The sequence below is a fragment of the Mercenaria mercenaria genome, chromosome 4 (assembly GCF_021730395.1).
Source record: "Mercenaria mercenaria strain notata chromosome 4, MADL_Memer_1, whole genome shotgun sequence".
NCBI classification, from domain to species: Eukaryota; Metazoa; Mollusca; class Bivalvia; order Venerida; family Veneridae; genus Mercenaria; species Mercenaria mercenaria.
Genome location: NC_069364.1, coordinates 13,339,926 through 13,412,014, shown reverse-complemented (window position 1 = coordinate 13,412,014; position 72,089 = coordinate 13,339,926). Strand labels below are relative to the sequence as shown.

Below are 72,089 nucleotides of genomic sequence, written 5' to 3'. Positions count from 1 at the left end.
GATTGGCCAGCGGAAGGGTCGTCAGAACGAGGCTATCAATAGCTCGTTTTCAGATCCTATGCGTAGCGTAATAGGAGATGTACTTTAGTCAGACTGCGTTTAACATAATGCGTGATTTCGAGTGTATTTGTCTGTTTGGAAACAGCGCCTTACATATTAAATTTACACAGACGATATTTTGGGCAAACAGATACCGGAACAGAATGGAAAGAGAGAGGAAACAAAGTGCCTTAATTTGTGAAACTTCCATTATGTCTATAGATATATATAGATATCTTAACACTGAAAACATAGTCATATTTCAAATTGATATTTTTATCAAGTTCAAAGAGTCTATTTTTCACGGCAAATGCAATGACATCTATTCAATATGTGGGACGTGTTGTCATCAAACTGGTCATTTTATCTAGTTAACAGCGGTTTTGGTTTGGACAAAATGATGAAAATCTGACATGAAAGTTCCTGAAGTTCTAGTCCATAGTAACTGTTTTGGTCGTTTTCCTTACAAGTCAGATTTTAGAAGTGTTTTGAGTATGAACATTTTACAATTCTTTTCGAAAGTAAACGCTAGCAAGGTATCATTGCGATGCTACCTTTTTTGGTTAAACATCTGAGGCAGCTAAGGGTGTTTTATAATATATGTACACTAAAATTTATATCATTTGCAGAGTTCGCCGACATAGTTTGTTTCAATGCGCATATCCATTTTCAACTGTTTGCGTAGGAGTCGATCGGACTTTGCTAGGCAGATGCTTTATCAGACTCTTAGTTTAAGCTAAGATTTCTTAAATCATTGATAATAAATTTATTAATATAATATGATTTAACAGTTGTTGGACTGTTTGTTTGCACTCAGTGTAACAAAAATACCCTGAATGAAAACGGGACTAGGGTTTGTCCGAGTTGAATTATTCATAGTAAAAAACTTTATTATACAATATAGTAACTTTTTGTCAGATAAAACAACAGGTCCATTTTTGTATATGAAATCAGGCCTTCTGTAACATTTGTGATAATCTAGTTGATGTTGTGAAGACGGAACACCAAATCTTGATTGAGAGGTTTGGAACTTGTGTTGCACCAATAATTTCAACAGATTGGCATCAGATCAGGACGAACGATAACAGAACAATATTTCTGTGTATCTCCTGTCTTCATGCTTTGTCATGAGAATGGTTATGTCAGCCTTAGTATCCACTTCAATGCAATTAGTTTCCGCTATTCATCACTGAATCCGTCTAAAACTGCTGCTTAAAAAGCTTATAATTATTACTCTTTTTAAGCTCAGTCTGGTATTCAATAACGTAATCAATCAAGAAAGTGCTAGTCACTTCCTCCTTTCGCCATATAGGAGTAATCAGATTACATAAAATTACACTTAATGGAGTCATAATAATAAATAAATGCAAAAAAAGAACTAAAAAAATGGGAGATAATAGAGTAATAACTAAGTTAATTAAGAGTTATGATTTTGTGCTTGCTTTTCTAATTGCAAAATACGATTTATCAAGTAACACTGAATTCCTTAATAAATCGATGAATATTAAAAATGTGAAAAATGAAGATAACTACACTGTATACTCATTTTATTCTTCATTTTCTAGTAATGTTATCTTTCATCGTGTAAAGTAAAATTAAATTCCATCCAGTGGTTAAAAGTGAAAATTTACATAAAGATAAATAATTCTAAAATTATTCAAGATAGGATAATGGCCTTTGTGCTTTTAAATTTCTTTCAATGAAAGCTATCAAGCAAATATCTATTTTTAACAGTTTAAAGGTCAGGTGGTAAACCAAATTGAGAATACATTCTTTTATACATGCAAGCTGCATCCACGTATGCCTGACAATCTGAATCTATTGAAATATGACGTGTTTCGTCTTTAATCTTCAGATCTTATATTTGAAATACGAACTGAACTAATACTTCCATGTCAGTGTATGTTAGAGTAAATTTACAGGAAAATATTTCATGCGAAAGTTATTTTTGTCACACAGAAATTTGGATGCAAGAGGCATTTTGCTACAGAAGATTGCCAATCAACAAAGTACCACTAAAAATTATATTTCATGACTTTTTGTAAGCATGCAGAAATGTGTAATATGGATGTATTCGAACTATTTACTCAAAGTTAGATAAAATATCAGCAGTACTTACAGTTTTGCTTTAAAAGTGACTTCACACAAGTTGCTACGGACAAAATCATTCTATGTAGACGTTCCGCAGCCGTGTCAGAAAAGAGTTGTGTCACAGAAAACGTGATAATGATAATTTCAAATATTATTCGTCAAATGATCTTTATCGAAGTAAGATGCATGACCAGTTTAGTTACATATATATATATATTTTTTTTGACAAATTCTTACAAATGCGCCTTTGACATACATGTATGTCTCTTTATTTATATATTACTCCTGGTTACATACGTGACCCTAAGAAACCTGATCATCAACTGATCGTCTTTGTATACAAGCAATTTCTGTCAATGTGTGACAAGTTCAAACCATTATCGTAATTATAAAAGAATGTAATTCCTTGTTATGCACAGGCGCACGAGTACTTCGGAAACAAACAACACAAAAGTCATCTCTTCCAGATAGTGTTTAGATTAAAAATGTAAAATGTGTATGGATATTTTAGACAACCCTTTTAACATTTAAGGTATCCAGATCTTATCTTTAAACACAAAGAACCGTTTATAAATCATACACTATGAAGATGCTATTTCTGGTGCTGTTTTAAAGTACATCGCAGATTTTTCTATTTAGATTGATAGTTCACCTTATGCAAATTGGTTAAAGGCAGTGACTGTCGTTTGATGTCAGTAAAATGTGTAGAAAGGCTTTCCCAAGGGGTAAATTATGCACTTAAAATGTGATGCATTATTCTGTTATATATATATCATACTTATAAAATATCAAACGAAACAATTTTGCTGTCATTATCATAATGTAATCTTGATATTTATGGTAATAGAAATGTTATATGTTATTGACTTTATTATATGTATTTGTAGTAACTGTATACATGCCCCTTTAAACTGACACAATCGTATTGCTTTAAAATTGAAAAGATATTTGCCATGCTCTGTGTTTCCTTAAATGTGCCATTCTTTATTAGGACACCAGCTGAGATAATGACGTCAGTCTGTTGAGTGAATCACAGAAAAATATACTGTTGCTAAGAAACGAAATCCGTTCCTATGAAATTTGTTGGTTCTTGGATATTTTGTCATATAAATTAATTATACTGGATTAAACGAGCACAGAATTGTTTTACAATATCTGCACGCGACATTTCTTCATGAACGTATTTCTCAAGAGAAAGCTTAATCAGTTTGATGAGATCTAAATCAAACTTTTTTCGTTTCCACTCTGAAGGCAGCAATTTAGTATAGTGTTATTTTTAAACATGCCATTTTTGCAACATTTTGGTTATGGGTTTGTACCAGTCTACTGTTCCCTCAGTAGAGCAGATAGACACTTTGTCGGAATAAAATCGTGTTATATACGTTAATAGAATAGCTACGTAAATCATTTTCAATCCATATTAGGAAACAAGTGTTGTTTTCTCTTATATATCATATCTTTGAAATGTGCGGTTAACCATTGATTCAGTTTGAACTGGAAAACATTCGTATATCTATTTCTAGAGAGCAGATAAAAACAGTCTCAAAGTAGCGGGCAGATGCAGCTTGAAAACCCAACATAAAATACAATGTGTGTTAAACATGCTGAATAATGGGATATTGATATTTATTTTGAGTGTTTGTACTTCCGCCTATACGAAATACCTACAATTATAAGCATTTTTTTATCAATTGTAATAAGTATTTATTATGTCTTTTTGTAGTAATAATGTTTTGAGTCTAATAAAATAAATTCAGATCCACTATTTAGGCTGAAATTTAGATATGGAGGATATTTGTTTGTTTCAGTTAACGATTAAAATATCTTTGTGTGAAATGTAAGCTATGGTGTTCATGTTTGTTTTATTTTGCGTTTAACGCCGTTTTTCAACAGTATTTCAGTTATGTAACGGCGGGCAGTTAACCTAATCAGTGTTCCTGGATTCTTTACCAGTACAAACCTGTTCTCCGCAAGTAACTGCCAACTTCCCCACATGCATTAGAGGTGGAGGACGAATTATTTCAGACACAATGTATTTTATCAAATCGTCACGGAGAACACAAGCCCTGCCCGGGATCGATTTCGCGACCCTGCAATCCGTAGATCTGCGCTTTATTTAGCTAAGCGGGCGGGCATATGGTGTTCATGAGTGAAAGATATTTTAAACTTACATGTAAAACAAACAAATTTTCTTTTTTATTTCATATTTTGACTTAATTTACCTATATTATTGTTTCTAACATGTGAAAAATATATTTGATTTTTTTCACTGTGATAATACCAATTCACGACCAGCGAATAACCTACATACATGTAGAGCAAAATCTATCTCGGGTTATTCTGCAATAAACCACTCGCATTCAATGACGTCATCCGATCCAGGTACGGAGCGTGATCGTAAAAAGTAGTTACCATTTTTTCTAACACTGTTGATACTAGTACGTCGTGTTAGAATCGAAATAATAATTTTTCGTTCTTATGCGAAACAATATATCACTTAGGCCTACGGCCTTCGTGATATATTCTTACGCATAAGAACTCAAAACTCTGGTTATTCTACGATAAACCACGTTTGGGAACTTATTATTTCTTAAATATATTTCACTCTAATATTTCGATTATTCACTGAAAAGCATGTAATAAATAATGTTACTTGTATCAATCCACACATCATGTATATGTATATAAAACAAGAAAATAAACGCTTCAGTAATTACCACGAAAATTGACATTACAATGACTTATCACTACCTTTTTATCATACAGTTACTTCATTGTACCCTTTAATTTGTGTCATACAGGCGAATAGGTAGATGCAAGGTAGGATTATTTGTTTCATTGATTGATCTCTATTACTATATCTATAAAATGCTGTATGAGTTTATTTAAAGAGCATATAATTCTATCTCCGAATTTTATAATAGTTTAGACTTTTGGCTAGTCTGAAATTTTGAATTTACTAAAAGACAAAAAATAATATAGCCTCTTTCAAAGTGCTAAAAGAAGATTAAACTTACACTTAATTCTACTGAATTTATTTACCTATGGAGACTTTTGATATAGACTACAATTGGTGAAATGCCAAACTCGTTGGAAAACTGTCAATGCAGGAGTTACCCATTTCGCTTCAAATATTTTAAGATGGTCATTTTTTAGATATCAAATATTCCAGTTTTGTAAGGATATGAAGAAAAGTATACACATATTTAGTAAACTGGTGCACTAAGCCATCTTTTCACACTGAAAAACCACTGAAATGTCGAATTTCAAATGTTTAGGTACCATCTATATCAATTGCCTTGAACAGTTGTCATACTTAATTGGTCATATTTATGAAGAACATATAAGAAAGCTCACCTATTTTGTTTGGACCTAATTATTCATTAAGGGAGTGCCCATATTCATACACAATGAAACTAGTTACTCATGCGTAAGAACACTGGTATAAAACGTACTTACTAGTATCGTCTCGACATCGTAAATGAATGGCGCACTCACTTGTTTGTTTATTTCTCGCAAGAATGAGAGCCCTCACAAACCATTCTGGTATTGTATGATGGTCACAGATCTCATATTTCTCAACAGCTGATCAAATGGGCCAAATTCAAGAACATCATATTGTTTGTTCTGTCACCAAATACAAGCCATGTTCTTTAACCACTTGATGTAGTGTGTTTTGGGCCCATTCAGAAATTCTATGATCTACAGCGACATAAGTTCATGCGTTACAACTTGGAGTCTGCAATGTCAAAACATGATGTCTGTGATTTAGGGTGCAAGGCATACAACATGAACTTGACCGCCACAAATATCGTGTCTTCTTTTCGCAGGTGTGATGTTATCCTTTTGACACCACTGCGATGGATTCCATTGCCTTTATGCCGTCACCTGTCTTCCATGCGTATCTTGCAGTAAAACAAGATACTTCATGCAGACAAATAAAACTAAAGAACCCGGACTGCCCGTTACAAGGGCCGAGAAACATGATCAAATCAAAATTGCAGAAGATAAAACTGAATAGCTGACCAGGTTTTATAGAATTAAAGAGTATAAGAATCGTTCACTGGTTGCGGGTAAAGATGTGAATATCCGTCACGAGGGTAACTGTTTAGGCGGTAACGAGGCTCCTGCCTAGTTACAGCCTAAACAGTTTCCCGAGTGCCGGATATTCCCATCTTTACCCGCTGCCAGTGATCGATTCTTTTCTTGCATGCCTTATTCTTCAATTTGTAGAAGATATAAAGAAAAACGAAGGTTTTTCTTTAAGGCGCTATTTTGTTATAGTAGCGTATGAATTTACGCATTCATTCATAAATTATAGCACGTGAGTCATCTTACACCCCTGGGTGTAAGATGCGTTTTTCTAGCACCGGAAAAGCACGGAAAATCCTGTCCGGCATGCAAGAATGAACATTATATAAAAGAAAAGAGACAAAAAAGCGTAAAGTACTTAGTGTTGTTGTAGGAGGCAAGGCCATAACTGAAGATACCACCGTTGAGAAAATTGAAGCACATACTGAAAATCAGCCGGGCAGAAAGAAAATAAAAGACTGAAAAAAGAATCTAACGATACAGAAAAGTTACAAAAATTCAAGCAATGAAAACAGCTACAACTACCTGCAATGTCCTCCAAAACGTCCGAGTCACCACGTCCAGGACCATTTAGATAGCAACCAATCTGAATTGATGAGTCAGTTAACAACACATGTGATGGTGAAGAGTTATATGATGAAGAAGATGATGATGATGCATGCTGCGTATGCAGTAAGGCAAGACCAGATGCCATAAAATATTTGGGATATATAGATTTTCTTCAGTTGGGACAATGTACAGTTGAGGGATGTGCACACTGGGTGCACCTGAAATACAGCAGTACAGTTAGATGTCTCAGAAGGCATGTCCATGTCACAGATTAGATTAACAACATTATGTACTACATTTGTGATCTACCATTCAATTATCTAATTGAAGTTAAAATGATAATGTAATGCAGCTATACAAATCAAAATCATTTTACTTCTGAGATAACACTGTGTGTGTTGAGATTCCCTACTCCCATTACTGAATTTTCTTCAAATTGGATATTATATTATATCGTATGCAATAAAATCTAAAATTTGTTTAATTTTCGGAAATGAGGGTAAAATCGTTACCGGTTTTCCCCGTTTGAGACCATATCCGTACATGCGAAATTTCATATACCCCAGATGTCACGTTATGCGGTAAGTAGGTCATCTATCTAACTTATGATTAAATTCACAAGAATTTTTACAAGTACAAAAAACATCTTATATATAAATATTTAAAGATATTAAATAGTTTCATATGCAGCTAAGCATTTTATAGTTTAATGTTAGTTGTGTACATTCTCTAGAGGAAACTGTCTTTATTTGCGCCAAAACCGATATCGCGAGGTTTCTTATATGACCTTTTAGAACTAGAATTGTTTTGCTTCTCTGAAAACTAGGTTTAGAAGCTGCATGACCTTACGCAGTTCTATAAATAGCGCACACAAAATCTACACTTGTTTCTATTCTAACTTCGGTAAACATTGAAGATTTCCTTCAATAACAAAACAGCAAATAAAAAAAGATGGAGGTATATAATAAAAGGGTCATTATAACAGTAGCTAGATCTAGGATTTTCCCTTGTACACCTCGTGCGATCCGACCTGGCAAAATCCACTCGAGCTGAATACAAATCGAGCTACTATTGTAATGACCATATTGTAGTTAGAGTTACAAAATTATTCATATTATGTGAGTAAACAGTTGTGAAGTTAAGAGTGGTGTCCTGGAAGTACGTAGACTTTATTACAACTACGAAAAAGGGACGTCATACAGGCAAGAAAAAATCGCCAACGATAAATAGCATATTTAATGGGTTGTGAGCAACCCGTTATAGAACTGATAAGAATTTTAAGAACACGGTGGAATCAGGTGGAACTTGTCATTTTGACGTCAATGAGAGTTTTATTTCTCATATCAAGATGATCGGCAAAACCAGCACTGAGATTAACATGACAATCAATTTTACAACCAGCGCGGTCTGAATCTTACTGATAACAGTTGCCATGATCAGTTGCCAATGGTACTGGCAATGATCAATATGACAATGACAGCGGTCAGTATGACAATCACTCGGATCAATATGACAAAATCGTGAACATTGTGACAAACACTATAATTGGTATGACAAGAACCCTGGTATAAATGGCAATCAGCTTTATTGAAAGGACAAGCACCATGTTCAACATGACAAACACTGTGATCAAGCATAGTAGTGGTAACATGGACATGATCTGAATTCAAATCTATTCAATAAATGAAAGCATTATTTCTAAGAAACAAAGATCAAATAGGAATATCAACGTTCCTAGAACATCCTTCCCTAAACAAAACTATAATGCAGTGTGCAGGTGGATTTCAATAACTCCTTACATACATTTTGTAGACCAACATATCCTGTAGACCAATTTTAACATAATTTTTCAGAGGATATGTAAAAATAGTATGTAATATCGTCGTCTGATTCCAATAGTGCTCTATCTCCAATAAAAAAATGGCATACCAGTTTGCTTGTCGTGACGATACCGATAATGAATGAAATATTTCTAGTTTATGTCAAATCACAGCGGAAATATTTCACGAATGGGGATTTATTGAAAATAATACCCAGGCTTGTGCTTCGCTTTTATCATTTTTTCTGAATCAAATTAATGTGATCTATGCGTTAATAACATTGGTTCGTTCATCATTTGCAAAATTATTTGAATGCATATAAGGAAACAATTAATGTTTTCTTTTGTATGTATAGTGAAGATCGTGAAGTAGACCTTAGTATTTTGTAATCATTTTGTACAAGGATGGAAGCCAATTAAATATAAGCAATTAGTAGATTAAGAAGTACATTGGCTACTAAAATGCAAAACCGTCCATTCAAGACGTTTTGTGAAAATGTTAATAGTTCAGTCACGTGGCCATCCACAAAGGTTAAAACACACTCCAGAAACTACTGAACGGTTTAGCTCTTTGATAATCCGATGATAATAAACGAAATCATTTGTATGTTAGTAAACATGTGCTTTCACATTGTATAGACTAAGTGTAAAAATACTGATGGCTCAGAACAGGCTAGAATTAATTTATCAAAGCCGTGAGACGTCTGGAGGGGTATGTTTTTTGTAAATGCCAAACTATTAGAATACATGTATGAGAGACAAATACAAATGTGCCTCAAATCTAACATGACCTCTAAGTAACCTTACATGAAATTGTCTGAATGGTCAGCTGGAATGCAGTTATGCGACCAGGGGCTGGAATACCTTATCATTGATAGATCTTGCGTAATCTAAATGGTCAATGTGGATGGAGACACGGTAAATTAGGATTGCTTGATCACTGATAATTCACTCGCAATGTTCATGAATGTAACAATTTTGTGTAACGCCTTTTGATGTGATTAGGAATAAAATCAAGATTCTACTGTGTTTGTCATAAGTACACTTATTAAGAAATATGGTCCGTTCTCATTCTCAAAAGAGTACTATCTTCCCACGGAGTAACATTTCTCTTCAAGTGTTTTATAAGTTTTCGGTGAATGAAAGTCATAAAGAGAAGCAAATATTTCAAATCTTTGTTTATGTCTTTGATTCAACACTGTTACACCATTTTGGGCTTGTTGCTGACGTTTTACCAGTTTAAAGGACATTATATTGTATTATCCGTTGATGACACCGTCGCGTACAGTGGGTGTCACCAGCAAATAAACCTTTGTTCAAATGGCTGAGACATTGTTACACCCCGACATTGATGTGTTAATTCCGTATTTGCTATAACGGGAGCAAAAACAAGGCTCAGCTATGTTGATTTGTGCTTTTCTTTGTTACTTTTTGGATTAATGTAATCGCATATGCCTGCATCTGACTCATTCTTGCGGAGCCGCATCAATTATCCTTTTAAAAAATGTTGAACTTTTATGAAAAAGAAATGCATAAGGAACCTTTGAATCATGTCTGTATATGCGTATCTACAGAGAGGACAAAATTTACTGGACGTGTGTATTGAAGTTATGTACACTCGTCACAGGTTAATTGGACGCTGGTATAAGCGGTATACCATTGTAAGGTAGCACCTTATGAAATATTGTGTGATTTTCCATCAGACTTCTTTATCTGGATATATACGGACGTCTTTATATACATACAATTTTCTGTCAATTTTAGACACACGTACAGACTGTAATTACTGAAAAATGCAAGATTTCACAAGCTTACGAACAAACTTGCAAACTCGTTTCTCATTTGAAGCCTTTAGAAACATACAACGCAAAAGTATATGGTTTAGATTTATCTGCTTTCAAAGATGGCTAACCAGATTTTGGTCGAGAAACGGATTTGTTCGAAACTGCAATATCTACTCATTTACATTTAGTTGAGTTAACTTAGCACTTAATACAAGGTAGACTTTCACGGAGATATTTTTAAAAAATATTTTCATATTATGGATGTCCATCCAAGACAGAGCTTTTAAGCATGAGTATAAATTTGATGGAAATACTTTGCCTAAGGAACGATATAAATATAGGACCTATAGTATTACATTGCTGCATTTTTGTACTAACAATTATATGTGTTTTGTTGAAATCCATTGGAAATGCAAGGTTGAAAAATTAAAATAACTTCTCGTAATTTATCTCGGTTGAGCAACCAAGATAGATTGCAAACAACAGAATTGAGAAGCTGTACCCAGTTTTTAAACTTGACCTTCTGGTTCAGACAGTGGACATGTCCTGATATAATGCAAAATTAGATATTTGTTCGAAATAAAAAGAAATGCTCAGTTTTTTAAATTATTTCTTATTACGGGGCGGGGGTAATTACAACATTTTATCCAAAAAAAAAATCAATCATTAAAAACATACGGTGGGATCTAACTCTTGGTAATGTGCCTTTTCGTTCATCTCGTTGCCAGAGTTTATCAAATATCCAATAATGAAGTGTAAAACCACGTTGATAAAATATTTAAATGCTGGTTATGTCGCTGTCTGCCTCTCTAAAGTAGACCTTAAGGCCTTCTATCCTACATTGTGACTATCAGTACTAGGCAGTAACCCTTGTTTAATGTCAGTAAAACATTATACTGCTATTCATACCATACTACGCATTATGCTGCTATTCATACCATACTATAAATTATCCACTGAAACAATATTAAAGCAATCATAATGGTCATATAATATCGTTACTTATTGGCGAAATACTATATGTTTTGTCTGCAACTGAAGGCATGCCCCTTCTATCTCACATGACCAAATTGCTTTCACATTTTATTGAAAAGCTAAATAAACTTTTATGTTAGACGAAGGGTTATTCCCTATCTTGCCATATATAATTCGTGACGTCAGTATGTCTGGTGGATCAAAGAAAAAAAGACAGTTGCTAAGAAACCGTTCGTTTGAACATTATTGGTTCATGGCTATTTTGTGTTGTAGATTAATTAAACTGGCTTTCACGAGCACTAAATTGTTATTTGTAAGACAGTGAAGACACGCGACATTAATTTCAACAACGTAATTCTCGAGAGAAAGCGTTTTCAATTTTATGAATTTTACGTAATTGACTGACTTTTTTGTCAAACAGGTGCCGTGGTGTAGTTTTGTTATTTTTGCAAAAGACAAGTTACAGGTTTGTGTCAGTTAACCTAGAAAACTATTCCCCTATTTCATATTCCATCTTGATATTCTTTTAGCATTACTGAAAATTGTGTAAGAAGGCGATGACATTTATCATTGTGTGCACAAAAACTTTTTTTTTACAGTTTCAAACAAAAATTGTTAATCTTAAGGCATCAATGTTAAAAGAAACATGATTTGCTACTTGGTGATAAAGAGGTTAAAGAAATGGTCAGTAACTATTTCAAACCTTTCCAAAAAATCTTATCATTCATTTTTTCTTTACAATTGAAATTAATCCATCATTTTCATACATGTATCTGAAATGAATCCACACGTCGGGTGTTTACTTTGGGGCGGGGTGGGGAGTGGGGGATCAACGCTTTTGCGTAGTTATTTTCTGGTAAATCAGACGATAAATCACAATCAGATATTGTCTATTTTTATTCTAACATAACGATAAAACTTTTCCCCGGATTTTATTTATTCGAGTGATAATGAACTGGATGACGTCATATTTGTCATCATGATTTACTCTCACCGGCGTAGTTTATCGCACAATTTATAAAGCTTGATCTCCTTCTTGTTTAAATGATAAACGGATAGCTCAGTGGTTTGCACACTGGCCTTCCAATCCTGAGGTCGGGGGTTCGATCCCCGGCAGCTACTAGGGAATTTTCAGACACGCTTTTCAGTGTTTTCCACCCAACTAGAGGTGAACTGGTCAGGAACCCAGGCAATCCTTGCGTGTATCAGTGCTATACACTGGGCACGTTAAAGAACCAGGCTGTCCATTCGCAACGAGCTAGGCTACGTTAGCCGGACAAGCCTGTATCTGATTTCTGATATCTCTGTCATGGGGGCTTTGTCTTACTCTGTCCCTCTGGTCAGATCGCTCTGTGTCTGTACTAGTAGAGGATGAATTATGCGCCCTGTGTGGCTGCATTTGAACTATGTAAAGCGCCTTTGAACGTGAAACTGGTCATGAAAAGGGCGCTATATAAATCTGGTATAATAATAATAATATAATATATAATAAACAAATCGAGCCGTGTTAGAATGCATATTTTACGTTTACAAAAAGTTCTGAGTCATGGATATTTGGTTTTAATATTCTAACAGCGACCCGCATTTTCAAATTTACTTTTTTTTACAATTGTTTATATATGTGTTTTGTTTTCATAATACTCGAACAAAATAAAGCAATGGCATTTTGTTAGTTTTACTGCTTCATCTTGAAAAATACGTGGAATTTATTCATGTTTCAGTAGCGAGACCAAAAATTACCAAAACACGTTACTGTTGTCAATCTCAGATGTTACACTTATGCCAACCAAATTTCATTTTCCGATTGGCAGCTGCACATTACACATTAATAAATCACACGAGGAAAGTAACTATTGTCAATGGAGGATAATAACGTTTTGGACTGACCTATTGTCTCTTGTGCTTATTGCCTTCGTCTAGTGTACAGTCTACCATCAAGCACAGTGGTGTCTCCCTCTGGTCAATTAATTCTGATTCCTTACAAGACACGAGTCTGACGGCGCCACAAAGACGGGGCTTTGGACAAATAACTAACCTTTACGAGAAATACGGAATTCGACTGGTGCATATATGATGCAGCGGGAGGAGGAAAACTCTGATCTTCTACTTAATTGTGTCGGAAAACACATACAGCGACGCGCATTTTCACATTGACGATTTTTTTATATTTCTTTTACCTGCCCCTATTGCTACGCAATTGGAAACACTATTGCTTTGGATATACGCAAGGAACCAGACTATAACATAAACGAGGAAAACTGGATACAAATGCTGGTTTTATAGGAAAAAAGTCTGATTTCCTCTAGCGACTCGAGTCTACTAGTATTTGTCTATTGGTAACAAAGACCTGCAAATTAAAGCTGACACCGCAGACGATATTCTAGTGAATAAAACATCCCGGTAGAAAATGAAAACAGAGTGGAAAACAAAGTGCCTTAATTTGTGAAGACGGATAAACACTATAAAGATTTTGGACAGTATGTGCAACGAAATCGATTCTAAATGTGGAGTGTTTTCCGTCAGCTGTATCATCGCCAGACTGTTTATGTTCAGTTAACAATGTTTTTCGTCAAAATAATGCAGCAGAACTTACATACACATATTCGAAGTTTGGAATGCAGATATTCTTGATTGTCCAGACTGGTACTGAAACCAATGGGACGCACACCAAACTAAACATGAAAGTTCCTAAAGTTCTAGTAATAGTTTTGGTCTTTTTCCCTACAAGTTAGATTTTAGAAGTGTTTGGATGAGAATTTGTAAGTATCATTGAAATTCAATGTTAGCAGGGCATAGATAGATTATTTTATTTCCTCCATTCTTGAAGAACATAAACGGGACTACAGGTTTTCCGATTCTAAAAGTCAGAGTACATGACAAAACTAATTCTCCAACCTGCTGCTTCTGCTATATTACAAAACAAATGATATGAAATCAGACCTTCTAGAACAGAATATCCAATCTTGGTGGAGAAATTTAGCGCATGTGTCGGTGCAATAAAGTTAATCTCGAGCGACTGCATCTTCGAATTGGTAGAAATCTCCACCTGAAAGTACACAGTTCCTGCCAAGACCACACAGCAATATTTGTCTTATGTCATATTCTATATGTCTTTATATTTTATTATGAGATTGGCAATGTAGGGCACATCCACTTCTGAAGAATTCTTACTCTCTGCGTGATGTTCTCTTCGGACACATATCGGATTTCTGCATCAAACTATGATCAGGGTACACTACTGCTGGTACCAATGACAAAGTCAGATGTGATTTTTCCAGTAGCCCCACGTCAAAGTTGCCGATAGGAAAGCCAGACCTTTCATGTTCTCTATCTGGTCTTCTTTGTATATACGCAATTTCTATCAAGGTGGTACACGCACATGCCATTGGTGTAATTACAGCTGAACAGTTACTGCTGTGTAATTACATTTATCAGCTTATATAAAAATACGTCTGCTGTTACACATTTGTATTGTTATTACATTTTCTCATATTTGTCATTTCTAAATGAGCGTCGCTTTTTGTTTGTTTGTTTTGGGTTTTACGCCATTTTTCAACAGTAGTTCAGTCATGTAACGGCGGGCATTTAACCTAACCAGTGTTCCTGGATTCTGTACCAATACAAACATGTTCTCTGCAAGTAACTGCCCACATGAATTATCGGAGGTGGAAGACGAATGATTTCAGACTGTGCAAAACCTAACGTGAGTTTGTATGGACCCTGATCAACCTGCACATCTTCATTTATCAGTTGTATACAAGTGCTGAAATTGGTAAACAAACAGTATGGATGTGCACTGATCTGGCCACGTGTTCACAAAACATTTTCAGTCTCAGCTGAGTTTGATAAATAAAACTAAATTTTGAGTTAATAACTATTCAGTATTGATTGCCAGTCTCAACTGGAATTCAACCTTGAAGTTTTAGTACAACTGATGTTGAAATTTCAAACTCAAACTCACCTAAGACAGAAAAATGTTTTGTGAACACGGGGACTGAATCCTTGCTGGTCGCAAGGCCTAAACGATTGCTTTCGCACAGCAGCGCTTAAATGGAATCATTTATGATTTGCTCCATGTCTTCTGTTAACAATTAACCTGGTCTATCACTAAAACGTAGAAATACAAGTGTGATAAATATATATAAGTACTGGCCAATCATGCTTCTAAACAAATAGCATGTGATAGTTATACCCCTTTGTTAAGGAATGTTCCATATCCATCATGCTTAAACTGAGAATTATTTCTGTTTATTTTTGATAAATAAAGTAAAATAACTTCGTGTATGAGCTGGTGACTAAGAGGGTGAATAAGAGTCGGTTATAAATGGAAAAGCTTTGGATTGTTTCAAACCACAGCGCAAATACTTCGCTAGAATGAACGGAAATTTACTGAAAACATTGTTTTTGTCACACTATTTCGCTGTTATCATTCATTATATATCAAATTAGCGCGAAATATATGTCAATAACATCGGTTCATACATAATTTGCAAACATTTATTTGTATCCATATAAGGAAACAAGAGTTGTTTTCCTTTGTACGTATATCTAGTGAAGTGAACCAGAGTATTCTTTAATTTTGTGCAAGGGCCATGAGGGTTAGAACCCACTAAATATAATCAATTAGCAGATTAAGTAAGTATTATAATCAAAGAAAAGTGCATTTATTAGTAAAATACAGTAAATTCTTCACAAGAATTAGTGTAAAAATACAAATGACTAAAGAGAAGTGAATATTTGTTGTTGTTGTTGTTGTATTATTTAAGCAAATACGTTTAAGATAAAAAAGAATAACCGTGTGTGATCAAGAGACATACCCTATAACTTGGTGCACCTGAAAACCGTCCGAAATTGATTTACTTACAGAGAATTTATAATTTTACATCGAATGACGCCAATCCCAGATCGTTGGACCTTATCGTTCGCCCACAATTGTCGTTTTTCTGTCACTTGGTTTTGCGCCACCGCAAACACCTACAGCGCAGCAGTCGAAAGGGGATAGATAGCAAACTAACAGGGGTACCGTTGGACAGATATTGGGACGCTTTTTTGTTCTTACAAAAAACCTTTCAACGGTGATCGATCTAACTAATGTAAAATTTAAATCAGATATATTTCTTGTTGCTGTTGTACAATAAAAGGGTGGAAAGCGATTTATTATAAAATATCACTATATTGCTGTTCACGTGCCTAAAATTACACTTATCGATGCAAGTTCTTTATTTGTTATTTGAGGTTCATCTAGCTACTAATATAGGTTCTCTGTATCTACTCCCCTCGTTATAGGGTATGCCCCTTTAACTCTAGTCCATACTGGGATCTTTGAATTGTGATGTTAACCATTTATTCAAATTCAGCTGAAAGACGTTCTTGTATCTATTTCTAGAAAGCAGACGAACACAGAAGCAGCAGATTAAAAACCTAACATTAAGTAAATACAATGTTTGATTAACATATTTATTGATATTGGTATTATCAATAATGTTGCCAATAAAAAATACATATAGTGACGAGCATTTTTATATTTCCTGTAAGAATATAACTTTTTATTAATACTCTGACAAAAGTGAAATGACAATATTTTTTTATTTTACTTGTTACTTTATTAGATATACTTATCAACATTTTGTTACACAAATATCGGGAATTTTATCGTTAATGTAGCATCATTTACCTTGTGACATACATGTACATATTTGTAATTTTAATAACATAAAAGCCATACAATACTAGAAGTGTTTATGAAGTGCTTTATATTGTGAACTTTTCATTGTGTCAATATGTCTAAAACACCGTAGCCATGTCTGCAACTTTATGATTTACTAGTAAATAGTAGATAGAACCGTCATGTTCAAAATGGTCAACTTTCGAAATAAACATCGATTCCATATTGAAAGAGCTTTCTGTGACGACTTGACTTCAGACGTTTTGTCGTCAAATTTAGGTTTGTTGCTTCAGTTTGTTTGTAAGGGTTAACCAATGTTTGCTCAGTCGATAGGCTCGAATATTTCAGTAACAGTCGCTTAGTAACTGGTGAGTGGCTATGAACTCTAAAATACCCGATAATGTTGTGTAATTAGAGATATCAAAATTAGCAGTATTCATAATATTTAAGTAAACATTTGTTCTGTTACTTGTAGGAAAGTATCATGAATGAGAACGTGCTTAGACTTGTCCGAGTCGAACTATTCCAATGCTCATGACAATATTTCTACTGTCTTCTTCATCTGAATCAGAACTTCTAGAACATTTAAGATAACTTCTGATATCCCACTCCGACCAATGTCCGAAGTAAAACTCCCCTTTTTGTGCTTGATGAATGGAAGTGACAAATTAGAACAGAGCGAATATTTTATACTTTGATTTTTAATCAGTAGTAAAAGCCATCATTGATACTAAAGTATTTTGAATTGTCCTTATTTCTTTGATCCAACGTTCTATGTCCATCCATAATTTGTGTCGTTTTCGGTATGTTCTTTTGGCTTGAAATAGCATTACCCAATAAAATCAAAGCCCTTCATGGGCTGAATGCGGCGGGTAAAATAAACTGTAACTTCAATGCTTAGTACTTACAGCTGAGACGTAATCCATTTTACTTGCTCATACTGTGCGATACATATATTTTTCGATATATCGAACAAAAATATCAGAGTACCGACCTCTTTATTTGAAAAACAAACGTTTCAATAATATAAAATTCTGAGCTATTTTGTATGTGTTTTATATGCTTCTGTTAGTTTTGTTTCTTAAACTCAGTAGAGTTTCTTTATACTTGAAATTTGAAATTGTACATGACTTTTGTGGATTGCATTATATAAATAACAATTTCCTTTTTACACATCATATACCTCGATTATACTGTTCATTATCAATTTCGAAAGCAAAGCCTTTGTTCATATGGCTGAAACAGTATTACACTAAGACGTGGATAAGTCTGATAGGGCAGACAAAAAATGAACATCGCGAGCATTGTTTCTCAGTGCGAGTTTGTAATTTTCTTGATTACATTTGTTGGATAAATAAAAACAAATCACACACGACTGTATCTGCTAGTTGGCAGATATTCTACATCGGGACAACTGAAATTGAATAGGTTCTGCACCGCCTTAAAGGCTCATAATGTCTTTGTTGAAAATGTGGCTGCCACATTTTCCGTTATGAATATAAAATATATAAATATTTTGTTAAATCCTATTTCTGATAATTACTTTCTTTAACATTTGTCAAAGGTTTGAATATTGCTGAATATACTAGAATGTTTTATTGAATGTATTGTTTTTATTACCTCCCTTTAATGCTCTAACTGTAACAGTTCATGTGCAATATTAAAACTACTGTTTTTCTAACCATGTAAGAACGCATTTGGAAAGCTGTTTCATCTGTTTTTAAAATAAAAAATATAGAATTATGGACCTTTAAACGGATCTCTTATCATAAAAAGACCGATTGGACTCAATGATTAAAAGACTAAAATATATATCAACACTTAGGTTCTGTTTACGACTGCCACGCAACATTTTACACTGCTGTTATTGCTGTTGTAACCCAGTTCAGGCGATAACCAAGGAAACAATACTGAAAGTCGACATGAATTTAGAAAGACGTAATAAGATGTGATTTGCCAGCAGCTCCACATCCACTTTGCCGGCAGGGAAGTCTGATCTCTCATTCACTGTCATCTAACTTTTTACCTGATCGACTTTGTATTCACTGTATTATAGCTACTTATCATGTTGAAGTTATTTGATAATGGGTCATTTCTACCTACTTCACATGCATTGTATTGTACATGTACCACCGAAGTAAAATCAATAAAAGCATCAAAACAAACCATGTCAAATAAAAAAACATGTCACGCAATTCCTATCAACGCAAGACATGCCATTAGGATAATTTACGTACCCTTGTGCGAAAACCAACGTTAAGGCTTTGCGACTAGTACGGATCCAGCTGATATCGAACTACCAACAGTATGGATGTGGGGATAAATGTGCACTGAACTCGTAGATTCCTGCTGGCGTTGTTGTTCGAAAAGCGGCGTATTTTATTATTCATTGTTAATTGTGTATTTCGTTTCAAATCCCCACATGTATATATTGATTACATTTTCTGACCATTTTATGTCCATCACAATTAAATGGAATCACTGATGCTGCGCAATATATCTACACTGAACACAGAATGATTGTTTACATAGTATGTTTTGTCTATGCCGTCTTCAGTTTTGTCACGGATAAAAAGTTTATAATTGTGACCTATATAAATACATATAACATTTAACAAATAAGCAAACCCGACATGATATGCCTATAAGTCACCAAAAAGTGCAGTTATATCGAAAGCTTGCATAATGTTACATGAAAAGCACATTTCGCATGAACAGAGAAATTAAATAATTTCAGCATTTGAAAAGCACATTTTGCCAAGAACTATAAGCTATTAGTAGAAGTAGTAAATCACATGAAAATCATATGTATTCATAAATATTAACACGTATAAAGTACCAAAGAAGAATCAATTACCCCAGGCTCATTAAATTTAAAGAATATGAAACATAATAATTAAACTGAAAATAATATGGCTTTACACAATATATCATCTGGTTCGTGATTATACTGCTTTACTTTTCCTGATATAGGTTTCAATAATAGATTTTACCACTTCTCGAGAGTTTATGAGCTCGCAGATAACACTAAGTACGCTAAAGTTACAATTTTATTTGAACCCTGCATACTAGTATATCAATTCTTATATATCCCTGTAGAATACACAGCTCATCAGAAAATGACATTTGTCTTCAACGGAATGTAATTGACAGAATTTACCAAGTTTATCCTGTGGGCGTTCGCTAATGTATAGTCTAAGAACAGTTTCGTACACTTTTACTGAGCGAGCAAAAAGCGTTCGTATTTTCTGAAGTTAAGGGACATATCTTAGAAACGTCCTTAAATGTAGCATATATTAGTACACTCTATTACTGCATTGGGATATATAATTGGTAAAAGTTAAGCTCTTCATTTCCACTGTCATTAGTTTAAACAATATTTATTTTCATTATAAATTATACACAAAGTCAAACAGTTTTATATAGCAATAAATAATAACATGAACATAGCTTTCTAGTCTAAGGATATGTAAACAAGCATTGATACAGCTCCTTGAAAGTTTGTCTTGCGATGTTTAGTGTACGACTACTTAAGCAAACATATTCTGGAGAGTAGAGAAGAAAAAAAAATAGACCATCAAAGAAGAGGGGACAAAAATATTGTAGGATCACATTAATACTTCAAAGATATTGATACAGTCATTATATGTGTATATATATGGGGGACTTGTTTTCGTCGTTAAATTTTAAATCTAATTTGATTAAATATCACTACTTATCACGACCGTCTGTAGTCTAACTTGAAAACGCATCGTCATTATAATTTATCAATCTGTTCTATAAAAAAATCATGTTAATCCCCCGACAGTAATTGCTTGGAAGCCATCAAGTAAAGTATGTGCCTTTCTTTATGCGGATACCAGCTGAGACACTGACGTCTGTCACGGAAAAAAAACAACAGTTGCTAAGGAACTGAAAATTATTGGATCAAGGCTATTTTGAGATGTGAATTAATTACACTAGATTTAGCGACCACTTAAGTGTTATTTTACAATATCTGTAAGACAATGAAAACACGTGACATTTTATCATGTTTGAAGAGAAAATAAACTATAAACGAACTATTTAACTAACTTTTTTCATAGCTTTTGTATACGCCCTTCCGAAGGCATCAGGTGTGGTATTGTATTTTTGCATGAATGTCACTTTTTAGAAATCTTTTTTGGTTACAAGTTCTATCAATCTATCTATTTAAAAGGTTATGCCCTCTTTTTTGTATTCAATCGTGTTTCACTATTTCCTTACTGGAGCAAATAAAGGCTGTGTAAATTGTAAAACTCGGCAACTATCATTGCATTTAAAAACCCAAGAAGTGGAATAACACTTAGTTATAATATATCAATTTGTTATAGCGGACTCATTTAAAAACACTAAATGTGTAAAATGTGGATGCTTAAACTTGTTTTTACAGGTGGTAGCTGAGCGTTTAAAGAAAAAGTCAGTGCTGACAGGTCTACTTTATCACAAAAGAAAAAGCAAAAATAGAATGAATAAGAATGTAGGATTAGCAGCGAAACAAACAGAGGCATTGAAAATTTCTCTGACCTTTTCTCTGCGATGATTTATGCGTTGATAACATTGATTCATCTATATAAAGAGACTGTTTATACGTGCGGTTAACAATTGATTCAGTTTGGCCTGAAAAATGTTCCAGCAGAACAAAAACAATCTAAAAGTAGCGTCAGGTATATTTATTGTTTAACTTAAACACGAACTTTAACAGACAGTTCATTTGCATTTTACTTGTTTTTTTTTATTAACTTACCTACATTTTGAGACAAAAAGGGCCGTTGTTGTTAATAACACAACAGAAAATCACATTTCGTGCATAGCAGTTTCGTTGCTATACAATAGGCCTACTAGCAAACATGATAGAATTTGATTTTATCTCGTTATTTTATACAGTGGCTGCAAATTTATGACAAAATCAATTTATATCCATTGGTTGCACATTTATGATTAATTCACTTACATCTTTATAAGTATTGTTTATAAACATAAAGGTAAGGTTTCTTTCTTCCCTTATTATTATATTGCCGGTTATTTTTTGTCATAGAGTTTTTGCTATGGATAGCGGGAATTTTTTGTTTGTTTATGTAGCAAGACAAAAAATCATCCAAACATAACTCATGTCAGTTTGAGCTGTAATACTACTCCACATTTCGATTACCATCTGCACATGGCACGTGCATTGAATTCCGGTATTAGTGACTATTGTCAATGGAGTGATTGATCAAATGTCAACGGTACAGATCGCTTTAGTACGGTATAAAAAAAACTACTTCATGCAAAAAAGTGTCCGTTAACGCAGCGAAGACATAACTTTGGAGACTTTTAAGGGATTCGATTGACCCTTATATGATGCAATGAGAGGCAGAAAAACTTTAATCTAACCTGGAGACTTGAGTATGTTTGGAAACTGCAGCGTTCACTAAAAGTTGATACCGCAGACGAAACTCTAGGCAAACACATCCCGGAATAGCATGAAAATAGGGTTAAAAATGACATAAATTGAGAACGTTTCATTGTATCGAGAGACGCATGTCTGATTTTTTATTTGACATTTCCATCCAAATTGGTAATCTTTGTACCACAAATAGTATTTAAATCGATATCATATTAACACATATTATCATCAAACTCCTAAAATGCTTCAGTTTGTTAACCTGGTGAAAAGTTTGGATTGCAGATATTCATAAAATGAATGCCCATATTTGCACAAAAAGTAGCCCCACTCTGTTGAGAACATAGATAAACGAGTAAATATATAAAATACTAGTAACTGAAAGTTACAAGTTCTTGTAAACCTTTTCTTTTAGCTAGATTTTTGGAGTGTATTAAACAGGCCGTTTAATAAGATCATGGAAAGAGTCACTTTAGCGTCGCATCATTTTGTGATAAAATCTAGGACGGCAATGCGTATTTCATAACGTTAGCTACATGTCATTTGCAGGGTTCAACTGTCATGTGAAGCCGACATAGCTTGTTCCTAGTGACAACTACATGAATACGTAAGAGTCGACTTGAACAGATGCGATAAGATTGTTCTTTCATTTTTTCCTAGTAATTGGTGAGCACTTCAGTACTGAAATAACTAAACTTCACGTGTAATCCAAATCAAATTTGGTATATGAGTTTTGATTTACACGCTCTCCACTATTATCATATAATGGTTATAAAATCAGGTGCGTGTATTTTAGCAGGATCAAGTACATTTTGTAGAAGGGAAAGCCAGACCTTTGATTCATTGTCAACGCCGTCTTTATAATAAAACGTATCCTCCATTTCTATGAGCATGGAACATGCTCCTGTCATTAGAGTAGTTACATCTCAAGAGTTACTGCTGTGTAAAATATTGTGTCTGCTGTTTTCAAACAAAACCTCACACAAGTAGTGTTAACTTATTCTGGTCGAACTGGTATTCGGCATATCTAAATGGACTCAACATAAAGTCAGTTCTTTTTAAAGGTCATACGTTTCCGCGTACATGCACTTAAGTGGGTCCTGTTGTGAAAATAGATTTATTAAGCTCAGAGGTGCTTCATATTCCCAAAATGATATTAATTTTATGGGTATCTTTTGAATATGCTATGTAACAACAATTATGCTTCATTGCAGTACATTCGTTCATAAATCCTGAAGGCGCAAGCAATTTCTCCGATAGAATACCAGGCCCGGATCCAGACTACTTGGGGGAGGGGGTGGGGCACCATTCTAGAACGAAGACGTCACCGCCGAGGCGCATAGCGAGTGCTGGGAGCGGGTAGGTATTGGAGCGGTGTCTTTGCTCATGTTAGGGAGGCCAGGGGTTCTCCCTGGAAATTTTTTGAAATACAGGTATGAAATGTTGGCCTCTGGCGCATTTACTGGTGGCTGTACTCCCCTCATTTTCGGGTGTCAGGGCCTCTGGTGCATTTTTAGGTCTACATTTTGAGGTAATGGAGAGGTTATTTTCCTCTTAATGATGGGATCAGGGGGCTCTCCCCCTGGAAAATTTTGAAATACATGTATGAAATGGTGACCTCTGATGCGTTTTTGGGTCTAAATTTTGAGAAATAAATATTCCTTTGCCAATATAGTAGGGTGAAGGTTTGATGGTATTAATGGGGATGGTGAGGGGGAGGGGGTGGGGGCACGAAGCCCCTGGATCCGGCCCTGGCTCCGGGCCTGGAATACGGTTAATTGAGGCCTGACTAGCCTAAAGGAACCAGGATGGGAATCATCTGGTCTAGTCGCGTAATGGCGGACAGGTATTTGAACACTATAAGCTAGATCTTGTTTTAATTTATTGTGGATGTATTTCTGACACTTTGGTAGGAAAAAATTGGAGAGATTGTTGTATTTGGTGAAGCGAAAGACAATTTTAGTATAAGTAGTGCTACCAGGTACCAGCAGTGTTATTTTCATGTGGTGTTACAGTAAGCAAAAGTGACGAGAGAAATCTCTATTAGAAGATACATGACCCCTACTTTTTTCTTCATTTTATGTCAGTTCTTTAAAATGAGGTAAAGATTTGTTCCCTGAAATGGGTCTAGCTATGTTCGGCAGCTCTTTAAAAACTGTTTTATAACTAATATATAGGGAATACTATTTAGGCGTGTTTGACCTATAATAGTATGCTTACATTTCGAGCTTAGGGTATACAAAAGTAAGTGACAAATAATGTCTTGTCGGCATCTTGCCTTTGTCACAAAGATATAACTTCTTCTTGATAAATTATACCACAGAACAATAAAGGAACGAAGAAACATCCAGACTGAATACATGCACACTTACATTATGAGATAAATAGCATAACAGTAAGCCCATTACATATTCTTCAATATTCGGTTGTCCAAGCTTAAGGAGAAATAAATGCCAGAAAAGAAACGTGTCGCTGCCTATACTTTTCGTGGGTATATAATATTCTTGTTATTTTTCGCCAATGCAAAAAGAATTAGTGTGCTATGTGGTGGTCTGTGGATTCGTCAAAAATTACAATAGACCTACCCGGACAGCAATATATAATAATTCCAATTTCTATTAATTCAAGCAATTTGGCTGGTTTAGCCGAGACGTTCACGTATTGATGAACGCCTTGTTTATAATTTTGTATTCATGTGCGTATTCTAGCGTTCCATCAATACAAAATTAGATAAAAGTGATATTAGAAAAAATAGAAAAAAAAAAGGCAATAACTCTCGTATTTCTAATATAAGCACTCGATTTCGTTGCTCATAACCTATATCATGAACGTGATTTACCTATACCATGAACGTGATTTCAATTCAAAAATTGATATAAAGTTGTTTTCAAAATGTTTGGTATGGAGAGCAAAATCACTGAAAAATGAAAATCCGGGTGCAAAAATTGTTTACTTTGAACTACAAGAATTAAATCTACATGTTAACATAAGCTTTTCCTGCTTGGATATACTTTCTATTTTCTATGTGATCTAAAATATGGCTAATTAGTGAGCATCTATATTTCATTCTGTAAACCTTATTATTGTCATTTCATTTCTGAATAGTTATTAGCCTGAAAATCCCCATGAGTTGTTCTCCAAAATATTTGCGACGCACCTTCGGTTTATTAGCATAGGCGTTTTGTCTATTTTATCCAGGGTTATTTAATCATCTAATTCTATTATGGCAAACAACGGATGTAGCCAGACATTTTATAGCTTTTATTATAGTGACAACTTATAAATATTCAGGGAATATTGCTTATCTGCAAAATATTGTTATATAATTATAGAGAGCAAGATGCTAGTAATAAGGGATCAATTAAAAAGTCAGTCTTAAGTGGCATATCAGTCACCGGTAAAAATAAATAATTTCGCAATATTTATAAATAAGCACGTGTAGTCTTCAACCGCCAACACTTGCATATTTTACACAGATATATACAGAACATACGGCTCAATCTTTTGAATTGATTTAGATTGACTAGATATAGGGAGGATATTTTATAGTTTCTTATCGGTGAAAAAAATATATTTGATATTGTCACTGTGAAAATACCAGATATATTTCACTTTAATATTTAGATAATTCACAGAAAAATATGTATTGATAGGGTAGGGGCATCCTTATGAGGAATAACTTCTAAGGTTACATTATACTAATTCAGTTCCTACTTTATTTCATACACACAATTGAATGGTAGGACCTTAGTGATATTAATGAAGACCAACTGAACATATTATACTATAAATTTCAAGATATCCTTTTTTTTTAAACAGCATGATCTACTTAATAAATAAACCACTCCGAGTAACAAATAATTCAAGAACATTATTAGATCCAATCGCTATTTTAAAGCAATATTAGTCATTCTGATGTGCAACCATGAAATAAGTGATCATTACGGAACATTCGCATATCAGGAAGGTCTAATACGTATCAATTGTTCCAGGCATATATAGCAAAAGTGATTTTGTATCGTCCACGTGCTACAAACGAAAAGTGTGAACTACAAACACGGCGTATAACAGACACTAAATAATTTGATATTATCGACGAACAGGTCATTATTATATATATATTGGATCGGTTGATGGTATAGCTAAACTTTTCCACGAAAATAAAATTCAGCTTGACTGTTGATTCCTGTGTTCCTTCAACTATTGTTACTGTACAGGAATGAAAAACCGTGGTACTATTCTGAAATTCGTAGAACCTCGAGACAACGCGATCGCCTGAAACGTTTGGCACTAAGAACTGGCAAAAGTTCGCACTAGACAAATTACAAAAAGTTATAATATAGAAAAAATAAACAACATGAAAAAAGAAACATTCAAAAGTACTATTTTTAACACTAGAATGTTCTATGGGTGAAGTTAGCTCATGAAACCCTAGACAATATTGGAGATTGGCCAGAATGCTGGTAAAAGAAAATTCTAACAATACTGACTACATATCACCATGATAACAACGAATACACCGTCTCGGAACGTTTTAAATGATTATTTTGTTTCTATCTCGACACTTGATGATTCTCAGACTGGTCTTCCAGATTTGACCTCAAAACCAGACACATCTTTAAACAGTGTTATTATTACAGAACAAGAAGTAACAAACATCTGATCTTATCTAGTTATAAATAAAGCGAATGGACCAGATGAAATGTCATAACATTAAAAAATATCTGCTTACCATGAAAGTCTTATTTAATCGCTCTCTGTCAGAAAAAAGGTATCCTAGTTTATGGAAAATAGCAGATGTCATGCCAGTTTATAAAACGGGCGAAAAATAATTGTCATCAAATTATAGACGCATGTCCGTAATTAGCTGTGTTGGCAAAGTTATGGAAAGATAAATTCAAGATATATCTCCCTTACCTTTGAAACTACTGCGCTATATTTCGTTGATCACCATAAACATCTAGCCTCCGAGGCCGAGTTGTTAAGGTCGTTGACTTCAAAGAACTTGCCCCTCACCGATGTAGGTTCGAGCCTCATTCGGGACGTTGAATTCTTCATGTGAGGAAGCCATCCAGCTGGCTTACGGAAGGTCGGTGGTTCTACCCAGCTGCTCGCCCTTGATGAAATGATGCACGGAGAGGCACCTGGGGTCTTCCTCCACCATCAAAAGCTGGAAAGTCGCCATATGACCTATTGTGTCGACGTGACGTTAACCCCGCAAAAAAAAACAACAAAAAACACAACAAACAAACAAAAAAAAAACATCTAGGAATAACTCTCAGTCAAGATGGTAAATGGCATGTACATGTCAATAACATTGTGACGTATGCGTCTAAAGTCCTCGCATCCATGGGTCACTCAAAATACAAACGTAAACGTAATACACTTAATCAGATATATTTATGTTTATCTTATTTATTTTATTTTAGACCCCTAATAGAATAAGCGTCAATTGTTTGGGACAGCTGTACACAATACGAAAAAGATTCGATGGATAAATTCAATATGAAGCAGCTAGACTAGTCCCAGGTCTCGTGCATTTCGTATCAGTTGGAAGGTTATTAAATGAAATCGGCTGGGTGTCACTTTCGGATCGCAGAAAAATACAAAAATTGACATAAATTTATAAAAAAGCATGTCTTTTTTTGCCTGAATTGTTAAATGATATATTCCCAAGTTCTTTTGGAGAGACTATCCCGTATAACTTAAGAAACGATACCAGTTTTGCCACTCTGTGTAGACGCACAGAATTGTACTTTATCATTCCATAATCTCTTGCGCTACGGAACAAACTCGAGAACAATATTTGCGATTCACCAACTCTATCGTCATTTAAATTAAATCTTAAAAAACTGTTTAAACCTCCTGACGTACCAATTTTTTTCTTACACGGCGATAGATTTCGTACAGTTTATCATGCCAGAATTAGAAAAATATGTAGCAATTTGAATAATGACCTTTTTCGAAACATTTAAGAGAAGATTCAAACTGCTAGTGTGGCAACGAAATAGAAAATGCAGAGCACTTCTTTTTCAAATGCAACAGATTCAGTCAGCTATTTCGTAACACTCGCACTTTCCATCCACTAAGTTCTGAAGAACTTCTTTTTGATGCAGCTAACTTGAATGACGCAGAAAATCAAATGGTATTTAATGAAATGCAAACATACATAAAGAATACAAGTCGATTTAAATCAACCTTATATTTATTTATTTGTTTCCTATGTCCCCTATTAAGTTCTCCTTACTAAAGAGAAAACGCATCTGAGGTCGAGTGGTTAAGGTCGGTCGGTCGTACTTCGGGTTCCCTTTTCATCCATTACTAAAAATTCGTTTTTGTTCCTTATCGTTCTTTTATCTATCTTTCATTTGAATGTAATTTCTGTCCATGACAAGATGTGATTAGTTATTTTGAATATTATGCATTTATGTTGGAATGAAAATATGCAATAAAATATGATTAAACTAAACTAATCGTTGGACTTCATGTTCAGTACTTTAGAGCATTTCAATGATATGAAAACCATACACTGCCAGTTAGTAAGAAGTGTTGAGATATTATGTTACATATACGAAAACTAGTCTGTTTTGAAAAACAACACCCCCTGAAAATGCTCCCATTAAATTTAAATTTTCTACTGAGCAATTACGCGTATGTAGACACTTTCTCAGAGAATAAAACTAGTCTAGATCTTTTCTCAATACAATAAGCTATTAAACTAAGCCACAAATATAACTGCCACATCCTTATATGACACATTATACAATTTTTCATCAACAACATCATGGAAAACTTAATGTAACACTGAGCAGTCGCTACCTATTTGGTGCAAACAATCCATAATGTACAAGGACAACTGTCCGAAAAATCAAATGAAAGGAAAGATATCAAAGGCTCATTTTTCACTGAAATAGTTTATGTGTTATTTAATTTAAAACATTAACTTTTAATTTGTGTAGAAAACCCTGATCAAATTCAAATGTATTTAGCTTGCGTTAATATATAAAATTAATTTTGTAAATTAATTTTGTATGATCACTGGCACCAGAACAGAAAGAAATGCTATTGCACGTGTTATATTCTACTCCGGATATGGTCACCGACAGGAAAATACATCAGCCCATTCTCACCAAAAGTGCACAGTTCGGTAAATGGATGTTATGCATATTGAAAAATCTTCCATCGTGCACCAGTCACCTTTTTTCAACGTTTCGTATCGCTGAGACACTTCGCGTAGTTTGTGCTTTCGTAACCATAGTTATCATAGTATACGTATATATAGGGGTGTGGTATAACATATCGAATTGCATTTTATTTCTGGTCTAGTGCCTGTTTTGGGATACGGACAAAATCACCCCGGACAAAATGCCCCCTGCCCCTGTGTTCAATTTCACCAAGGTGGACAAATCCCCCCGATTTTTTTCCAGTTCTTTCTTTTAATCTTTTCATTTAAATTTTAGTATTTGTACTCAACAGTGGGGGGTGGGGGAGGGAGGGATTTTGTCATACATTCGCCAGTATGTATGGTATGATAAGTAGATCTGCATTCACTATAAATATAACAATATTTTTTTAATGGTGATAAAAATTCCATAGTGACAAGTTACACATTTATAACCTAACATGCACAAAATCATAATTAGTTTGTGTTTAGTCCTATATAGATACTGTTCATGGGCGGTTCAAGTTTGTGGGGCTTTTAGTGAAAGAATTTCCTAGGAGGTTCTGAGGGCATGTGCACCTTAAATGAAGCGATCTGGCGTATATTTGACATAATTTGAGCATAACGTCAGCTTTAAATTCTCCCACCTTGAATCTACCCTCGCTTTGTAGTTAGTCTTAATCATTTGGTTTATCTTGGCGGCCTATTTTATGATTCTAATATTTCATTGTTGCCATCCCTCTAAAACTGGAGGTCAGCGACCATCCATAATTATCTACTGCATAAAATTTGGGCACACTATACCCGATAATGTGCCATGTAAAGTTCTTTCCCTTGAACAATCTCCCATTGGGAGAAACAAAAAGGTTATATGTTTGTAAACAAACAGTAGCAACCGATTTTCACGACTATTTATTCGATATATGTTGAACTCAATACATGTATACCTAGTAATTGTTAAATATGTGCCACAGACATGTAAAAGTTTAATTATTTCTAAAATTCTGCTTGACTTTGGGGTAAGTTATGTCGTTAAACCTGTGCGTGCACGTTGGTTGTCTAAACGCCGTATGCGCCGGTAACGGTCACGTACGGTATCTGAATTTACTACAGATGTATTTATCAAGGGGATTGTACGTGTTTAATTGGAATTAGTGAGAAAACAGAGAAGAAAAAAATAACGACTAGAATTGTGAGAATGAATAGAAGGCAGCCAGAAAGAAAATAAAAATAAGCTATGTATTTTAAAAGCCACTCGGCCACAGTTTTTCAAGATGTTTATTTCCACCAAGTTTGTCAAAAATTGTATATACAAAAATGTATATAACACTGAAAAATGATAGAGCTAGTAAAAATAAGTGTTACATTATTGGTGTTAAGTAAAAGCGTTACAACGTTTTAATATGTGTTTGGTCAAAATTTATTAGCTCTAGGTTGTCTTTCAAAACTCATGTCAATAAGTTTGTACCATAGTCTAGATCTAGTTCACTTTTACAGAACCTTAATTTTATGGATTTTGAGAGGGAAAAATCACATTAAAAGTGTGAACAGTCACAAGTTTTACTCAGTATATTAATTCATCTATTAAAACAGTTACTAAAAATACTTGTATTTGAATGAAATGCGTAAATGACTACCGGAATCACGGGGAGGGGTTGGGGTGGAGGCGCACATGAGGCACCCCTCCTCCCTAAAATATGACAAGCGTATGATTTTATGTGCAGTTAAAAGCTGAAGCATGAAAATTTTCCATCTTGCTCCGCTAGCACATCATTAAGTACTATTAATAGCACGGGTTTGATATTCCCGTGCATAGTTGATACCCATTGAAACCTTACCACTTATTTTATTCGATGAATTTTCTATTCTGGAATTGACGAGTTCTTCCATTTCTCACTGTAATCTTCAGAAGTCGTTGGTATGTTGTAACTATACTATTTTGTGAATAAACATAACAACACTCTACGTATAGTGATAAAACGTCTGATGTAATTTCACTTTCGTTTCAGGCTGTGTAAATTCTGGTAATGATGTTTATAGTCAAATTCTTGCATACAGTTTCTGTGGATGAATATTAGATGGACCATTAAAGCAACATAATGGGAAACGACTCCTCAAAAACTGGTCCATCACAACCACCAGAAGTTTTAAATGCCTTGAGGAAAAACACCCCGTGTAAGTATTATTTTATAGTATACAATGTACTCATTTTCAGTGCCTCCGTGAAAACAGACAGTACATTCACGGTTTAGGTTACGCTGTACGTATGTACTATTTGATATGAATCAGACCTGGGCTAGAGAACGATGGACTTTTTATTGTCCTTGAAATTTGATCTGTTTGAATTGGTGGCACCGTTTGAAAGAATGACTTCGTTTCTATGAAGAAATAAGACCGATATGTTTTCAGTTACGAGCCTTGAGGCGGACCAGATCATACGGCGGTACAGCGCAATGGATTCATCAAGTCAGGGTAAAGATGGTATTACAACAGAACAATGTATAATGATGCCGGAGTTCACAGGATGCGTGTTCGCTCCAGATGTCATACAGTATTACAGGGATTCGACAACTAAAAAAATCCACCCAAAACAGTTCATGAAAATTTGTACTATGCTATGCAGACGGACGCCGGCGTTAAAAAAGAAAGAGTGTAAATATTCGCATTAAGCTGTTATTTCAAATAATTTCTTGTGACGTTATTTTCTGTTACAATTTATAATATTCATTTTATTTTAAAACATACAGGTCTCTATCTTTTTGGTAAACTAAACTTAGTACTATTCTTTGATGTTTAATATTGTGATTGAAAGAAATGATGGTAATACATGTAGTCTTCATTTTCTAGGCAGAATAAATGGACAAATGTTATATTTTATACGCTGCTTTTCATAGTTTTTTGAAAGCGGGGATAATTTGTAAGTTATGGGTCAATTTCAAACTGATGTTGTTTTATTTTTCAGTTCTGTTCGACTTGTATGACGTAGACAAACAGAAGGTGCTCACGCATGACGCCATGTTTCGTATGTATCGTCTGCTATTTCATAGTGCTATATCAGACGACCATATATTAGCTCTAGTCTCCAGCGCACTCAGGCATCCGAACCTGTCAAAAGATGGAGAGGTCACAAGAGATGAATTTACTGATGTAAGTGACAACAAAGATCTTAGATTATCTACATTTCTTGTCAAAAAGACTGGAGCACAAAGTAAAAACATCGTCGGTGATTTCTTGAACATTGCATATCTTAAGATCTTTTTAGAATTTGTGGTCTGTCTTGTAGACCAGATGTTGTAGATGAGACTCAGCTCCGCTTAATTTTACCTCGCGCGTAGAACAAAAATCCTTCACCTAATAGTAGCTGTTATAATAAAGAATATGACTCGATTAAAAGATGTCATGATTCATGTTTAATAGAAACTTTGACCTTTCATTTTGCGATTTAATTCCAGATGATACCAGATGTCGAGATACAGGAAAGGTTATCCGTAGATTTTGCATTTGATCCGTCATTCCAGCCTGACGAACCGGAAGAGGAAGATGACGAAGACGAAGACGAGGCTGACGATAACGAATAGTTAATAGAACAGTTACCTGATACTGACGATACTCAGTTGTGTGACATTGTCATTTATCACTTTCTTGGATATGTATATGAAAATGTTCTTTCCAACTTTTGTTGTATTTCATAAAAAATAAAATATGCAAATCACCTTTTTCTGTCGTTCATAATGGACCACGCCCATCATTTTCAAGAATTTAGATTTAGTCCTAAAATACAAAATTTCCTTATTATAATGGACAAAATTTATTGAAATATTTTTTTTACTGAATGTTTGTCTTTATAATACCAATACATGATGTGTCGGTAATATTGTAGCCATACGACTGTACCATTATCGAGCAGATACAGGTCGGGACCAGTATTGTCTACTAGCACCCCCACTAGACATTTTTTCATATGTTCCCATAAAAATCTCTCTTTTGAACTACATAATTTTTATGATTTCAGTTTTTCCATTTAATTGCAGCCGTCCATGTTTGGAACTGACGACCATTTAGATGATTATCCATCGCATCTTGGTTACTTATAAAAATGGTACCGAAATTGCGCTAAAACACTGGCCATTTATTAGCAGTATTTTTATGTTAGTTAGCTAAGTTGTATTTTTATGAATATTAATGACAACATTACAAAATGTAAAGTTTCGTTAAAAATATTTTTTTCGAAGTTTCAAAGCATTTTAATGTGCCAAACAGTTGTAATCTGGTTAAAATCCTTTCGTATTTTCTAAAATTTTATTTTGTTACTCTGAAGGTAAATAGTCTCTCCACGCTAGGAATGTTGAGCTTATTTGCATGAACCAGTGCTAAAACTAACATCTCCGGAAACTGCAGTAAGATGACACGTAAACACATGCATACTATTTAGTTCAGAACTCTGTAAGTTTGTAAAGAATTTAAACATGCAAGTTCAAAATGATGTCCAGCGCAAAAGGGGCTGGCCAATAGTAGGATGCCTATCTTCCGATGATGACAACCCCCTCAATGGGACGTAAATATTTGACGCGTCAAATCACAAAGACTATTAGTAAACTGAAATGTAAAATGGTAGTTAAAAGCAATGACAAAATAGCTCTGTTAAAAGTAAAAGGATATCAGGCAATTTAGATATGCTAGTATTGTATTAGCTAATCAAAACGGTGATATAAAAATTTACAAGGGTCACTAAATGTAGTTTCGGCACGCGAAATGTGGGTTGAAATGAAGGAAATGTTGCTTTTAAACTTTTGGATGGGATGCGACACTGTAACACTAAAGTAATTGTAATTGTCGTCGGATGCTGTCGTTTATTTCTCTTTTTAACACAATTTTCTGTAAATAAATGCTCTACTTAGAGATAATTACACGAGTCTAAGGTACAGGAAATAGCTGAATATAACCTAAGCGTACCTCGAGCTTTACAAATACAATTAAGCTGAAAGGGAACTCTGCGGGCTTGCGATCATCAGCAATTTTTAACGAAAATCTCTTAAATGGGACATCTGGTTGTTGCGAGAAATGTCGGATACCAACTTGGGAGACATATTCCACAGCTCTACATGACATGTTAAAGAATATTAAAGGTAAGAGACCACCAATTGTTTTTCCATAGACTTATATTATAATATTATGGCGTGTACGGCCTTCCAGAAATCGAAACATGTATAGACCTGTCTAATTACGTTTTTTCTTCAACAACTACTATCTCAATTAATTCTAACAAAATATCGGAAGAAAAATATATGAATAGTGATACTTTATTTAAGTAATTTTCGTGTGAATGGGATGACCCACAGTTTACATGTACATCGTTGGCATGGCGGGAGAAATTCGGTTGATAAACTTTTTTTCAATAAACATAAAACGAAGCAAATGTATAATAAAATACTGTAAATGCAGTAAAAAAATCTCAATTTTGAAAAAAAAATCGCTTCTTCGGGTTTGTTTACATGACTGACCAATCAGAACGCACAGACGCTACTTTATTCCATGACATTCCCAGTAAGTTCCCTGTACTTTTTTTAATTTGTGGTCTCTGACCTATAGAATGGAAGGCAAGAGCGCCATTTTTCTGTGGATGACGTCATTTCCTGTCCTCACTGCGCTTCCGGTTAGAAATCAGACGCCGATTGGATCCATTAGTCTTCAAGAACAAAGTATTCTAATTGAAGAGCTTTGATAGAACACAGGAAATGCCTACCTCAAGCCAAGCTATGATATTGCGAAGTACTGACTCAGTCCGATCTCCGGCACCAATGGTCAGTTATAAATTTATTACACCATTGAGTAAAGTCCGAACTTCATACCAAGATGCCACTTTAAAATTGTCGCCACCACCAACATCCCTTGGTGGAGGCGAACGTGTTCAGTTTGACATAAGTGTTTGTGCTAACCATGATCTCGCGATAGACGGTTTTGAGGGCGTGTTTGCTTATGACCAGAAGACCAAGTCATACCGCTGGCAGCTTTTCACCGTGTCTCCAAATGGAAGAACTGAGTTTACCATAGATAAACATGAAAGTGGCGACTATGCGAATGAAGAAACGAGTGAGACTGGTAATTATATAATGCAACAGTCATCGGAATGTAACGGTCATTTTACTACACCTGCAGAAAGTCTAGTCGACTTTGACCAAACGCATAAAGTCAGTCCTAGAGGAGAATTCGAGCGTATGGACGACGCCGCTTATCGTCGATTAGAGGAATTAGGTTTCCGGCGCAGGACAGCTTGCACGCCTGGAGGGTCTCTTGCTCATGTGAACCAAGTGGCACCGATTGTCCGGAAAAAACCACAAAAGAGCTCATCGGCGATTGTAGAATCTAACCGTGTTCCCAAATTACCTGTGAGGAATTTGGACAGAGACATTACCATGAAACCGAAAAATACGCCAAAGGATACTTCCTACTTCCCGCCACGGGCTTTCGTATGCGGGGAGTCTATGAAAAGAAGGTAATTTAGTGTTTCATTTAATAGTATTGTTTCATTCGAACAAGACACTTGCACTTTAGCGGATCCTATAATAATAGTAGATCTAGTTTTGAAATGTCTTAAAATTAAGTATAGGGGTAACTTTATTTTCAGGTGAATGTGTTTTGGGGCTGCACTCTCCCCCACTTTGCCCCACAACCCCCAACTTGCTGCGCAGGCGCATAGTAAACTTTCGGGCACCGCTAAAGCGCTTTCTACCCGGCCAAACAGCATCTTATAAATGCCAAACAGCGAAATTTACGAAACCCAATATAATCAGATCAGATGACTGATCCACCTTTTCCGTAGCTTTTCCCCTTTAATTTCTCCGAGACAATACCGCTGAGATTACACATTATTAAAAAGAACAAGGTTGGTTATAAGAACGTTTTAGATTTTCAAAATACCGTTACTAATTTTGAATTAATAACCATAAAACGATTTGGGTGGTGTACTTTTACATGTAAATTTCGTCCGTTTTAGACACCCCGGTATTTTTTACTTATATTTTGACTTTATTTGTTTAATGCCGTTGATATCAAACTTTCAGGATACAATAGCCTAGCAGCAATATTTCCATGCAAAAACGTCCTAAAATTTCTAAAAAAATTTTTTATACAATTGCCATTTTACTTGGTTTTTAGAATAGGAAACATAAAATGATCATTTGAGCCGCACCATGAGAAAACCAACATAGTGCACTTGCGACCAGCATGGATCGAGACCAGCCTGCACATTTTCGCAGTCTGGTCAGGATCCATGCTGTGGGCTTTCAAAGCCTACTGCAATTAAAGAAACCTTCAGCAAACAGTATGGATCCTGACCAGTCTGCGCGGATGCGCAGGTTGGTCTGGATCCATGCTGGTCGCAAATGCACTATGTTGGTTTTCATGGTGCGGCTCAATTTTTTTAAATAATAAAGATGCTACTACCATCCTGTCGATGACCTTAAGAATGATGTAAAGTGTATATCTAGATCATGCAAAATCCTCAATTCGCGAAAAGCCCTGTTAATACTAAAAGGGCTAAATAATATATTTTTGAGGAGATATGATATACCACATCAATACAAAATAAATGCTTTAATTATCCTGTAGGCATACGAAATAGAGATCAATATAATTGCACCTTTACTAATCCTACCAGGTGTTCTGTATTACAAAAGTGCTTCTATTGTGACATTTTGATACAAGCAAAACTGTTTTATCTGCACTATTAATTACTTACTGGTACTTCATTTTATTATTGGCTTGTTAAAAGTTAATTTTTTACCATATGTAAGTTGACAGAATCATAGGAACCATGTTTTGAGGGATAAATCAAACACAAATTAATAAATCCTAAATGTTTTTGTTGTGCAAAAAAGTATGATATTGTGTCTAAAACAGTTTTCATTTTCCACTCAATTGTGTAATTGCAAGGGAAGTAAACTAATAGATATCTTTGCTTATAAGTACTAGCCCAAGGCAAGAGTTGTCATTCTTTGTGGATCACAACTTTAAATTAAAAATTAAAATTTCTGTTATTGATACATGTATTAACAAAACTATCATAAACTTCACATTTGTGAAATCATTTTTGGTTATTTCAAGAACTTGGAAATCCATTTCTAGACTTTATTTAATGTATTACTATCATTGAAAATTTTAGGCTCTATCTCTATATCCTGTGTCCGAAATTGAAAATACATATAATTCAGAAAGCCTTTTAGCTCGAATCGACAAACCTCGCATAATCATTAATTACAGCACATATGTAGTATTATCCCCGTTGATCCAATAATAGCAGTTTTCCCTTGATCTGATAAAAAAAATAGGGATTTGTTACTGTATCTAAGGAACATGTTGATGGATCTTCATGAAAATTTACACAAATGTTGATCACTTTAAGGCTGTAGTGCACGCGCAATTTTTATCAGGATGAGGATCACTTCAGTAACTTAAGGTATTGGACCCCTAATAGTAATGTTTAAAAAATGGCACTTGTTTGTTATATTCTTAAAGTTGACCATGTTTCGCACTGTTTTGCAAATTTTAAACAACTTTTACCGTGCCGTTTTTTTGTAAATTTTGTATAATTTATGGTATTTCCTCAAGCTCAAGTAGAGACAAATTTCGATGTGATGGCCACTATCTAAAACGTTTGCAGAGAATTCATTACAACATTTATTTTGATAAAAGAAACATCAAACTATTGTTAAACAATTATAAAACACAAAATAAAACTGTAAATATCATCTTTTTCAAGGGTGCCTCAAGTAAACAGATTTAATGAGACAACACAGAGAATTTTTACCGCATGTAACTCAGTATTTTTAAAGATGTCTTACTCTACCCCTCCTGATTTAGAGGTAAATTCACTTTGAATAGCAAGAAATCGCTTATGAAATGAAAATTTTCCACTTTTGTACAATACATCCATAATAAGTCTTGTAAGAAGTAAAAATTTACTAGAAAAAAGGAAAATATGGAGAGAAAAATTATGGTCCCAGTGGGGCTTGAACCTACGCCCCCTGAAAATTGCAGTCAAAATAGGTTTATGGTAGGAATTGAATACTCTTCAAAAAGGAGGTACTCTATTACGGGTCCAATACTTTAGAGTAATTGCCCTTTAATTGTTTTACAATCCATAAATTCCAACATAATAAAGAAATCCATCGATGGATCTTCATGAAATTTAACAAAAATATAGATTACTTTAGGTTCTCTTCAGTAACTGCCGTGTTTGCCCTTTGCCTCGAAATTAGTAAATATATGGAAATAAAAAAAGACACTAATGGACGGGGGTGAATTCACTGACTTTGTTGTTTGTACTGTATTTGTAAGACTAAAATTTGTGTTAAGAACAGAGCAGAACAGGACATTTGCATAGAGTACATCGTCGATATATGGACTTACATGTGGTCTTTTCTCAGAAACTTCTTGTACAATTAAACCGGTCACAGACAGACCATTATCTATCAAAATAGACAATTCATTTATCCATTGAAATTGAAAAAAAAATATAATAGGCTAGGCTACATTTCGTTTGCTTGTTATGGAGAAAAAAGTTCTTTTTTTTTTTTTTTTTTTTTTTTTAAATTTGGTTTTAGTTTACTTTAATAGCCAAATGTGAAATATACAGTGTATTCAATCCATTTAATGCATGTCTTATTCATCAAAATCATGTTAGTTACCTAATACTGTAAGATTATTTATAATATTATCATATTTTTATTTCAAGCATTTAGGGTCGGTGGTTCATCTCAGCAGACTAAACATGACAAAATTTCTCTGCTCTGAAATTTTCTCTGCTTTGTGTTGTTTTCTAATTGAAAATCCCACATTTCGTTTAATGTTTCTGGAATATAAATCTTGTCTCAGCAGGGTAACAGTAATTATAGATCGTCAGCAGGCGTATACGCGTGCATTTGACGTTCCATTCCATGGATGAATGTTTCTTTATTTAGCCATGCTATCTAGATTAAAAACCCACTTTTCTGGCTAGAACATTTCCTACGAGAAAATGGATTCATGATAAATTTCTCCTGACATGCAACAGCCGTGTCGGTTTGTATCGATTCGGTGTCTCCTATTTCAAAGCTAGCTTTTACATATGAATAATTTAGAAATAATTTGTATTGAGAAATATACTTTTAGATTCCTGTGCATTACTTAGAACACTGAATAAAGTAAAAGTAAAATTCTATAAGAACTCTGATATAATACTCAGTTGTGGTGTATACATGTGTACGTCGTGACGTTAAACCGTGACAGATTAACGTTGTCAATTATTGATTTAATTTTTTAGACGTTGTCATTTATGATCCCAGTTCTAGGAAAGAAAGGAAGATCAAGAACTGGAATTAAACTTGTCTTAACCACAATGAATCGGGCATAAATTAAACAGTTGGAATAATTTGTTATTTTAAATGTCTTTCGGTAGAGCTCAACCGACAAAACAAAAGTCCTTGTTAGAGGAGGTGAAAGAATCCGTCAACTGGGCAAACAGAGTCACGCCTTCTACACATCTCAAGAACGCGCCAAGACAGAACCTGAAGAGTGCCGTCTGCTTCAGTCTTCGTGACAGTTGGAAGTATGATCACGTGCAGGTCAAGCGTCTAGTCGAAACCCAGATACAGTGTGAGGTACTGGCTCTTTTTATATATTTATTCTTGAAAACTGTAATTGAACCGTTTTGCTGCGGTCAAACGCTCCATTTGCAGACTATTAAATCTAAGAACATGTGTTTGCCGATCCGTTATTCATGTGATTTATAATCGGATAAGTTCAACTGGCTGGCTAGCTTCATCTTTCTTTCGCCAAATTAGGAATTGATTTCAGCTCTTAAATAATCAATGTTAAATCTTTTCTCAGTGATTTTTTGAGACGCACAAACACAGTGCAGGTTGTATAGCACCAAGCAGGAATGAATACTTTGGTTTCACAGCTCATTTACATCGACATGAATAATCAAAACTTTTTACCGGTTGGAATAAAAGAGATACAGCAAAATCAAATGTTCAGACCCTATTAGTCATTGTTTACGATCAAGCAATGGTGAGGCAGTTCACACACAAAATGTCCAAGAGCCACTATAATATGTTGTAGTCATGTTGTCAGTTATGTATGACAATAAAGAAGTTAACAGAAATAATGTAACGTTCCCATTACAAAATCAACTAATTACAGATAATCTTCTCTTTTTTATTTCTTAAGGTGAAAACTCTTCAGTTTGACCCAGTATCTGTTCGATCAGCAGACGGTAGCGTCCTTGACCGCTGGATTGTTACCTTCGGGTCAAATAGAGACTGTTCCCGTGCAGTAGAGAACGGACTGTCAGTGGATGGGGACAAGGTGGTGGTTCGATCCTGGGACGAGATCGTGCGGGAGGAATACTGTGACGATTGGGAGTATCCGTGTAACTACAGATTGTCGTCTGCTAAACATGAAAGAGCTCTACGGAAGTTCCTCCAGGTGCACTGATCTCCCTCCAAATACGCATTTTTTCTCTTCATTTTGGTACCTGTTATGCACAGCTCAGTGATAGTTTCGATGAATTTCCCAAAAACGCTTGATATTTGCGAAGTATTACACAGGTTTACATACATTAAGTTCCTAAAATCTTGTCAGTATTTCTTCAACCTAGTTTAATGGACGAGGGACATTATGAAACACGTTACATTTTCACCTAGTGTCAGTAACGAGTTTCTGTCCTGTAAAAAGTCCGATTCTTTCATTATTACATAATACATGTTTGACTATGGATATTCCTTCTGGCTACCTGTTTTTTTTTGGTAAATAAAAGTGTAGACGTCAACAGATATTCAACTTAATTTAGGAAACCTGCATAGGGCAGCATTTTGTACGAGCTTTTTACAGCATGTTATCATAAACGATAATTACTATGTGACAATATATTTAGACATCTTTATGTACAGACCACTACGATAGACCCACGTGCCGATAGATTTCGGTAATTTCAGATATAGGTCATCTTTGTGTACTCACCATGAGAAGGACGTTCGCTCACTGAAATGTAACAACAAGTACATTGATATATTTTTTTTTCCTTTATTATATTTTATATTGTAATACAAATAAATATTTGTACGATGGTAAAACGAAAGATGGTTACATATAAACGAAAAAAAAAACAAACAATAGTCAACATGTGTGTTTCCTACAACTCTGAAGTAAAATGATAAACTGAACATTGTTGTAGTTTATTTACTGTACATCATGTCATCAAGAATAATAAAGTATCTTAGAGTTTTTCTTAAAATAATTATTCATTGATTTGAACATTTTACAATCTGTCGGACTCAAAAACTTTATCCAACAAATAGTATTCCGAATTGAATGCAAACAAAACCCCGACTTACTTTTGACCTGCATGTGAAATAATTTACAGCAACCATATACGATCAGGCTTTTTTGTCTTTTCTCATAAAAGTTTCAAGTAAAAATGGTTTACAATTATTTTTTGCTTAAAAACCTCTTTTCATGACGTCCTGGCATTATACTAACAGGAAAAACGTTCTCAAATCAACTTGTATGAAAATTTATTATTTTTGAAATTGTATTCATTTCTACTGAATTATTCAACGATATCCTGTTACTGTCATTGTTGTAATAAAGAGATCATTTAAAAACATTGAATACATGAATTTGGTAGTGCTGTTGATTTATGCACCCCGGTCATTGGTATTTTTTTAAAAAAAAAACTGTCGCCATTACCACTTTAACAACAATATTTATTTATTTGGGTTTTACGGCGCACCAACACAGTATATGTTATATGGCGCCATACAGGACTACAAATTTTGGATTCACATCTCATTTACATCGAAATAAAAACATGAGGTGTGAAATCAAAATTTGCATAACTGCTGGAATCACAGAGTTACAACAAAACCAAGTGTTAAGACCCTATTAGTCGCCTTTTACGATCATGCAAAGGTAAGGCAGTGGTTCCAATTCTTTTCATACATAGATCGTCTTAGAACCACATGGGGCAACTTAACAAAAAATAACTGTACTAGAATCATAATGTCATCACCTATAAATGCCATACATTTTGTTTCTGTGCAAAGTTTATATACAAGAATAGCGAAATCACACATGTTTGTGTATTAATGTCTTATCCCTATACTTGTACCAACGTGTGTACTGATACTTATTTCTATTTCACTATCTGACCTCATTTTCTAACCCTCAATGACCACAACCAAAGTTTCAATAATAACTTGGTCTAAAGGTAACTTTACAATAAGATGATTTATCTTTAGACCAAAATAGTAACTGTGCAGTTAAAAGCAAATACAAATAAAAACTACATACCGAAACTTCAAGACAAATACCGAAAATATACTCTACACACGCAAAATTAACTGAAAATGTCAAATAAACAAGAAAAAAAATGCCACATGAAACAAACCAAATACATTGTAATTTCATCTGAAGATATGAATATTCTTAATGCTGGTAAGACATATGAGCCGTGCCATGGGAAAACCAACATAGTGGCTTTGCGACCAGCATGGATCCAGACCAGCCTGCGCATCCGCGCAGTCTGGTCAGGATCCATGCTGTTCGCTAACAGTTTCTCCAATTCCAATAGGCTTTAAAAGCGAACAGCATGGAGCCTGACCAGACTGCGCGGATGCGCAGGCTGGTCTGGATCCATGCTGGTCGCAAACCCACTATGTTGGTTTTGTCATGGCACGGCTCATATTTCAAACTTCATACCTTTACAAATCTAAAATCTAGTTACATAATGGTCATGCCCACTTTCTATCTATTTAAGATCTTTCACATCATGAAACACACTTTTTAGTTTATCTGAATTTCAACATTTGAATCTAACTCACATCCCTACCAAAATCTTACACATATGATCCTTTGCTTTAAAAGTTTTATAAAGCAAGGTGGTGGCTTTGCATTTAAATATCCTTGTGTCTGTGTCAATTATTTCGAAAGTTAGTTCCGGTATCTACTGTTTGTACAGGATCCTGAATGCTAGGTAAAGATTGTTAAAAAGTAGAAAATGGGTCAAACTGAAATGAAGTACCATAAAGTGTCAGCTCTTAAGTAAATATACAGGTAGTATGCATATTGCAACTAGACATACATGTTGCACACATGTTGCTATTACAAATAAATTTAACATACCAGTCTGAGTTAAGAAGGTATACATTTTTAATTTGAACAATCATAATAACAGCTAACATTCACCACCACAATAATATTCAATTTTATACCATTCAAAATGAGAAGTTTACAAAATGACTTTCTTAATTACATTTAAACTAAGACCAAATGTTTAGTTACAACCTATATTCATAGAAAAATATGGAAAAAAACCCTTTCATTAACATTTTGGTCATTCCTTCCTTTTCAAAAAAGTGCTTACTAATAAGACTAAAATAACCTATTCTGTACATTCCTATAGCATAAAATACACTTTACGAGTAAGAACTGTGCATTAACTAACATGAAACAAGTCACAAGAAAAGGTACCATATGCTTAAATGATGTTATCAACATACCAGTCTGCAACATGTTAATAAAAGAACTTTTCATGTTTCAAAAAAGTAGAATCTGAATCAGTAAAATAAGTCTGTAGTGACTAAGGTGCGAGCCCAGAAGTCATGTTCTGTAACCCACATAAGATTTACAGTTTCTCCTCCATATATGACACCAGCGCCATTTCTTGAAGGAAGCAGACTCATTCAAATAAACTTCAAGCATTCTTCGTGAGTAAGCTAAAAGAAGTAAATCTAGTTTATAAACTTGACAGAAATTTCAAATCTTAAATGTCTCAAAAACTAAGCATAGAATACCTTTCTCATGTAGTTACACGTTAATATTCAAAAACAATGCTGTGGATTTCATTACACAATATTTACAGGACTATGGCAAACATATATCACAGACATTCTAGAACACTGTTACAATTCTACTTGGGGTTTTCAGACAACTGTATCCAGTAAAGGGAGAAAAAATGTTTTGAATAACAAGAATAGAAAATCTGAAGAAATGTTATACTTACAGATGATACAGATGGTTACCTAATTACATAGTTTCGATGGGAAAATTGTTGAAGAATGGATATATTAAATTATTCATACAATCTCTTTTTTTTTTGACTGTGATCCTTATTATTTCTACAGATGTGAATTCACATAATTATAACAATTTTCCAGTAGATTTTAATCCAAGTAAGAAACTGAGAACTAAAACCAGATCAGCCTTATATATATATATATATATATATATATATATATATATATATATATATATATATATATATATATATAGAGTATGAGAAAAAATATATGTTCAAACAGTGTCAAAAGTTTAATTATAAACCCGAGCGCTTTCGGCTTTTTAAAAAAGCCTTTTTCAAGGGTAGCATAAATCAAAACAACACAGCAACGGCGTAAATACCGCCTGTATAGTTCGATATATAAATGCTCAATGAACATATCGATCAACAGAATGAGTGATAAATAAAAATAGCGGTTTTATAAAAATAGAGCGTTTTTGATTGGTTCCCTGTATTTTTCCTGAGGATTTCGTTCATTGGTTTTGTGTTTAACGCCGTTTTCAACAGAGAAGGTAGCGGAAAAAGAAAATCTATGTTGTGGTCGATGTTAATTAAAAACTATGTCCAATTGCCTAAAGTGATTTCATATCTGCTAAAATGAACTACTAGTATCTGTGTTTTTAATCTTAGTGGGGAAAATAATGCTTCAGCAGGCTAATCTAGTAAGACTAGTATTTACGCCGTTGCTGTGTTGTTTTGATTTATGCTACCCTTGAAAAAGGCTTTTTTAAAAAGCCGAAAGCGCTCGGGTTTATAATTAAACTTTTGACACTGTTTGAACATATATTTTTTCTCATACTCTATAATTTTATCTTTATGTTCTTGTATCCTTCTGGGATCCAGTGTGTTTGAAAGGCATTTCGTTGATGTTTTTTCTTTAATATCTCACTTTATATATATATATATATATATATCCCTTTTACCAATGACTGCCCTTAGACCTTACTGCTAAGAACAAAGAAATGATAGTAAATATTTACAGTTTGTGCACAATTACAGTACTGTTGCTTGAAATGAGGGATGAAAATGTATTACTGTGTAATTTTTAATTAAATTTCATGGACAGGAAAGTTCATTGTTTTAGCCAAATTGGCTATTCTAAGGATATAAATGTACTGATTTTGACCTCGGAACACAAAATGAATGGGAATTTTACTGCTTCATTAGTATTTTCTGCAAAAAAAAGTCCCTCAATTAATTAATTATTTCACAGAGATGAGTTTTGTTAGGAGACATTGCCACTATGAAGTAACAGACTAATCCCCTCAGTAACTGAAACTGTCAGTAAATGTGAGTAAGTCTGATAAAGCAATATACAGCTAATCTATGTTACCACTAGATACTTGACATACACGCCCTTCAAAAATATGTCTTAATAGTGATAGGATTAAGCTAAACACAACAACATTCAAAATATGTACAGTATAACACTAACAAATAGTGCAAATCTTCTGTACAAAAAGCTAATTCCAACAGAAAAACTTGCCCATATTCTTCAATACTGTAGATCTGGTCTGAATTTTACAAAATTTTTCAGCCTACATACTTTTTTCAGTCTTTTTTAAGGATTCATTTTCATGAAACTATGCTTTTACAACTGAACAAATACATGTAAAGTTTCAGGAGCAAATAGAACATTTAAAGTTCAAGTCTAAATTTCAGACTTTGGGCAATGAAGTATACTAAGCAATGTACTCTGAACACATTTAAACAATATCAAGAAAGTTTTTAAACATAATTTTACGAAAAGTAAGCATTTCTCCAATAAAGGAAATTTGTCTAATTGAAATACCCGTAAATAGAAGACTATTGACTAATACGCTGAAACTGAAGACCAGAACATGTACATTATTCTTTTCATTTTCATTCTCTTAAAACAAAAGCTTTACACTAAAATTACGAAATTTCCCTTTCGATTACTTTAATAGAAGTAAGAATGCTGGCTCTCTGAAAAAAAATTAAGATTTTTAACTCGCATATCATAGCTGTAGCAAGGAAACCAGTAGAGAGGCTTCAACATCAAATATCAACAGTCTGTTATGAAAAACAACCCCCAAAAGATCCTTGAAGCAAAATGACCGAGACCCTGGTGCTACAAATTTAAAAGAACAGTGCATTACATAGGTTAAATTGGAAACACAGCAGAAAAAATTCAAACTTGAAGTTGTATATGAAGGATTTCATACTTTATCTATAACTAAGTGTCCTAATTAATCAATTTCAGAACACTGCAATCTTTATGAGTTTTAGCCAAACACTGGTAAAACTAGAAATATGTAGATTTATCTGTATACATGTATTTAGTAACTGATTAAATCTTTCTGGTCAATTTTTAAGACAAGAAGACTAGTTACTTAGTACTACTAGGGATTTGCTTCATATATACTGGTACATCTTGATATCTCAACCTCTCTTCTATCAAAGCATTAACCCGTACCCTGCTAAATTTCTATAATGAACTTGTCCATCTTTCAGTTTGGACAGTACCATTAACTGTTAAAAGGGGTGCTTAACAAAAATTTACTGACTGAATAGCAAACAGTGCAGACCATGATCAGCCTGCACAGATGTGCAGGCTGATCATGGTCTGCACTGGTCGCAAAGGCAGAATCACTTGCCACCAGCAGGCTAAGGGTTAACTTGTGTTAAATTCTACATTAAACCAGGTCATCTAAATTACCTGACCATAAAGAATGAAAACAGTAAAAATTAGAAAGAGCTCATGAATATACATCATAAATGCTATATATTAGTTCTTTGACCAGCTTACCTTTACAACAACCAAAATATATATTGTTCATACAAGCAACTGTATACAAATATAAATTCCACCACATATATAAAACACTTTATAATTTTACTATATTGAAGAAGACAAACACTTATATATAGTAAGTATTTTGTGTGGACTGTACAAAAAAGCAGTCCTACATGCAGGACAGTTTTACATTATGTAGCCCAAACTGTAAAGAGCCCAAAAATAAACACACTACCAAATACTGAAAATGTGTATATTTCTGTGTATGTTACAGATAAAATATGGTAAACCATTCCTATACATACTACTGTGGGTAATATCTACCATGGTTTTATTTTCATTCATATTAAAAATATTTCTGAATATCAATTATTTTATGAATATTCAAATATTTAGGAAAATACATTATTTATGAATATTCAAAATATTTCTGAATATTACTTATTTATGAATATTCAAAATATTTATTAATATTATTTATGAATATTCAAATATTTACTAATATTAATCTACATCATATTCTAAAACATAAACACATTTTGTGAATTCTTAACACCACAAATACAGCTGCTAACCATGAAAACCCTTATAAAAACCTAGGCGAAAATTACCCAACTTAAAGTATCTTATCACAGCTTATATTCTTACACCAAAATCAACTTATCTGCCTTCACATTAATCATAGTTCCTGCTTCTGGTTTCCCTTTTATACAGAAAAATAACTACTTCTGTTAATACTATGTCTTAGCAAGAAGGCTGAAGCAGGGAACCGCTCACAAGTATTTATGACACTTATTTTGGTAATGGAATTCCTGGGTTTTATGAATTTTTACTCAAAGTGGAACCCCAGAAACATTTCTACATCAAGTGAACAAAAATCAATTGAATTCAATAATAAAAATATACACAAATATTTCCTATGTGATGGCTAATATTTCATTTAATGCCCAACAAAGGAATATCAATATTCTTCAAGAATCATGCATTTTTTGGTAAAAACACTCCAAGGCACTGACCGACACTGTCATACATTTGCGATATGTAGGCTTGAAGGACTGACTTAATTCTGTATGCTCAATAATACATTTTAACATCTATCTAATAAATAGACAATAATCAGTTCATCCTTTTGTTTTATAATTTTATTTTTTCAGTAACAGATTCTTTCAATATATGTCATTGGAATTTTTTTCTTTATAAAGGTATATGCTCAACTTACGTATGTTCAAAGTTATGCTCTAACTTAAAACAGTAACAACCTTGCTTGTTCTTAAAACAGCAATGTTTTGTTCCATAAAAATATCAACAATGTTTTTGTTCACTTCTCTCAAAATTGGCGTTAATACCCTGTAGACTGTGCAAGTGGGTTCAGCTACCTGCATGCATTTTCTAACGCAAGGGTCGACTGGAGAAACCGCAACTGCCGGTCAAACATGTTAAAAGTAAGTCTGTATCACTACATTTCTAAGACAAATCTTACTACGAAAGATTGGACTCAAAACAACAAACAGGTAACTACAATATACACATATATATAAATATACATACATATGTCTCTAGGAATGAAAAAAGATTTCATACAATTATAGTCTTCTGTTGTCTACATAGTAAAAAAGATATACTGTCCGCAACACCCTGTTGAGCAAGTAACAAGATCGCTACTCTACGTCACCTTCCGGCAGTAAGTCGATATCTACATATGGTTCCGACGGCGAAGGTTGTGGAGGAATCACTTGCATCGAGCCATCTGCACCTTGTTGTTGTTGTAGTACCGCTGGCGTTGGTGGTGGGTCTATTGCTATGTCGGCAGATGCTTCAGCAATATTAGTAATTGATTTCGACTTGACACACTGGAAATCCACATGTCGACTCTTTGCCTCCTCTTTCTCCCAAGACATTCGTAGAAACACCCGCTGAACATAGTTGTATATCACTGAAATAATTAAGTTTAAACTATATCATATCAAGTGACTGAGTATTGCAGTGGTAATACAGAAGTCCCCTACCAGAGAAAATTTTTTTTTTACTCCACCTTCAATAGTGACCTTGACCTTTGACCCACAACCATGGGTCATGTGCGAGACACATAGTCTAATCATAAGGAACATTTCTGTGTAGTACTAAAAATCCTTCAATGAAATAAAAAGAAATGGAGCAGAAACAAATTTTTACTTGACCTTGAACAGTGACCTTGACCTTTAACTGACAAACATAGATCATGCATTGACACATTGTGTCTCATCATGGGGAATGTTTGTTAGTAGCACTAAGATAATCCATCAATGCATATCAAAGTTATGGAGCAGAAACAATTTTTACTTTACCTTCAAAACTTCGTTTTGTGGGGGTATAAATAGTACTTTTACTAAAAGCTATTCAAAAACAGGAGATAACAAACCTTCAGGTCTTCCACCACGTCTTCTCCTTATCTTCTCCTTGTAAGTTGGGTAGCCTGTAATACACATGATGATAAGTTAATGGTTTCAAAATAAATCCACAGACTTTTCCTTTACACACATTCTTGTATGTTTAAAAGCATATTTTGTTAAAGTGTCCCCTCAAACTACCTTTAGCCTTTAGTGTCTCATTACTGAAGCAATGCCACTTAATAACTTTTATTCATTATAATGACACTTCCAGGTACATTTACCTAATTTCAGACATAAATTTACTGAAGTTCTCATAAAATTTCATCAACAAGTTTATATAATCATCCAATAGATAGTGAGTGACTTGATTAATTTTTTAAGATATTTATATCCAACATATATATATTCTGAAATCTAAACCTTTGTATTATTGCAAAATCTGTGAATACACTACATCACTTGTATTGTATAATAAGTACTATATACCGACAACAGAGCTATACAATACCTTCAATTCCTATTTTGATCTTTTTCAATCCTCTCTCTTTCAGGACTTGTTTAGCTACATCTCTGTTCTCAATGTACTTGAAGAATCGGTGCATATGTCCACTGTAAATAACTGAAAACAAATCAATGAATAAAAATATTTGTCTGTTTGTATTATAGTATCTTGCAAACAAATTGAGACTCACAATGCATAGTTGCGTAGAAAAATACATTTATAAGTTTATGACCCATCTAAAATTCATTGAACTATTCTAAAGTATTTTCAAGGGAAACAAGCTAACTTTGGCGCCATTAACAACCAGTAAGTTTATTTCAAGTAATAGATTTTTGCATTTCACGACAGTCCAGTTAACTTATTGGAGTGTAATGACACAGTTTCATAACAGCATTTTCCTCTCAATTTCAAGATAAACTAGATGTGTGTCCATAGGGCACTGGTGCCCACCCTTCCTGTCACTGTACATGGTTTCATGACTAGACGAAACATTTTTTAAGTTAACTGCACCAAAGACTTTCAAGCACTGCATGTGTATTTTGACTAAGTCAAGGCCGATTACTCTGGTCTGGCTGAGTGAAATCCCAAATAGAACTACAGGTGCACAACACATGCTATATAACAATCTTCTTATGTTTTATGATTATAGGTCAAATACTTTTTCAGATACATGTAACAAAACCTTTCTGCACTTAATGCATATTTTTGACTAATTTAAGGGCCATAACTCTTGTCTTGTAGAGTGCAATCCAAAACAAAACTCAGGTTCACAAATGCAAATGCTGAATAATGTTCCTACATGGTTTCATGACTGTAGGTTTGTTTGTTTTGGGTTTAATGCCGTTTTTCAACAGCATTTCAGTTATGTAACAGCAGGCAGTTAACCTAACCAGTGTTCCTGGATTCTATACCAGTACAAACCTGTTCTCCACAAGTAACTGCCAACTTTCCCACATGAATCACGAGGTGGGGATTAATGATTTCAGAAAAAAATGTCTTTCATCAAATCATCATGGAGTACATACGCCCCACTTGGAAATCCAACTCGTGACCATGCAATCTGTAGACCTACACTCTCCCTACTGAGCTAAGCGGGCAGGCTTCATGACTGTAGGTCAAATATTTTCAAGATATATGCAACACAAACTTTTCAGCACTTAATGTGTACTTTTCACTAAGTCAAGGACTATAAGTCTGGTCTGGCTAAGTGAAATCCATATGCTATATAACAATCTTATAATGTTTTACCACTCTTAACTCAAATACGTTTTGAGATGCACGTGCTCATCAGCGCATTACAAGAGGCTGTTTTGAATGACTGGAACCAGTCAAGACTAAAAGCTGCTATTGATAGTGGTAGAAAAGATTATCTAACATTAATATTTGTGCTGGACCATACCGATTCATAACAGAAATTATTTGAGCCGTGCCATGGGAAAACCAACATAGTGGCTTTGCGACCAGCATGGATCCAGACCAGCCTGCGCATCCGCGCAGTCTGGTCAGGATCCATGCTGTTCGCTTTTAAAGCCTATTGAAATTGGAGAAACTGTTAGCGAACAGCATGGATCCTGACCAGACTGCGCGGATGCGCAGGCTGGTCTGGATCCATGCTGGTCACAAACCCACTATGTTGGTTTTCTCATGGCACGGCTCATTTAATAACGTAATAAAGGTGTTTGGTCTGGTGTAAATGACCACAGATCCATTGTGTAAACTGAAACCTCTGAGAGCATCAGTCGGAAAGTAACGAGACAACAGGTGTTACATTGCTAGACATCAGCTTGCCTCACAATACTTGTATTTGATAACTTTCAATTTCACTTTTGTACACAACCAATAATTATCAATTTATATTAAACATACAGACATAATTAATTTGTAATATTAGTCATTCTCAGGGAACATCCAAAAATATATCAAATGGACCTGGATTTCTCACTTTTGTAGGTTAAATGCAAGTTTTGTATACTTGTATTCTAGGCAGTCATAAATTTGCACACCTCCAAGCCCTGTAAATGTGTGAATGCGAGTCCTCTGCACATAAAATTTCTCATTCAGTAACAGCATAACATAAGTTCACTACTTTCAATAAGCTGCAAGAATGGATGGTGACTCAGAAAGAGAAAGAATCTTACTCTGGGGATTATCATCTCCCATTTGTGGAGGATATTCCTCGTCCCAATCCACAATATCGTCGTCACATAGCACCACAATATGACACTCTCTGTCTCCACGCTGCAAATATAAACATATATAAATGATATACATGTACCTCAACATGGGGCCAGAGTCTGATTTCTTAATTTTAGACAGTTACCCGAGAGCCATATATTCCTTTTTGTTTTGTTTTGGGTTTAACGCCGTTTTTCAACAGTAGTTCAGTCATGTAACGGCGGGCAGTTAACCTAACCAGTGTTCCTGGATACTGTACCAGTACAAATCTGTTCTCCGCAAGTAACTGCCAGCTTCCCCACATGTATTATCTGAGGTGGAGGACGAATGATTTCAGACACAATGTCTTTTATCAAATCGTCACGAAGAACATACGCCCCACCCGGGGATCGAACTCACGACCCCGTGATCCGTAGCCCAACGCTCTCCCTACTGAGCTAAGCGGGCAGGCTCCAGATATTCCTGTCTGCATCTACAACCAGTGGTAGAATATTTTTCTTGCATACAGTGTTTTATCGAATTATCGAAACAAAATAGATAGTAGCTTATTTAAACAAAGCGTGGAAATTAACGTCCGTAAACAGAAATGGCGTCATGACGCTTTAATGTTGCACAACAACAAAGTTCCGGTTTATTTTTATCGTTTGCAGTGTAACGTTCTGCTTTTTCCATAAAATAACTTACTTTGAATTGAGAAATATACTATAAGAACGGAGAACAGCTATCAAGGTAAATGATTTTTTTCCCGTTTTACACAAGTAATATAATGAGTCGCACCATGAGAAAACCAACATAGTGCATTTGCGACCAGCATGGATCCAGACCAGCCTGCACATCCGCGCAGTCTGGTCAGGATCCATGCTGTTCACTAACGGTTTCTCTAATTGCAATAGGCTTTGAAAGCGAACAGCATGGATCCTGACAAGACTGTGCAAAGGCTGGTCTGGATCCATGCTAGTCGCATATGCAGTATGTTGGTTTTTTCATGGTGCAGCTCAATTATAATGAATGAACAAATTTTTAGTTGTCAATAATGGCATGAGAGTTATCTTTTGTGGGGGGTGCCAGATGAGTTTTGCCGGCATGGGTAAAATCACCAGAAACCCCAGTTTGGTGTGCAAGAATGATATAACTACATCATAAATGTTGAAAAACCTGGACCATGATTTACTCTACAATAACTCTATAAGAATCTGATAAGTACCTGAGCGCATTCACACATCTGCGGGAGGATCATCTCCTCTACGAACACCTGGAACTGTTGTCTAGCACCTTCATTTGACAACTCATGTAGAAGAGATCCTGGAAAGACATAAATAATTTATGTAATTTTGATGTGTTTTTTTTAAAGCAAAGGGCCAGGCACATTTTCTTAAAATACTACGACATAGTACCAGATGAATCTTAGTTAGATCATCCATGTGTTGTCAAGAGGTTGTCTATATACACATGTATAATGTTCCTTTTCAATTCAGTTTATAAATACCAATTCATTTAAGACAGACTGCAGGAAAAACTTCAAACCTTATATCAATCACTATTTAAGTCTGCTGTGTAATACAGTACTGGTGTTCAAACAACAATGTGTGATCTAAACCGGCTGTCAACAAATTACAACCCTCCATAAGATGATAACACAAGAAAATAACTAATTGTCCACAGCACCATCATTCCACCAACAACAGATTTTTGTTTTTGTTTGGTTTAATGTCACAAAGACACAATTATATCTTTTCATAGGAGAGGAAGACCCAAGGTGCCCCTCTGGGCATTATTTTATCATAGGTGGGCACCTGGGTAGAACCACTGACCTTCTGTAAGCCAGGTGGATGGCTTCCTCGGATGAAGAATTCTACGTCCTACCCAAAAATTGACCACCTTGAGACTATTTCGCCACGGAGGCCCCACTCACATTAGGACACACATTATCAGTATTGTACTTACTAAGATTCTGACACTTGATTGTCATCGAATCGAAAGGTATGAGCAAGTAGTCACAAGCTTCCCTTAGCTCCTGTATTGATACATTTGGAGGACAGCGAATCACACCCTCACGATAGAAATCCTAAAATAATAGAACAATTACTTACCATACTTTCTATACTCAACACATTGCCTTCTTTACTTTTACTGTTTATAAAAAAATGGCAATGAAATTATTGACTTTGTCTCACAAGAGGAGATACCAAATTTCAGTTTGGAAATATTTCCTCCAAGGTGAGGTGTTCAAACAAGAGGCATGATTTTGCCATAATGTTATGGAATTTGCCATGTGAGGCCATCTCAAGATGCCAAATACATCTGGAGAAACTGAAAACATTTGGTCCAGTAGATCCTGAGAAATATGCTTACATACAAAACTTCAACAAAGTTTCTATGTTCTGTTAATAAGAGCACAATTTTTATAAAATAATCTATGCAATTTGCCCTATAAGGTCATCTTATACCAAAGACATTTGTAAAGTTTGACAGCATCTGGTCTAGTAGTTTTTTTAGAAACCTGCATACATGCCAAACTTAAAACAAAATTTCTAGGTTAAAATGAGGCACAATTTTGACAAAATAAAAGCTAGGATTATGTATTTGTGCTGTGAGGCCCAATATATGTGCGGAGTTTGAAATTACTTGGCACAGTAGTTTTAAAGAAACCAGCTTACATGCAAAACTTGTGTCGACTTTACAAAGTAAGGTCTCACTTTTTTGCTGTAAAAGCATCCACAAATTAATCTTGAGTAATATATACTTATACATTAACATATTAAGTATTGAATTTACTACAGATCATTTAATAGTATTAGAAAAACAAGAGGACCATGATGGTCCTGAATCGCTCACCTGTTCCCACATGACCCAGTTTTGAACTGAGTATGACATCGTTTTTTTCTATTATTTGACATAGTGACCTAGTTTTTGAGCTCATGTGACCCACCCAGTTTTAAACTTGACCTAGATATCATCAAGATAAAAATTCTGACCAATTTTCATGAAGATCCATTGAAAAATATGGCCTCTAGAGAGGTCACAAGGTTTTTCTATTATTTGACCTAATGACCTAGTTTTTGAAGGCACGTGACCCAGTTTTGAACCTGACCTAGATATCATCAAGGTGAACATTCTCACCAATTTTCATGAAGATCTCATGAAAAATATGGCCTCTAGAGAGGTCACAAGGTTTTTCTATTTTTATACCTACTGTCTTAGTTTTTGACCGCACGTGACCCAGTTTCCACTTTATCTAGATATCATCAAAATGAACATTCAGACCAATTTTCATGAAGATCCATTGAAAAATAAGGCCTCTAGAGAGGTCAAAAGGTTTTTCTATTTTTAGACCTACTGACCTAGTTTTTGACCGCAGTTGACCCAGTTTCGAATTTAATCTAGATATCATCAAGATGAACATTCAGACTAACTTTCATACAGATCCCATGAAAATATGGCCTCTAGTGAGGTCAAAAGTTTTTTTTTTATTATTTGACCTATTGACCTAGTTATTGAAGGCACGTGACCTAGTTTAGAAACTGACCTAGATATCATAAAGGTAAACATTCTGACCAATTTTAATGAAGTTCCAATCAAAAGTATGGCCTCTAGAGAGGTCACAAGGTTTTTCTATTTTTAGACCTACTGACCTAGTTTTTGACCGCAGTTGACCCAATTTCGAACTTGACCTACATATCATCAAGATAAACATTCAGACCAACTTTCATACAGATCCCATGAAAAATATGGCCTCTAGAGAGGTCACAAGATTTTTTTATTATTTGACCTACTGACCTAGTTTTTGAAGGCACATGACTCAGTTTCGATCTTGACCTAGATATCATCAAGGTGAACATTCTAACTTTCATGAAGATCCATTGAAAAGGATGGCCTCTACAGAGGTCACAAGGTTTTTTTATTTTTAGACCTACTGTCCTAGCTTTGGACCGCATGTGACCCAGTTTCAAACTTGACCTAGATATCATCAAGATGAACATTCTGACCAACTTTCATAAAGATCCCATGAAAAATGTGACCTCTAGAGTGCTCACAAGCAAAAGTTTACGCACAGACGGACGACGGACGCTGCACGATCACAAAAGCTCACCTTGTCACTTTGTGACATGTGAGCTAACAAAATATAAATCCCTAAAGGGGCAGTGCTGCTAGAAATAATACCATACAGTGATACACTAAAGTAACTTACCAATATGGCTCTAAACACAGATGAAGTGAACCCTTCAGCTACCTCATATTCGCCTCGTTCATTGGGATGTGTAAAATTATTTTCCAGCGATGATGTGAACATTCTGTAACATGTAATATAGAATTTGTTTAAACTTAAGCCTGCTGGTGGCAAGTGATTCTGCCTTTGCGACCAGTGCAGACCAAGATAAGCCTGCACATCCATGCAGTCTAATCATGGTCTGCACTGTTCGCCACTCAGTCAGCATCTTTTTGGAATGCACCCCTTTTAACAGTTAATGGTATTGTCTAAATTGAAAGCTGGACAAGTTCATTATAGAAATTTAGCAGGGTAAGAGTTAATACTATTCTTCATACAAACTTGTAACTTTGAATATTATATAAATAATTAAAATTGTTAACTGAAGCTTACATTCATAAAGTTAAGTAGATAAATAGGCTTTGTTCAGCATGAAAATTTTTGAGGATTTTCTGCAGATTAATGATTAAAACTACAAATCCAAAGCCAAGTCATTACGTGACAAGATTTTATCTTAAATTTACTTCATAAGCATACATGTGTATCACCTGCATAAATATATATATTTTTGTTAACAAACCTTCCCAGCATAGTATTCGGATGTTGCCTAAACAACTCTGGGTCCACCACAAATCGTTTGCCATCTACAAGAAGTGTGATTCTCTCCCCTAGTCTTGGACTAGATGTGTCCCTAGGCTGTCCGACCGTCTGTTTTTTGTTATTTACTATGATAACACCTTTATTGTCTTCTGGAGTATCATCCATGTATGGTACATAATTTGAGGCACCGGCAACCTGACAATATAAATTTTTCATCATGTATCAATAAGATGTAACAAGTTACTTTGTAGTGACATGTTCCTCAATTCTGACCAACATACAGGCAACTGTGAAATCACTTTAATGCCCAACAAAAAAAATATGTGATAAAATCAGGGATCGAAATTAGTGTTCGCTAACTCGTGAAATTCGAGTAAGAATCAAAAACTGTGAGAAGGAAATCATGGCACTCGAATATTTTTCGCGATCCATTCGAAAATGTACGAATTCACTCAAACTGTCCTTTGCTCTTTAAAAACTCCCTTGGGGTAGTTATTTTACCAATAATCACGTGACCGCTTGTAGACACTTGTCCCTTTATACAAATGCGATGTTTCTCATTACAGACCTGGTACAGCCGTTCTGCGCATGCCCGGAATGATTATCAATTGGAGCGCACGGCAAAATTACGCAATTTTTTGCATGTCCGCACGCATTTAGTGTATAATATGCATAATAAACTGACTAAGGTTAGGGTTAGTATCACCATGGTTACAAAATATAAACATTTAAGATATTTTTCGTTCAAATTGCTTGAATCCAGCATATACCAGAGTCTGTAATATATCACAGGCGCACCAGATCTGTTTTTAGTCACAGCCATACAAATGTAATTATCAGAGATCTAAGTATGCGTCTAGATGATATTTGTTTTCATTTTGGTTGGTGATTTGCACTGCAAAAATGGACAGAAAAATTACAAGTTTCTTCGGGCGAAAAAGGCCTACGGAGACCTAAAATGCTAGCGACACCACAGGCAGTGACCTGAAAGAACTTAAAACTTCAGAGTCGAGCCGAAAGTCCAAAGAATCATCGAGTACTTTGGTTCTTACTTCCAAGAAAATCCCGGCCTGTTAGAACTGTGAAAAAGTGAGAAATGGAGCTGAACTTTAAACTTTTATATGAAACCAAATTACAACAAAACAACTTAATAAATTTAGCATGTAAAACAGCCTTTAAGTAATTGCTAGTGGAACCCATCATTTTGCTTGTGGAAAAAAAATGGCACCAGCAAAAAATTGATAGTGGGAAAGAAAGTTAAATTTGATCCCTGTTACAATGTAAATGTTTTGTATTTTGTGGTTGTGTTGATAATGAATACTGAATCTCAAAGTTAATGAACATCTCATTTTTTTTATCTTTCGTAAATGAACGTCCCCATGAGACAGCAATTTGTGCCTATTATGAGATTAAATCATTCCACAACATTTGTGATATACTGATTATTAATTTTTTATTAATCAAAGATTCAATAATTCATGTCCAGCATTTCAGAAATATCAGGTTAAGCAATACTGCTCTGGTGAGAGATCAAACTCACAATTTCTGGAACTGAAGACCTGGGTCCAAGGTTATAAAAACTAGTTTGGAAGCTCGGAATACAGCCTTGCCATTGGTTAATTGTAAGACTGAGCTCTAAACCAACCAATCAAATGTTGAAGGAGACTGGCCTCCATACTCAGGGCCTCCTCTGGGTTTTTCATACTTGTCGCCAACCTTTTCGCCAATTTGAAAAAGTTGGAGCCACTTTAGAGCCATTTTTGAGCCAAAGTTCTGAGCCACTTTTATTTCTTTTAGTTGGCTGTCATAGTGTGCATAGAGAAATAAAATATTGTAAATAATTTCATTAGGAATAATAACAACTTTTGAAGGTGTATTAGTTTATTGTAGAAGTAAATTCAATTTGTAGTTGGATAAAAAATGACACAAATCATTCTCTAATTTAAGAATCATATCTATCCATGTCAGAATTACCAATATTTCAAGACTCATTTATTTTCGGAAAGGAAAATTCGGATTTTTTTTCTATTCTAAAAGGTCGAGTTGAACACTCTTCTAATGATTTTTAAGAAGCCACGGTAGCAAGTGATATCTTCCAGTTTCTGAACATTTCAATTTCAAAGAAATTAACCAGGTCCAGGATGCAAATTGAGGCCGATGTGTTTTTATTTTCGGATCCATCGTTAAAATCTTTTATGAAAACTGAGGAATCAAAAATTATCTTGCAAAAAAGTAACAAATTAAATGTATCTTTCGTACTTATTTAAAATTCGTCAGTCATACAACTGCATGCCACAAACATGACAATCTTTTTTTTGTAAAAAATCGCAACACATAAAGTACACCGTAATCGGCGTTAATTTTGGTGAATTCTCGGCAGAGGTCAAACATACAAGCTGGCAGATGTTTTGATTACTGATTAATCTTCAATTCACACATTATTACGCAATTATCTTCTCAAAGTGTCAACCAACTTCAATAGTCGAATTGTCAAATACACCGCCTAGACTGGTTATCGATTTTATTCACTACCAGCGTCTAGGTAAACACGTGTATCGGGAACCAATTCTTGGGCCGCTTATATCACTACGGAAAAAACAAATGCCGAGGAAAAAAACTATGCGCCACTTATTTTCGCCAGTTCGCAAAATTTAGCGCCAAATTCTTAAAATTATCGCAAATGGCGACATTGGCGATCGGCAGCGGAGGCCCTGATACTGTATTTTATCATCCTTGTCCCTACTGAACTTCACAGACAAGATTTTTAAAACATTAAATAAGAAAGTCTATCTAACATATTTTCAAATATGAACATGCATCAGAGACTTACAGAAGGGTTAATTAACAAGTTTACAGGCACTCTCTGTGATCTTGTCGAGCGTCCAGGCGTTGAATTCACTGATGACACGCTTACATCACCATCATCGTTACTCGAGTTCTCAAAACTTGCTGATCTGGCACGATTTACAAGGCAGGGTTTTGACCGAGGAGCACCAAGAGAACTGAAAAAGCAGAAAAATATCCAAGTTTATTCAAATCATATTTCTTTTATCTCATCTGTTTTTCCTTTCATATGAGACAAGATAACGATTCTGAACCTGATACATTTAATTGCTGATGTGACTTTTTTTTCTTCTATACAGCCACAGCTATATTAAGCTGCAAGCCAAGAACTGACATAATCTGGTTGCTACGGAAGGTGATTGTTTAACCCTTTGCCTGCTGGCGGCAATAATTCTGCCTTTGCGACCAGTGCAGACCAAGATCAGCCTGCACATCCATGCAGTCTGATCATGGTCTGCACTGTTCGCTATTCAGTCAGTAAATTTTCAGTAAACACCCCTTCGAATAATAAATGATATTGCCCAAATTGAATGATGGACCAGTCCATTATAGAAATTTAGCAGGCTAAGGGTTAACTCAAGTTAAAATACTATAGAACAAAACGTCAATTTGGGCAGTCAGCCGACTGGTTGCTTGCTAAGGCAAGTTTAATAAACTATATGTCGAAACAATGCTCACTACAAGTCTTTCAAAGAGCATTAATGTGAAAGCACCAAGGCTCATTTCAGCTATCTGTTTGGTCCCCGACATTTTCCCTTATACTTTCTATGTTTAGAAATCTCTAATACTATGGATTACTCTTGAAAGCATTTTCCTCATCCCCGTAAGACCTCAAGTGATCAGGGATTTACTGAAACACTTCAAGTTTCTAATTAAAAACAGCAAAGGAATTAAAACATTCAGAGATCATGTTCCACTTAAAAAAACAACTGCTAAATGGTCTTTTAAAAAGTATGGCTAAAATCAGTTTCATATTCAATTAAAGAAAAATAAAAATATTCTTTTATATCAACAATTCTTTAATCTCTTTCTTGAAACTGTCTAACTTATTGTCCCTTAAATATGACATAAAACAAATAATTAAATAAATAAATTGTACCTTGTACGTTTTATACAAGCTTTCCTTCTCTCATCTGTCTCGGAGTAATAATCGGTATCACTACTATATGTATCGTATTCTTCAGCACGCTTATGGCTTCTCCTATGCCTGGATGCCATACTACACCATGTTAGACCAATGTCTTGTGTTTATATGTTGTCATTTCCCTCTTATCAATTAGTCAATCTGCAAAAACAAAAAAAGGTAAATTACTGAAGAATATACACAGGTTTTTTTGTGTGTGTTAATATTTACCCTACCATGTTCTGTAAACTACCATCATGGCATGTAACCTCCTACCACTTAGCCCAAGCAGCTTTTAACTGAAACTTTGCACAAAATAAGTTTTTCTCGTTATGATAAGTGATATCATCTTGTACATACTCATGTAGGAAGGGAGATCAGTTCTTTGTAAATGCAAAGTTAGCAGTTAAAATGTTGATTTGTGTAACACTCAGGGCTCCAGATAAATTGTTTGGCATATGAGTATTTACTCATCATAATTCTTGTGAATGAGTAAAATGGTAAAATCTGAAACTGACTAGGAGTAATTTTACTCCTTAAAATTTGTAAACGAGAACAAAACTGAAATCAGTTTTAAAACATATTTATTCGGTGTAACACCCATGAATTTGTTTGCAGTTCAGTTTCAATTCAGCATAAGTAAGGCGATAATTCGGCATAGTGGCCAAGTTTACAGTGACGATGTAGGACGATCCTTAGTGTCATTGAAAAAAAATGTCTTGGGCCCGATCTTTGCTTTATTGTCGTTTTGCCAATTGATCCAAATTAGCGTTAGATTTTGTAAATTTTGTAATAAGTTGTATAACTGAACGCTCATGTATAATACCAGGTAGAATGACAACAATATTTCCGCATGCCGCTATTAATATATCGTTAAAGATTATACTAACCCAAAATGGCGGATCAATAACATGAAATATTATGGCAGGCATGAAAAATTGCTATTTTAAGTGAAATAAGTAAGTTTACAAGATCATTTATGCATGTCCTAACATGTATTTGATGCCTCTTAAATACTTCCGTAATCCTAACCTATCCTCATAGGGTTGTCTAGGAATACGGAACTTCCATAATCCTAGAATCGGAGGCTAAGATCCTAGCCACTGCCATTTCAAATGTTGTATATATGCTGATGGTTTCGGCAGACGGTTTGAGTTTTTGTTGTTATCTGAAGGTTTGCTGATAGGTGTGCTACAGTGTAATGGCATAGAATGTTTCGCTCCACATGGTGACTGAACAGATGAATTGTGTGTACTGATGGAGTATAATGCCTGATCTAGATCTAATGATTTTGAATTTGAATAGTCAAAAACTGAAGTCAATTTGCGAAATATCCTTAAACCTATAGCATGTAATGTGTCGGCAGCCATGTAAATTTCTTCGAAATTTCCTCCACTATTTTGGTGTCTTTTGAGTGTTTGAATCAAGTGGGGATATTGCCCATGTTTCCGGTAATATGCTCAAAAATTTAGGGTAGATAGGTCGGAATTTTTTTTTTTTTAATTAAGTGAGACTTTTCGGAAATTATTTTTATGTCATGTATGTCAAAAAATGAATACAAATAAGGGGATAATGCCTTTAGAGCATCAGTAAGTTGATTTCTAATATCACTGAACTTGTTTAAAGGATAAAGAGTGCAGTATTGCAACTTTTTTTTTTAAAAAGTTGAAAAAAATATTCTCCAAGGCCATAAAAACATTTAGGGTCGAGCCAAAAATTTAGGGTAGGTCGAGATACCAGAAACAAAGAATTTTTTTTTACGCCTTATGAGATGAACCCCATATAATGTGTCAAATCCTCCATCAAATGAATAGATCAATTGTACTATATTATTTACACTGATGTATATACTTATGCTGAGAACACTATTTAACTTTCTACTCTGAGTTCATAATGTGCTTGATTTATAAGTCTTAAATATTATGAAAATTTGGGTGTACATTCAACACTTGTGAACAGTCAATTATTAAAGATACTTTCTGAAAGTCTTCCAGATTTCAGCTGATTTTTACTGATTACAGTCAGTTTGTGTATAATATCCAGGGTTCTAACCAGGCGATTATTTCCTGTCGCGTGCGACATGCCTTCAGGCTTTGAGTTGTATATTCGACATCCCTTAATTCCCCCGTCATCCCTTAAATGCCAAAGCGACGTCTTAAACGCATTCCAATAAACACCTCGATTAATCCGATAGTGTATTCGAAATTTTACCACGTGCTCACCCGATAGTTCAGGTAAAGCGATGTCAGTTAAGATACACAATAAACCAATGACAGCTTCCTATGTAGAAACTTGTGACGTAAATTTATCGTAGCTCCGCCTTTAAATCCTTTGACAGATGGTATCGTGTGATGTGTACATGAAAGTGTTTTAAGATTTTTTATGTAATCAGAAATAATGACAGATGACTTTCAACAATTATTGTCCGAATGTTTTTCGCAATCAAGGAAAGACAATGGAAGGTACTAAGTCAAAAATTGTGCAACACGTTAAAATGATTTTGAACAATTCTCGGCGTAGTATTAATGTTTTTTGACATGTATGAATTGTGTTTTCTCGGGTGGAATATCGAAAAGACAATGCCAGAATTAATGTTTCTGTCGTCACTTTCAAAATAGAACTTGTAGAGAAAAGTTTGAAATATTGTTGAGCTATTACTTATTGATGATGCCTGGAAATAAATGTAAATCAGAGAGTGGGACATTGTTAAATATGAACTATTTCAAGAAGCTCCGGAAGGAGAACAATGTTAGTGACTCTGTAACAGAGGAGACAGTGCGATGTGAAAAGCGAGACGAATCTGTGAATGACATTCTTCCTGGACCAGGTACACCCGGGAAAACGGTCAAAAATTCAGAATCCCACCCAGCCACGCCGGATGGCCAAAGGAAATCAGGCATTGATCCAAAATGGAAACAAGCGTTTCCCTGGATGACAGTCTCAGAGAATGGTAATTTAAATCATTTTTAAATAATCCCAAAAATACTGAATGGTCTATTGAATGTATCATACCATATGTATCAAGCGAACAGTTAACGTATTTAAAAAAAGTGCAAACTATCAAGTTGTTAAACAAATTATAAGAAAACCACATTTTATATTTCAAATCTGATTCCTTTGGGGAAAAAATATTGGACACGCATACTTAGAAAATAGGGAGGAAGAGTTGATGACTAACTAGAAATTAAGTTGTCATGTCTTTTACACACATGGCTACAGTATGTTTTATGTGTTTGTGTCTTTTTTTTTTACATGTAAGTTCTTGAAATTCATTAAAAAAGCATTTAGATCTCTTATCATAACAGTGACGGATCCCTTTGGCTATGTAAATAACAAAATTGTTTTAAATTCTTTACTTCAGGCCAAGGTATGTTGTGTTCAGTATGTGTAAAGCACCAGAGAAGGCCAAAGATGTGTGTTCCTGGTAGAGCTGTGTGGGTTGACATTCCATGTACCTCAATAAGGCAATCATCTTTAGTATTTCATAAGGACTCAGACTCACACAAGAAAGCATTGGTATTTGACGTTGCGGAAGCAAAAACAGGTGGTGGGATCGAGGCTTGTTTTGTGAGGGAAGAACATGTGAACCATGAGGCAATGACAGCATCTATGACACTGCTTTACTTTCCGTGTAAGGAAGAAATTCCCCACACCACCAAACACAAACATTTAGTTGATGTAGCGAAGACATTAGCCTAGGAGTGGATGTTCTAAATAGTTTGGAGAAGGGGGATAATGCCAAGTACACAAAATTGATAAGTTTACGTTGTCATTCAGCAAATGAATTCCACAAGAATAGAAGACTGAAACTTTAATGTGCAGTGCTAAAATTGTGTTGTTTTATGTAAAATAAATAGTGAACATTTTCAGAAACTTATATAACTGGATAAGTTTTCATTGTCATTCAGAAAATAAACCCTAGAGGAAATTTTTATGACACATTATCTCTATTTGTTCTTGTTGAGCATGTAAATGATGCTTATTAAACACTGAAAATAACACTGTGTTTTTCACTCTGAAATGCACCAGAATGCACCAAAATGAGTTGTAGTAATACCCCCCCCCTCACCCCAGCAGGAGGGGGTACCCCTCCCGCACCCACCCCATTGCTGTCCACGCCCTTTTCAAAAATACCCTTCAGCAACATGCCTTCAGAAAATCGTAGCTAGAACCCTGATATCATAAAATTTAATAATTTCACTGCAGATGTTCTCGCATAAGAAAGAGTATCACAATACAACAAGAAATGTTCCGGTGTTTCGTTAACCGAATGAAAAAGATTACATAGAGGATCAACTACATTTTGGTTGAATGTCACCCTATTACTTTGCAGAATGTATGTTCCCAACATGAATTTGAGTTTCAAATTATTATCAGGTCTAGGAAAGTGGTATATTTACAGATTATCTGTAAATTTACAGATAATCTAAAATTTACAGATTTGTCGATCTGTAAATTTACAGATTGTGTGTATGAAAATTTATGAAATTATCTCGTACTCAATACCACATGAACTCCTTCTTCCCCCGTACAATCAGACTATGGAATGGCCTTCCTCACTATGTACAGTCCAGCCCCAGCCTCAACATATTTGCTGAGCGGCTGGCTACTGTACATTTGCAGTAACTTCCTTCACTATGTTTATAACTTAGCACCTGTAGTAATCAGACCTGGGGTCAATTACAATTACCATTACATGAAATTTAGCAATGTAACTAATTAAATTACAATTACATTGGAAATTGTAATTAATTACATTCAATTACAATACCAAATGTGGTGCTTCTTACACGAACACTGTAGCAAAGTTCTTTACTTTGTACTACACAAACATGATAATCCACATGTAAACTGATTTCAGTTATTTCAAAATTGAATTTAAGCTCAAAGTAAAATCTGAAGTTTATAGGATCATGGCTCTGCAATATGTTTCAAATTTAACTAGTCCAGTTCAGTATTTAATCATTTACATTTTAAACATATATTTTAAGTTTTTATCCTTGACACTACAAGTTATCCAAAGGACCACATTGAAAATAAGTTGTAAAACATTCACAAGTCATCCTAGAATAACTATGTCACTAAAACTGTAGAATACTCCTAATGTCTACAATAATAATTAAATTTTTTATCTTGTTAGAACTGTGAAATGCTATGTTGTTTATATCATTTAATACAACAAATTTTATCACAGATAAAAAATGATTAAACTAAATGCTAAGCATTTCAATTATTATTATTATTGAAATGTGAATCTCATGTTTATGTTACATTATGTACATACTGAGAATCTAATAATAAACTTGAAGTCAATTTTTGCTCCGATAAAAATCTGAAGAATAATTATGCAATTAACAATTTCCAATCCTAATTTGATCATTTTCTCCAAAACATAGTCACAAACATCATCAAAGATTACCAGTTGGTTCTAATGAAACAAATATCAGAACAAAGGAGCTATGTCCAAGGGGTTAACACCTACCATAATATTCTATTTTTGTTTTTCACAGCTATGAAATGCATATTAATACATAAAATAATAACAAAGGAGCTATGTCCAAAGAACAAAGGAGCTATGTCCAAGGGGTTAACACCTACCATAATCTTCTATTTTTGTTTTTCACAGCTATGAAATGCATATTAATACATAAAACATAAAATAATAATCCAGTTTGTTAAACAAATTATATATACTATTTGTTCAACAAACTGGATTAGCATGTGCCATGTAATTGGAAAGTAATTGAAATGTAATTGTCAATTACACCCTACTTCCCTAGAACTGTTCTGTAATTAATTAAATTACAATTACATGTAATTGATAAATGACCCAATTACAAATTACATTCAATTACTTGGGAAATGTAATTTAATTGCAATTAATTACATTTACATTTTTAATTACTCCAGGTCTGGTAGTAATTTTTATTCTTTGCACCTAATGAGTTTTCTCATTTTTTAACACTGCCCAGACAAACGCCTTCCAGTCATAATCGATAATGATTGTTGGAAGTAACATGTAGATGTAGATATAGATTACATTATTCCCAAAACAGCAGCTTGAAATTAATTGGTTTATTTACAGTATGCACAAATTAACATCATTTGTGAGTTTCAGCCACTTTTATTAACTTTGAATTTTTGGCATTTTCAAAAAAATCAAAGTCAACAGAAATGACTGAAAGTTACAATTGACCTTTATTTATGCATACTATAAGTATCCTGGATGTACAAATTACCGGTGTATTAATGATTGATATTCCACAATACATGACATTTGATTCATATGCTTACTAAAATTAAACTCATTTTCAAGAAACAAATATTTTCTCTTCATTAAAAGTTATTTTTATTCACCTGGGATCAGAATTATTGGAAATAATAGGTCATGTTTTGACCTACCATGGTCGCCATCTTGGATGTTTACAGTTACCTATTACGGGTGGAATTGTGGGAAATAATGCTACTGCATTAAACTTTCATCCAGAAACATAAATAACAAGTAAACACAGATGAAAGTTCTGGCTATTGGATTATTTAATCTGCTGTGGAGAAGAACAATAACATATAACATGAATAAAATAAATGAATAATATCACAAACAGCACGTTGTCACATTTTTGTCAAAATCACAGATAAACCAGAATTATCACATTCAGTGGTGACTTAAAGAACTCATCATGACTCCTTAAAAACTTCACAGCACAGCAGTATTTCAGGTGTGTCCAATGACCACACTTATCACACTTTAGCTTGTAACTGTAATGAAATAAACAAAAAAATCTTACCATATGCATAACATGCACACAATATTGAATGAAATTTGATTTCTCAGTTCTTAACAATGAAAAGTCGGAAGTTTAGTACAGTAGTATTGTTCATCAAAAAGGGCACCAAAAAGCGCATGTGCGAGGCAATGCTTGATGACGTCATTTACAAGAGGGAACTCCTTCTGTCACTTATTTTCTGGGGAATTATTATTGAAGTTTATCAGTAAAGTACACTGGAAAAACATATTTTCTATCAATTCATATAGAATAAATAAGTAACTTACCCTTAGGAAGGACATATTTCACGGAAAGATACACTTGACGAATTGTCGTGTAGTTTTGTAAACAAAGGATTCCAGAAGTGCTCTTCAGGAAATAGATATTAGATATTTTCGGATTGTACCAGTAATAGGTAACCACCGGTAATAAGTGGTGGGGATAAATCAATTAATTTCAAGCTGCGATCTTGCGTCAAAGTATGATTTTAGCAGTTTCAAACATTTGATCTGTAAATTTATAGATCGCAAAATCTGTAAAATTATAGATTATCTGTAAATATACCACTTTCCTAGACCTGATTATACAACTCTGTTTGCATCATTTATAGACTTAGCTTCAATTTGTAAGAGAGGGTAGGGTTTCCCAGTCATGTACACAAGTCATTTTAGCATTAACCATATTACATTACATTGTACTCATTATTCGGAAATTATCATACTCATGAACTGATAAATGAAATTTTTTAAACACGAAGTATGGGAAGCAACGAAGCTCGAACGTAAAAATCTGTTCTGACATGCAATGGGAGTGTGTATAATCCGGCCATCCCCGGCCATCCGGATAGATTTTGACGGAAAATCCGGCCGCCCCTATTTATTTCTTCATTTGTTTACATATATCAATAATTTATACATCATTGTAAAGCTGACGTGATGCAGTTTAAGAATATGTAAAGAAGTTAATAATCCGACCTTAAACGAATTTAAAATATTATTTTGAAATTTAGTTTTTTTTTACTGTAATCAAAATAGAATTCAGAAGGTGATAAAATACGGCCATCCCTACTTTTTTTCTAATTACGTTATATTTTGCAATGAAATATATGTATTTTGAAAGCTGACATTATGCAGATTACAAATATGTAAAGATTTATAGCATCCGACTGCAAATGACTTGTTAATACCGATTTGAAAATAGCTGATTTTTTCCCGTTGTCACCATCAGTTTCCGTAAGTCGGAAAGCACGGCCATCCTTGTTATTTTTCTCATAACTTTAAATCTGACAATTATCTATTCATGATTTGAAAGATTAAATTCTGTAGTTTATAAATATGTAAAGATATGATCTATCATATCTCTAATGCCTTTGTAATACTCATTTAATTTTTTCACAAATGAGTTAGAATGGCAGTATCAATTTCTCACGGCTATGCATAGCCCTATTTTACAACTGCGATTATCATTATATAACTTTCAAACATATGAACCATCTTATATTTTCTTAAGCAGTTTACCAACATTTTTAAGACTTGTCTGCAGGCCCATTTATGTGTGGCAGTGAATATTGTTCATTGTGCGTCAGTTTAATCGCACGACTTTGTTAAACTAAACTGCGGGCTGTAGGCAATTATAATTTAATGTTTCTGATATGTGTACCTTATGGATTCCTTTGATATGATAAATAACACTGGATAGTTTTCTATGAGAACTGGCAAGGATAAATGGAACAATGTCAAATCAAACTTCAGCAGTGAAGATCAGCAGACAATACGAACAACAGTTAAATTTGATCAGTAACATTTATTAAATTGTATTTGAAAATATAACGAATATAGGGTAATATGTATATAAAAAGTACTTATCAAAATGAACAAATATATACATTTATCAGTGTGATATCTGTTAATCATATGAAATAATACAATGAAAATACAATGTACATTTATAGAACACAACAGAACAGAACAGAACAAATCTATTATTTTTAAGACTTGAGCTTACGCTCCTCACCCTCGAACAAAGAAACACATATATAAATATCAATAGCAATTTACATTAACAATCAAAATACAAGGTACAAGGTACATTTATATAGTGTCAACATTAACTTTATGTACATATAATTAAAGTAGTGTCGTTTGATGAAATGTAATCAATTTACTTTGATTTACAGTTTGAAATTTTAAAAGAATCTGCTATCAAAATGTATTAAATTACCATGTGCATGATCTACATAGCCAACTGTCATTTATATTAGACACGCATTTTTTATGAAACCATTTTCCACAAGATTTATTGTCACATTGTATCATGTCATCTATTATGTCTGGCATTTTACACGTGCAGTAAAGTCTAATTTTTGCTGTTTTTGGCTCATTGCATGGCATTTTCGGCATTTTCTTTACTTTAGGGAAAAGTTCCATTTTATTCTCTTCAATGCATTTTAACAAATGTTCCCGCATTGACGCAGTTGTAAATCTAATTCTTGATACGTCAACATCAAAATCGTTAAGAACCAGTTCTGTGAGAAAAGCTATCGCGAAAACACCGCTGTGCCTGAAGATTTAAGTAGATTTTGAACATGATTCATGACTCGATCGTTCAGCCATGCATTTTCGTTTAAAATATCGTCCCTGTCTGATAATAGAAGCTGATCAATCCATTTATCCTCTACACAAGTATTTAAATCGATGTTTGAAGTGCTCAGTTCTTCAATCAAAATTTAGAATTTGCTAAAGCTGACGTATCAAATACATACATTTCACCGCCAACAGGATTTGTTGGAATAGATACACATAGTTTATCATTATGAATGCCCTCATTTCACTCTTCAAACATTAAAACAACTTCATTGGTGGACAATGCAGTATTTCTATTACAAAACACATTGGCGGACGGACCACCACCTCGCTGGTAATCTTGATTTGTTGGAATTCTGTCTGTACTCAAGTAGAACTTATCGGACGTTTCAACTAACGTTATTGCCACAGATCGCTTCGCCATCAAAATAAATAAGGTTTATAAAGAATTAGAAGTTTATAAAGTATGGCCGTATTTTTGTTTTTTTTTGTACTGCGGAAGAGAGTCAGTTGTAATATTTATAAAAGTTTGACGTCGCACAACTTAATTAATATTTGCAATACTAACATTCAAATGCCACATATGTAAAGTAAAGAAGGTATTCTTTCAAATGATATTACATTTATTGCAATATATATCTTACTTGGAGAAATAAATAGGACGGCCGTAGTTTTCATTCTAAAAAAATGAAAGCGTATGGCCAGAAAATGAGTCAATATTATATGTATTATATGTATATTCTCCGTACTTTCTCAGCATAAAAACTTATTTTAAGTTTTATATCTAGCAAATACATAACCTAAGCTTTCATTTGATACCAATTTTATTAAATTTGATCAATAAATTAAGAAATAAATGGGTACTGCAGCATGGCCGGATTTTTCAATAAATTCTTTACTGGATAGAAAGGACGGCCGGATTTTACACTTTGCCTCAATTTATAAGGTACACGAACATCATTCAACATGCAACCCAGTCGCCACTACCTCTTAGCAACTGACACTTGCAAAAAATCGAGACTGTTCCGATGATTTATCCTAACACAAACCTAAATAACAAATTTAAAATATCATTTTTTTTATTTTTGTTATTACGCACCATTTTAGCTAGGGATTGTGGGATGTGTCATGATTTCTTTGCTTTTGTAAAATTTGCAAAGTCGATAAAGGTTTAAGGCTACTAAATACTATACCCTACATTCGCTGTGTAAGATTATATTAAAATTCCCTTTTAATAACTTACGAGATACAAGATACAAGAAGATTTATTTAACGTCGCATAAGTACCCCAGACGCGGGGCAGGTTGTTACGTTTGACAGGCCACGTTTACACTAGCAGTTTTCTTAACTAAAGACTATATCCGCTGTTGTTACAGTCTTGATGTACTGATAAACTGAAACAGCGCCCGAGAAGAAGGCAAACTATGAAAAATGGCACATTCTCCCCCGTTCTCCCCTACATATTAAAGCACATTAAAGTAA

General features: G+C 34.4%; 3 protein-coding genes across 4 annotated transcripts; 2 read left to right on the top strand and 1 right to left on the bottom strand.

Moving 5' to 3' along the window:
- The first annotated feature begins 30,403 nt into the window (after positions 1-30,403).
- LOC128556726 (uncharacterized) lies at positions 30,404-33,293 on the top strand. 2 transcript variants are annotated; one of them, XM_053542382.1, is made up of 5 exons: positions 30,404-30,446; positions 31,590-31,755; positions 31,990-32,232; positions 32,543-32,727; positions 33,033-33,293. In XM_053542382.1, exons 2-5 carry the CDS (start codon positions 31,680-31,682, stop codon positions 33,156-33,158), a joined length of 630 nt encoding a protein of 209 aa, XP_053398357.1. In that variant the 5' UTR covers positions 30,404-30,446; positions 31,590-31,679; the 3' UTR covers positions 33,159-33,293. The 2 variants fall into 2 exon arrangements, with proteins under 2 accessions (XP_053398357.1, XP_053398356.1); XM_053542381.1 differs by lacking the exon at positions 30,404-30,446 and adding an exon at positions 30,453-30,599.
- A 1,990-nt stretch (positions 33,294-35,283) lies between these two features.
- On the top strand, positions 35,284-42,239 carry LOC128556219 (uncharacterized). The gene is made up of 3 exons (XM_053540508.1): positions 35,284-36,073; positions 40,016-40,217; positions 40,789-42,239. Exons 1-3 carry the CDS (start codon positions 35,316-35,318, stop codon positions 41,053-41,055), a joined length of 1,227 nt encoding a protein of 408 aa, XP_053396483.1. The 5' UTR covers positions 35,284-35,315; the 3' UTR covers positions 41,056-42,239.
- LOC128556218 (BTB/POZ domain-containing protein 10-like) lies at positions 41,628-71,771 on the bottom strand. The gene is made up of 11 exons (XM_053540507.1): positions 71,707-71,771; positions 61,235-61,420; positions 60,122-60,293; positions 57,272-57,486; positions 56,674-56,776; positions 54,429-54,549; positions 53,689-53,786; positions 52,448-52,547; positions 50,316-50,426; positions 49,837-49,890; positions 41,628-49,371 (listed from the first exon to the last, which is right to left on the bottom strand). The coding sequence occupies exons 2-11, from the start codon at positions 61,351-61,353 to the stop codon at positions 49,097-49,099; spliced, it is 1,368 nt and encodes a 455-aa protein (XP_053396482.1). The 5' UTR covers positions 61,354-61,420; positions 71,707-71,771; the 3' UTR covers positions 41,628-49,096.
- Positions 71,772-72,089: the final 318 nt, after the last annotated feature.

Coding starts and splice junctions, on each gene's coding strand:
- LOC128556219 (XM_053540508.1), top strand. CDS start 35,316: ATGCCTACCTCAAGCCAAGCTATGATATTGCGAAGTACTGACTCAGTC. Junction 36,074..40,015: donor GGGGAGTCTATGAAAAGAAG/GTAATTTAGTGT, acceptor GTCTTTCGGTAG/AGCTCAACCGACAAAACAAA. Junction 40,218..40,788: donor AAACCCAGATACAGTGTGAG/GTACTGGCTCTT, acceptor TTATTTCTTAAG/GTGAAAACTCTTCAGTTTGA.
- LOC128556218 (XM_053540507.1), bottom strand. CDS start 61,353: ATGGCATCCAGGCATAGGAGAAGCCATAAGCGTGCTGAAGAATACGAT. Junction 60,294..61,234: donor GCTTGTATAAAACGTACAAG/GTACAATTTATT, acceptor CTGCTTTTTCAG/TTCTCTTGGTGCTCCTCGGT. Junction 56,777..57,271: donor CCGAATACTATGCTGGGAAG/GTTTGTTAACAA, acceptor TACATGTTACAG/AATGTTCACATCATCGCTGG.
- LOC128556726 (XM_053542382.1), top strand. CDS start 31,680: ATGGGAAACGACTCCTCAAAAACTGGTCCATCACAACCACCAGAAGTT. Junction 32,233..32,542: donor GGCGTTAAAAAAGAAAGAGT/GTAAATATTCGC, acceptor TTTATTTTTCAG/TTCTGTTCGACTTGTATGAC. Junction 32,728..33,032: donor CAAGAGATGAATTTACTGAT/GTAAGTGACAAC, acceptor ATTTAATTCCAG/ATGATACCAGATGTCGAGAT.